Source organism: Arvicanthis niloticus, chromosome 10 (genome assembly GCF_011762505.2).
Source record: "Arvicanthis niloticus isolate mArvNil1 chromosome 10, mArvNil1.pat.X, whole genome shotgun sequence".
Lineage (NCBI taxonomy): Eukaryota > Metazoa > Chordata > Mammalia > Rodentia > Muridae > Arvicanthis > Arvicanthis niloticus.
In genome coordinates this window covers 53116280-53188368 of record NC_047667.1, presented here as the reverse complement: position 1 = coordinate 53188368, position 72089 = coordinate 53116280, and the positions used below count along the sequence as shown (strand labels likewise).

Here is a 72089-nt window from a genome sequence, read left to right as displayed (position 1 = left end):
ATATACTGACATGAAATGTTAGCCTTTATTAATGATATAGAAATCTGAGGGTGGAAGAAGGGAGCTCACATTTAGAACAAAACAACTCACTCTTTTTCATTTCATTTTAAAACCCTCCATGAAACCTTTAAGACGGAGCCTTATTTAATACCCCAGATCATAATTATTTCTTTGAAATCATGAAAGGTAAAAATACTAGAAAATACTATCAGTCTTCCTCTCCATCCTTTTCCTTCAGTTGCTACAGTCCTCTCTTCAGAGGATGGTGTTTGTAAGAACCCTACAAGACCACTGAGGGCACAGTATCTGGCAAAGCAGATACAACTTTCAATACACAAAACACTTGAGGTGGTATGTGCAGCATGTATCTGCAACCTTCACAAGGAGACTAACAACCTCATTAGGTCAAGATGGGCTCATAGAGATGTTTTCCATGTTGGGAAAACCATCACATTTGTGTCTTGCTGTGTCTTTTCTCTTCCCTTGGATTAATCTTTGAAAACTAGAATCAGAATATATACAGCCTGCCTATTTGTGGTGCATGTTCTTTTCTTTGAATGACTTGGAAGATTCCCCCATAGCTGGAAAAAACTTTCTCCACTTGGTCTGAAGAGAAATTATCTTCCAGGAGCCAAGCTACTCCCACCCTAGAACTTGTTCCTTCCATACCTCTGAATATCAAAACAAGTAGCCCACAGATATGACACATAAGATTGTCAGGACTAACAGTTCTGATATCTGTGCAGTAGACCAACAGCATCAGGTCCAGGGGAAAGCTGCTGTAGTTCAGAGGTTGAATGTAGAATTCTTTTCTTGAGTTCCTTGATAGCTTGATTTCCTCCCCATACCCGGTAAGGATTTCAGCTGATTGCATGAAGTTCTTTCACATAAAAATGTATTTTCTTCTTTATTCAAGGCCTACTGATTTAAATGCTATTTTGAAATTTTTTTTCACATCTGGGTTTCTGTTTGGCCATGAAAACTGTAGCCCAGCCACACTAATACCTAAAAAGATTACTTACAATTGTATGTTAGGCATTGAGGAGACAGTGGTCATCAAGACTGTTAGATTTGCGACCTTAAGTGATATAGACAGTACAGGTTAATAGAGCAAAACTGAATTAACACAAAATGAGTATAGAAAAATGTATGTGTATACCTTAAGTGCAGAGAACATGAGGATTGGACCAGTGAATCAAGTCGTTAGCCTAATGGTACCTGAAGAGCACAGATGCCCAAGGCCCAGATATTGTAGCCTCTCCTAAATACCATGCTTTGTGAGCCATCTTCATGAATATACTGCTCATTATGGCTATTTGCAAGCACACATACAGACTCAGAAGCACATATAGACTAACTGCTCAATGTGGCAGCTGTTTCTCTCTCCCTACTTCTATTGGCTGTGTCTTAACTGGTGTTTGTTTTCTACTGGCACCATTTATTTGAGACTCATTAAAAATAGAAAGAATCCAAAGCATATGTTCCTGAGAATTTATCATTCAAGGTTTTTCCATGGCTCAGCCAACATTGCCCTTGTGTCAGGACAGCACAGTTGAATCTTTCTTCCAAGATCTAGATTACCTGCTCATTTCCAGATGTAAGACCTTGTATTATTACTGGTCTACTCAAGTTGGCCTGGTATGACCTGGAAGTCATTAATCAGCACAGTGCCCAGACACCTTTCCAAGATTTATCATAATTCCTTTAGGATCCACAAGGAAATAGAAATGTTATGTTGGCCACGAGTTGGACAACAGTTCAAGAATTACTCAAGAATCAAAATAAACTTGCTCCTGGGAGTCTAGAGATGGAAGGTTTTGTTAGGATAATCCAGTCTTCTTAGAACTTCATGACTTCTACATTGTGAGGACTTCATCAGGCAGGATGAGCTCTTCCAAATACTGAACACTAATTGAGAGCTTATTCTCTATTGTTTCCTCTGTGGGCAATATATTTTTTATCCTGTCCTAATGCTAAACATCTTGGTCTTCAGCCATTCATCACCTTCTCTTTAATTGCTATGCTTCTCTTCTGGTTCCTAGCCTCTGTCCTCAATCCAATGACTTTGCTGTAAGTCCTAATCACATTCCTTATTCCATTTTTATTGGTATTAATCAGAGATTGCATCTTAAAAACAGTGTGTCACTTTCTAATTGTGTTAGTGTGTCTGTTATGAAGGTCTATCAACCAGCTTTTGTTTTATTGCCCTGAATATCACAGAACCTTGGTATTCTGAAAAACGCTTGCAAGTACTGGAAGAAGTGAGTCAGGCTTTAAGCAGAAGCAAGAGGGTAGTGGGCTTGATTATTGCTGATATAACAGCTTTAATTACATTAATTGCTAGCACCACTGCTTCTGCAATTGCTTTGACACAAGAAGTTAAGACGGCTACTTTTGTAAATAATTTAGCAAAAATGTTACTAATGTGTTGAATATACAAGAGGATTTAGGTAGGCATTTAGAAGAACGGATTGATGCTCTTTATCCTATTCAAATTGTTGGAAAGAGATTCAGAGTTTAAGAGTAATGAACCATCTCGAGTATCATGCCAAATTCCATTGGATTCATGTTAGTTCCAAAATTTACAGGGGCAGTCATTATAATTAGAAAAAAGTTTAAAGATACTTGTAGTATATTTGGCATAAGTATAACTAACACCTCTCTGAATATTTTAACTTTGCATAGTGAGCTTATGAGTTTAAAGAATGCTGCTCTGCTGAGTGTTGATGTGGCAGATACTGTTGACACAATTACCCATGTCCTGAGGTCAGTATTTCTGCTTTGGTTAAGCTTCAAGAATGGCATATATAGCTTGATCTTGCTAGCCCTTTTTGTCCTGGGAATACTTTTATTCCTGCCCAGCATGTTAAAGTTTGTCTTTAACAACATCAACATGTTGGCAGCCAAAGTACATGGCTTGAAACTGAAAATGAAACCCCAGATAGAGTTATTAAATTAACAAGCTGGCAAGCCAAGGATGGGTGAGATTCTGCTCAAAGACTTACCAACCTAAGACAGAAATGCATTGCCTTTGACAATGCATATTTAAGGACAGTAAGGAAGGCATTCTTGTCAGAACGACCTAAGCCAGGCTCAGTCTTATTATGAAACAAAAAAGGGGGAGAAGCAGAGAGCTTTTGGGGCTACTTGGCAAGAATCTGACATGGGCCAAGGACAAGGAAATGGGCTTCAGACAGAAATCTGACATTAGGCTAGAACAAAGAAATTTCAGTCAGGAATCTAAATCTTAGCCTAGAACAAAGAAATAATTTCAAACAGGAATCGAAATTTTAGGCTAAAACAAGGAAGTAGAATTCAGACATGAAAATGACTTTGGGCTAGGACAGAGTAGTAGGCTCAGATATTGTGGTCATCCTGTCAAGCCCTTAGAAACAGTGATCATGGGAGTATTCATGAAATTTTGTTTAGTGCCTTGCTTGTTCTTTGACTATCTGTGTTTATTGTCTTGCTTGTTCCTTGACTATTTGCATTTATTGTATTGCTACTTCCTCAACCTAGAACTGACCTTAATACTTGCATGTAATTAAAATGGCATAAAAGCAAAAAGGAAGAGAGGGGATGGGATGGGATGGGGATTTCTAGGGAGGGGAAATGAGAAAAGGGAATGACATCTGAAATGCAAATAAAGAAAATATCCAATAAAAAAACAGTGTGTCAACTCAAAGAACTCACACAACAGTTCTTGACAAATATTATTCAAAGTCCAATGCTGATTCTTGTTTATAGAAAGGAAGAAATAGATATAACTTACAAATTTTGTATCAAATCTATTTATGATTCTGTTACATGTAATGTACTATTATGCTAGATCAGCAGTTCACTCTCTGAGGGGCATGGCCATCTGAAAACACTTATTTCTGATGATCTTAGGAACTGAGACACCACTTGGTAAGAAACACTGCACTAGATAAAAATCCCTAATCATGAAATTGTTTTTGTGCTTAATTCTGAAACTATTTCCCTGTCATATTGTCAGTTATTTTAATAATTAGTAGAGTCATTGGCATCTTTTTAGATTTGTGAATCGCTTTTTTATTATTTAAGTAATAAAGAGGTCAAGGAAATGGTTTGAATAAAGAGAAACTACTCTGTAGTTTCTCAACAGAATCACATCACGTTACAGGTCAGGCTACATAATGATGTCTGACAACTAACATTAGCATTCAACTAATATACATACATGCTTTAATTAAAGGGGATATGAAAATTAATTCTCCTAAAAAATGGAATTTTAAGGAGCCAGCTCTGTTCTGGGACCGTATTTACAACAGACCTATATACTAAGATTTTATTCATTATTAGTTCTGCCTTATTTCTTGGCAAGACAAAGAACAGATATTGGGCTTGTCAATTAAGGGAGCCAAAATCAATATTGTTAGACTAGAAATGCTTGGAACACAGAATTTTTAGTATTTTTTTTTTCATAATGAAAATTCTTCAGATGTTGAGATTATACCTTGGGTCTCTTTTTCCACTTCTTTCATTGTATTTTGTTCATCTGTGCCCACGATACTTAGAAGCTAGCCACCCATATGAAAGCACTCATAGAACTTTGTATGGATTAGAGAAAAGAAGGCCGCTGCTAACAGATGTGCTCTTGCAGAGCAAATGCCAGGCTAGCCACTCTGTCACATGGGCACAGGGAGCCACAGTAAGCAATGCTGTCAGGGTTTTCAGTAATGCTGGCATTGGTTTTTCATGTGAACCAAACCTTTGAAATGATTGCAGAGGTGTTGCCCGTGTAATTAAAACAGAACAAACAGAATTGTTGGTAAAGGAAGTCATACCTGCAGCTCAGCTCTTTCATCCATGGCTATTACCACAGAGACACTGCGAAACACTGTTCATTTATAGTTAATCTCACTGGATCACTGCTGACTTGGGCTTATGATGCATTTCAGAGGATTTTCTGCTTCACCTATCAGGGAGTTTCCTCACACCTCCTACAGTTCGGCTTCTGTAAGATGTGCCAGGGTGGAGAACATTTTATCTGCATTGTTTATTCTCAGTGTTCCACATAACCCAGAAGAACACATAAGTCCTGTAGATCACTAGCTTATTTTGATTTTTAATAATGTATCTTGCTTCAGGAACACTTTAAACAGCTCACCATCCCTCTATGTGTAACACAACTTTAGAGAAAAATGTAAATAGGTTTCTACAGTTAAGAAAGCCATTTGATTTGCTTTGTTTTGGTGTTACTAGGGATTTGTACACAAAACAACACATTATATGTATACTGTGTGTGTGTGTAATATATATATTATAATTATATATTATAATTATATTATAATATATGTATATAATATAGTATATTATAATATATAGTATATATAATATATATGTAACATATATAATATATGTTACATATATATAATATATATATATTACACACACACACTTCTCTTCTGCCCACTGCCTGGTCTGACTCCTAATCCTCTCCCTCCTTCTCTTCTTGTCCTGCCTGGAAAATCCTGCCTCTATATCTTTGCCCAGCAATTAGCTTCTGCCGTCTTTATTAGCCAACCAACCACTAGGGAAACAATTAGGGAAATAATCAGGAAACTCCCCTCTACATTAAATATTTTAGAATTTCAAGATATGAGGTCTCTATACAAATATCCACCTATCCTCTTGTAGTTAATAAACAACTATACAATATAAGTTAAACAGAACTGTTGAAAAGCTCCAATAAAGCATTACCAATAACTGCTGAACACAATGCTAAGTGTCACAAAATATTCTTTTTCACCACAGCTATTTAGAAAGCAAAATCTATTCTTTGCTTTGAAGACTGGATTTGACGCATGGATCACAGTTTAACACTTTCTGTCAGAAGCCACACTTTTATAGAGCAGACATTTAAGCACAATGAAGAACTTACATTCAAGTAGCTTTAGGAAGGTTCCATTAAGGGCCAGGTATACTGCTATATGGCACCTCAGCACCTCTCTACAACGATCAAACAGGAATACTAGGGAATTTAATGTGTTCAACATTACCTTTTTGTCTCTTAATGGGGCAAATGACTTCCACTGGGTATGACAGAGTCCTGTGACTTTATTATTAATATTATTTTCAAGCAAGGATCTTTTGGTAATATTCTCTTTGAAGCTGCATATCCTTTTTGTGATAAAACATTTGATTGAGCTGTAATGATAAACTCTAAAAATCTATGTTTACCAGGTAAACAGCTACATAACACAACATGCTAAGAGCAAAGGACCCAGTAATAACCACGATCCAGGACATGATCCAGCACTGTGCATCTCCATGGATCACCACAAATTATCTGTGCCTCAAACCTTCTTTCACAGGCTTTGTGCCAGTGTTAGCCCATAGATTAAATGCAGGTGAGTGAATTTAGAACAAATATATGGTAGATATGTCAGATTTATTATTGTTTTTAATGGATGCTTTTACCTACCATCTCCTTTGTAGATTTTAAGTCTGGTATATTAGTAGTTAACAGACCATACACAAAACCATATCCTGTGACAAATCAGAAAAAAAAATGCTTTTCTTTCAGTCAGTACACAGTTAGAATTTAGAATCTGCTTAAGGTATTTATTCCTTCCCATTACACTAGTAGTAAAAGGCCCTCAGTCTGTTCTGATGCAAACTATATGCACTTAGCCACGGCCATCTTTGGGTAAGGTCTGGTGTGTGACTGGCTTTCAAAAACATAAAGAAGATTCATAACACTTGCAACAAAGAAAAAACTTAAATGCATAGAGGAAGAAAAACCTGGTTATCAGTAAGAAACAATTATTTTATTGTCGTATTTCTGATTAGTACAGAAGAAGAAAGAAGAAGAAGAAGAAGAAGAAGAAGAAGAAGAAGAAGAAGAAGAGGAGGAGGAGGAGGAGGAGGAGGAGGAGGAGGAGGAGGAGGAGGAGGAGGAGGAGGAGGAGGAGGAGGAGGAGGAGGAGGAGAAAAGAAGAAAAGAAGAAGAAGAAGAAGAAGAAGAAGAAGAAGAAGAAGAAGAAGAAGAAGAAGAAGAAGAAGAAGAGAACAAAAGACTGAAGAGAAAGAAAGAGGAATAAAACATACTTATTGACACAAATGCTATGATAGATAAGCCTGAAATAGAAAGTTCTTTAATATTACAGCTTCGAAATACATTGTTTAATATAATCAAATACTTACTGCAAGTGAGTGGTACATGAGGATTCTTGAAGATTAATGCAATTGGCCAAGGTGAGCCAGCAGCCACAGAACTCTCCCAAGCATCACAATGGGCTGAAGGGATTCATGAAACCCAGAATCCTATAACTCAGTTTCCTGTATATGTAAGTGAGGTGTTCTGCCCTTTATTATTTCCCAGGTTTTTCTATACATTTGAGATACTGAAAAGTTGATTTGAAAAGAAATACCCCTTAGCACCCTAAATAAATGTTCTCAACAAACACAGGTTGGACAGAGGTGGGGGCAGTGATGAGCTTCTTTCTGAGGGGGATGGAGGAAAAAGTGCCCTAGAGTTTGAGCTGAACCAAGAATGCAATAAGGTGTCCTGGCAGCTCTCTACATGGCATACAAGGAGTAGAAGGGAAGGCCACAGATGGGGAGCCAGAGTGAGACCTGTGGGTCTATCCCAGCATGTGGACTGCCCTGAAGTGCCCAGGCCCAACACGCTAAGACTCAGATATTGTTCTGCTATAATAAATCTTTCATTAGTTCCCTCATTAGAGATTGTCTCCCTCAAACAGTCGTGAAACTCCGAATAAAGCTCAAGATGTGGGGAAAATTCATGCTGGAAGTCTACTGAATGCTAAGCAGCAGCCATTCTGTTATATTTTTGTTTACAATGATTGCTCTCTCTTCTTACCTTTCCCCCTGCATCTTTACAGTAGCTGAATGACACTGAGTCTAAACATCCTCTGGGAAAAAAAAAGATCTAGAGAGATTCAGATAGAAAGACAGAAGATTTACAAAAGAAAGATAAGTAAAATATAATCCAGACCCAGAAATACCACAGAGGGTGAGCAGAGTGTGATCTCACAGACTTTCCCAACTGTGGAAGGACCCAAGCTGTAGAATGAACTGAGAGCAGAGAGAAGTCACAATAACATACAGTAGGTGTGGTGACAAGGGCTCAAAGAAATCTGCACTGCTAAGCTATTATTTCTTTCAGTACTTCTAGCAAAATTAAACTCTTGATTGACATATTCTCATTTTCAGTATAAACCTCTAGCTCACTACTTCTGCCCCGACAAGCCATACACTAAGCTGAGGGGAAAGCCGAACACAAGTTTATCTTTCTATCTTCATATGTGAACCATCACCAAAAATAAATAAATAAATAAATAAACCTAATCCAGGTTTAAAAAAAATCACAGGAGACAATGCAATCATCCATCATTTTGCAGGCACAGAGAAATTCATCTATCTGTCATACCAAAGAATTTATGGTGTAATATGACAGTCTTTGGGTTAAGATCAATTATTGTGCTTCATACGGTAGAAACAAGAGGTTTGTGAACATCTTAGGCAAATGTGTTTGTTTATTGTAATTGTGTGTTTATTTCTTGATTCCTCTTCATGTCAACAGCTGAAACAGGGAGCATCAAACGTGAGGGTGAGCAGTCTCTGTGAGGGTGATGTTTGCCTCCTGCTGAGGAAGAAGCTCACAAGGCTGGAGATGCTGTGCCTTCTGTGCTTGGATATGGTTCATCAGCAATCTAAAGAAGTTAAATGAATAGAGGCCGGGAAAAGAGGAAGGCAGATTATTTTAGAGGAACAAGAAGTTCATTTGAGGCTTTCATTGAACTGAATAAATCTATGATTTCTTCAACCTTCTGCAACTTCTGAAAACCTGACAGGAAATACTAAGGGCAGTCACTGGGTTAGATGGTGTTTATATAACGGAACGCCAACCGCTTCTTGGTAAAAAAAAATTAAAGTGGGTCCAAAAAACGTCTATACATTCAAATCCTTCTCTGTCTACTTTTGCATGTTACAGTCTATCAGTCGTGTGCTGAGAATCTTTTCCTCATCAATATGAAGGCCCGAGTATCATCCTCACTTACTGTAGTCAGTCAACATTCATGGGGACAAAGGCATTTCCTCAACACAGAACTTAGGACACTGTCTGAAGCTGGAAAACAAGAACAATTTCCCCATTACGACGGCTCCATTCTGCTGTCAGATACTACAAATGTGATGACCGACAAAAGGGCAGGCACCTTATTATGTGTAAAAGTTATTGATGCTGGTGTGCAGAACCCGTAAAGGTCAGAGAGAAGGGAGACAAGGCAAGTGGAGCAGGCAGGATTAGAGAAGACCTCCTCAGTAATCCTCATCCTACATAATCCTCCACCTTACAGAGGACTCAGAGGTATAATCATGAGTATCTTTTTAGCTCAGAAAACATTCAATTTTTGTCATAGGTATTTTGACACGTAAAAATTGAGATCAGTGGGCTTTTAATTTATTATTTAGCATATTGCTTGTAATTTACAAGCTGTTTAGGTTTTTCTTTTATAAAAGTTAGATTATAAGTATTAAGAAGTGAACATTAATTTGTGGACCATGTTTTCTTAGTACAAAGCTATTTAAAGTGAGAAAAAGACACACTTGGACTATGGATAGATAAATAACAACATTGCTTGTATTTCCCAATTTTTATTATGCTGTCCCTGGCTGACGAAAACTGTTTCGCTTAGATCATCTTTACAGTGTGTCAGCTAGCATTAAAATGCAGTTTGGACCAGTGTCAGTTGATAACTATAAATATCACCATTAGATATCATCCCTTCCGTAATATGTCCATGACATTTTCTAATCCAAATTAGAAGAGTCATGGGAAGGGATTATACATTAGTCAATTCCATCAGCTATAAAAGACTTCTAGTTGCTGTGAATTTGGCTTAGTCTTCAAGAGCATGGGAGGAACGACATCTCTATCTTCATTAAGAAGTCCAAACTAAACTTCAGTTTCCTCCTTTCCAAGGGTTGGTACCTTCACTTTTCCTAATAATATTCAGTTTCATGTAGTCAAACTTTGAGATAGTCATTAATATATTTTATCTGATTATAATAGATAGCATAATACTTTCTAACCATGGAAGCTTAAAAGGGAGGTTAAGAAATTAATTTACTCATTCTTTTCAGCCCATAGACATTTATTAGATTTCAGCCATGGCATCTAATAAATCTCAAATGTTGCAAAGAGTTTATTGCTCAGCCACAGTAAGACAAAACTGCAATAAAGGTGTGTTGTAACCATAATAAGAGATCTACACAAGTCGCCATGGTTACGGAGAAGGAAGGGCTTAATTAACTATGCTCAGAGGAGACTTAACACAGGAGGAAGATCAAGAGGATAGTGGGACCAGTATTTGCAGCAAAGGGCATTTTCACCTGAAAAGAACATGAAGCAGTCTTGAGGTGGTGGCTCAGTGGGACTGAAACAGTGTATGCTCTTGTCTTAACATTCACCATCATGTGCTATCTCCCTTTCTTTGCACCTCCCTCTTCCTTTAGGCTTGAGCCTCTGAGTTCAGAGACTACGTGTTATCATCTTCTGTGGCCTCTAGCAATCACAGTACATAGTCCACAGTTTGAGTCATTCCACAGTGTGTATAATATATAAAAAGGGTAAGTAAACGAATGGGCCTATGGCTCTGAAATACTACATGTTGATATGTCATCACTCTGGATGGCAGTTTCTATAATTTTCCCAATTATATCTCTTAGCTTTCATAATGCCATTTAAAAAGAGAATAATATATGACATGCAATTAATTTGCTTCTGTAATTATTTATGGAGTGTCATTATTGCTTACCATCTACTTTTACCAGTATTATTTTCTCCTCAAATACCTTCTACCACCAGAATGCTGTTGAAATTCCTCTGTTAAAGGTCACACAAGGCCATAGTTTTGGCACATAATGGACCTAATTCAGTCCCTGTCATATTGAACCAGACAGCTTCTAGCTCTGCACATCCATGCTGGTTTTTTCTTCATTTTTTTTTAACCATCATTTAGGTTGGTAGGGACAGTCCTTCATTTTGGAATGTCAACACATGCATACTCTATACAACAACAATTATACCACACAACACACACACACACACACACACACACACACACACACGTCCTAGTTTTACATCTAGCTAACTTTGCATCTCTTGCATTTCCTCTGCCTCTCCTGTGCTGCCTGCCTATACACATGGTGTAATGCTGTTATTGCATTTATGAAACAGCCTAAACTACACATCTGTGTTTCTCTGTCTGACTGTAAATAAAATTTTGCAGGCAGAAGAAACAGACGTGTGCATTTTTTGTGTACTATAGCTTTACTGTCATCTGAGGCATTTACCTGTATCAATAGTGTTCTCACTGCTAGTAAGACTAATAAAAAGCATTTAGAGTAGGCCTTTGTGACAAAGAAATCTTGTTTAAACGGATTTGATGGCAGTGAGAATTCTCAATGTTTACCGATCAGTGGTAGCACCATGGCCAAGAAGCGGATAGCTGTGATCGGAGCTGGGATCAGTGGCCTGGGAGCCATCAAGTGTTGCTTGGATGAAGACCTGGAGCCCACCTGCTTTGAGAGAAGTGATGACATCGGAGGCCTGTGGAAATTTCAAGTATATTTGCATTTTATTTGACTTTATGTACTCTTTTGTAAAGTAGCTATAACAATTTAAACAGTTTCGATGAAGAAAACATAAAGCACACCACACAAGCAGGGTCGTTTAGTGACCCCAAGCTTTGTGCTTAAGTCACTGAGTGAGGAAATCTGTAGCTACTTGTCAACTTTGGATGAGGAATGAAGCGTGGACGGTTGTATTCAGGCAGCTGAAGGCCCTTGTGGCCACCACAAATACTAGACATTAGTAAAAGGGTGGTGGCTAAGATTCTTTTCTTAATTGTTTAGATGTGCTGTTATTCAAAGTTAGAGATGCCATAGATTTTGGCTGTAGGATTGGATGGTGATCCATTGCTGACCCTCTACTATGTAATTTGATCTTCTGTCCTTAGGTAATATCTGCATGCTATCTTTTCTTAAATGTCCCAGGGCAAAGTAGAGGTACATAGGTCCCTCTCCTCTCCTCTCCTCTCCTCTCCTCTCCTCTCCTCTCCTCTCCTCTCCTCTCCTCTCCTCTCCTCTCCTCTCCTCTCTCTCTCTCTCTCTCTCTCTCTCTCTCTCTCTCTCTCTCTCTCGCTCTCTCTCTCGCTCTCTCTCTGCATGTGTGTTCGCACCTGAGCATTTGTGTGTGCATGCGTGTTTTACAGGCAATTGCTATTTTTTTTATTTCTGAGTAACAAGAGATGTAGTGCCTTGAAGGATGCAAACATGGTGCTAAATGCTGAATAGGCTCAAGTTTCCAGGTGGCCATCTTCTTTGGTGCTTTGATCATCAATTATTGGGCATGCCCATGAAATTCAGGACTTGTGGTCAATACTTTCCAGTTCTGCTGATCCCACAGAATCATTCTGATCACTAACCAAGGGCAGTCTTGTGACATTGTGGACATCTTTATCAATGCATTAAGTTTCTTCTATTGGTTTTGGATCTTAGCCCCATTCAATACATATCAACAGCTAAAATACAAGATCTCTCAATTCCTGTGGACAGCAGTTGTTCTGACAAAGTCACTGGTACAAATGTCTCACAGGGGTCTCCTCTTCGTGCCCCTGAAACAATCGAGTGTCCAAGAAGGATTCCCACTCACTCCCAACACCTTCCCACATGGTACTGACATGATTCAAATACCTCTTTACAACCTGTGGGACTTTCCCAAGAACTACTTTAACATTCTCATTTTAAATATCAATGTACATGCTGTTTCTTCTTTAATTCAAGAGTTCATTCAGTCAATGAATCCTTTTGAATACTTACTTTGTACAAAGGACTTTTATAGTTGACTAATATATTATCAGGTATGAAGGCAAAATCCTCAGTGTTAGAGAGCTTCAACACTAATATGAGAAAAAGAAAAAGAAATAAACAGTATAATTAGTATCAGTGAGCAGATTGCGAAAAGTACAGCAGGAGATGAGGGCTGAAAAGATAACTCAAGTGAAAGATCACAGACATCTTCAACATAAAGTGATTTGGGAACAAAGATTTCAAAACTGAAAAGCTATCCTCAGAGATTATCTGGGAATGGAGGTTTAGAAGAAATTTTGGGTACAAATCTATGAGGTGGGAACATGCCTAGCATGGTAGGGAGACTCAGAAAGCACGTCTGGTTGGCTTATAGTGCCTAAGGTAGGATGTGGGTCTGAGGGATGTGGGAGGCTGGGTTTTGTCAGTGGGTTTAGACTGTAGTGAGGACTTGACAGATACTGAGATTACAGAAAAGAGCAGAATTCTTAAGTTGCAGAAGGACCACCTGCTGTGTTGAGAATAGGAGGCTAAACACATGTGCCTAATCTCAAAAATTCTCAATAATAAGATAAATATATTATGTCAAACTGTATCAAGATTCATGAGGGTGTAGCAATTTCTCATTTAAAATATAATTTATCATACATGTTGATATCTATTACATTTCTTTTAGCTGTTTTATCATATATACAATTGTTTACTGATATGCTTATAAGATTGTGGTTATTATATATTTTAATTGGTAGTTCCTTTCATATATATATATATATATATATATATATATATATATATATAATCTTGTTCCTTTAGAAAAAGAAAATGTTTACCTTACATTACATAATATTGGTATTACTATTAAATTAGCTATCTGTTTCTTAGAGCTGTTGCACGAAGTGGCAAGAGCCCCATCTAGCCATGGAGTGTGGAGATTGTAGGAACAGGCCGTGTCTGGGAATGCATCAGCTCTGTACACTTTGTGCGGCCTTTATGGCTGGCAGTTCCCCAAAGTGCTCACCTCAAAGTGCTTGCCATGTGCACTTTTAAGGGGATTCTTTCTGGACTTCGAAATCTAGGCAATCATTTTGTTTTTGTCATTTTAAAGACATTATTCTCTTTCTGACATCCATCTTTCTGGCTGAGGGGCCAGACACAAGACTTGTTGTTGATTCAATGTGATGTGTAGGGATTTTTGTTTGTTTTGCCCTCTAGAAAATATACAGACTAGGGGGGTAAACATTGGTGGATGTTTGACAATCTATGAAAGGCAATGTCCTACTTTTTATACCTGGAGACACTTAAAAGTAGTTTATTACCTTGTAATTACAAATTTCGTTGTATTGAGGGGTTTTTCTTGCAGAAAAACCCTTCAGAGAAAATGCCTAGTATCTACAGATCTGTGTCCATCAACACTTCAAAGGAGATGATGTGTTTCAGTGATTTTCCCGTCCCTGATCACTTTCCCAACTACATGCACAACTGCAAACTCATGGACTACTTCAGGATGTATGCCGAGCGCTTCAGCCTTCTGGATTACATTCGATTTAAGGTGAAACGTTGCAGTGTGTGTGTGTGTGTGTGTGTGTGTGTGTGTGTGTGTATGTGTGTGTGTGTGTGTGTCTGCATGCAGGCATGTGGACAACTACACAACTACACTCATCTATGGACATGCAAGGGTTATATCCAGCACCTTCTGATTTTCCCAGAGAAAAATCTTCACATATTGAAATATTTTGACAGTTTCCCTTGAGGCTGGAAGACTTTGCTCATCAGAACCTATTCTGATATCGCATTGCAATGGCACAGCCCTCTTTGTAAGACATAAAGCCAAATGTTTGCAAACTTAGAACGATAGCAATAGTGATTGAGCCAAACCATGTTTCTTAGAGAACAAAAAGAAGGCTCGTATCATACAAAGAATATTTATTTATTTCCTACCTTCTTCCTATCTATGATCAGCATTACAACTCAAACATTGCAAACCCATTATTTAACTCCATGATGCAGTTTTAATTTTTTAAAAATTCAAACACAGGACTGAATCAAGTGGACAAGCCTGTGCTAAAGAAGGAAAACATGGAGAATATTATCTCCCTGCATATGGCAGTCTTCCTAGGAGGACGCTAACGTGTGGACTCAGTCACCCCAGCACTCCACAAAGCTTTAACTGTTTCTATTGAACTATCCCTAATATATTGAAAATGCCCTCAATAAGGATCCTCCTGTGGGGGGACCAGTAACTATTTTGGTGTAAATGTCTTAGATAAGCGTCCTGTCAGGACTTGTGGAACTCAAAGAGGAGGATTCATCAGGAACTGTGAAGTGAGTCACCTGTGCTTCCGCCCTTATTCTCAGACCACAGTGAGGAGTGTGAGAAAGCGTCCAGACTTCAGTGTCCATGGACAATGGGATGTTGTTGTGGAGGCAGATGGGAAACGGGAGAGCCTGGTCTTTGATGGGATTCTGGTCTGCAGTGGCCATCACACAGACCCCCACCTGCCACTCAAGTCCTTCCCAGGTATGTCATGAAGAATCTAGTAGAGACACATTTTCTAAATGACTTACAGGTAGAAAGGCATTAGCATAAGCATTATTAAGTTTCATTACGCTTCAGTGAATTATCCCTGGTATCCCTCCATCCAGAGCGAAGTGTTCGTCCTCTGTTAACAAGAAGTATAAACCATTGAACTACAAAAGCAGGCAGACACAACGACCCACTCTTTTTTGCTTATTATCATTGTATACAGATTCTAATGAATACTGAAAGTCAGCACATATTCAAATGGTTTCAGTTTTATCCATTTATTTGATCTCAGCCTATTCCAGAGAAAGTAAAATTAATAAAAACGAAGCACAAAGACAAATGACAAGCAAACAGCTGGCAAATCCATAAATTTAGAAATCTTAACATATGGGGAAGAAACTTCAGCACATTTATTTCTCATGAGTTTATTTTTAATTTTTAAGTAAAATATATTTATTTTCCCCTTTCGTCACTCCAACTACTTCTGTGGACCCTTCTTTGCTCCCTCTCAAAGTCGTGGCCTTTTTAATTATTACTGATATACGTAATATATAAATCATATCTATCCATCACACACATATAATCTATATTTTTCATATATTTATACACACGCATATAGTTTAAAGGCTGGCAACTTGGTCTGGATAACCAATTGAAGGAGCTTATTTCTGGAAATGAGTATTTCTCTAGCTCTTGGTGTGTCTTACTCACCTGCAGTCTGCATGTGGGGACCATAGGTATCTCCCTTCCATATCTTTGGTTTTCATTGGCTAATAACGCCAAAGGAGCAGCTTATTGATCCCTTGTAGTTCTGTGTGGTCTCCATCTCAAGGAGGATTACCTCAGCTCCATATCCCCCCTAACCAATCCCCTCCTCTTACTCTTGACCCTCTATTTCCATCAACTTACCACCAGGAATCAATTAGAAAATATTTTATATTTCAAGTTCTTCCTATTGTGTAAAAAATGGAGACAAAGTAAATAAGGTTACCTTAAATGGTCGCTCAAAATTCCGAGTGAATTGGGCAAATAAAAACAATCTTTTTGCATACCAACACAAATATCTGTAAAATGAAAGTCCCTAGTTTTTTGAGTGTTAAGAATGCAAAATATTCAGGAGTATTTCTAAGTATGAAATAATATAAAGATTCCACAATGAGCTATTGTCTCGACTTTCTGGTTGATGTTACCTGGAAAAGAGGCCCTCCCTATAGAGAAACATAAACAAGTTCACAGTTACCTGGCAATTTCAGACAGATTGGGAGTTTTATGAAGCATGCAGCTAAACCAAGAACAGCATCAGGTACCGGTATCAGGCACATAAGGCCAAGGAGAAACCAATGACGTGAAGATGCCTAAATCCTAGAGAACTGTAAAGCAGTACAACACCCAGCACCTTGCTTTGTTATTTTTCTTAGGACTGTGAAAGTAATACAGTAATGAATAGCATCAGATCCTGGTGTCTTGTAACATCTTTCATTTATACACAGTCAAGACAGATAGTTCTATTATTTTGTAAATGCTTTATAATAACCAGTCTATATTTGGAACCCATGGACTCTAATTCTGGGCTTAGTCCTCTGTTCCCTAAGCTCCCTTAAAGATAAAGGACATTTAAGGACTATGTGATCTTCAGCTGACTCAGATTTCATGTCAGGTCATTCAGAACATAGCATTCTTCTCTGTGTTGAGATGTGAAAGTTCTCCCATAATGACAAATTATTCTCTTCCACCACAGGCATTGAGAAGTTTGAAGGCAGTTATTTCCACAGCCGGGAGTACAAAAGTCCGGAGGATTACGTAGGAAAGAGAATCATAGTGGTTGGCATTGGGAATTCCGGTGTAGATATTGCCGTGGAGCTCAGTTGTGTCGCAAAACAGGTTTGTTGGCGATCACTAATTTTGACTCTATCAGTGGGATCCTGCACTTACAGGCATCACCATGAATGTGGAGAAAAAGAAATGTGGAGAAATCTAAGGGCCCACCCACAGGATGTTTAAATTCATTCTGAGTAAAAAAAAAAATGAGTGTAAAATAAATCCCTTATACTAACAATGGAGACAGGCAAGTGCCAAGGGATCTAAACGTAGGGCACTAGATAGGAAAAGCATGACGTTCCATAGCTAATCTGATTTTTCTTGGTAGGGTCTGCATATGAGGAAGAACATGTGGTATTTGTTTTCCTAAGTCTCGGTTACTTTTACCTAGTAAGACATTCTCCAGAGACTAATTTCAGAGAAAACAATATAGATCTCTCAAGAAATTACTTTGGCAATTAACTTACGAATTCAAATCCTTATCTACACATAAAGTACAGCTATGTCAATATCCAGAAGTATTTTTAATATGATACTTCAGTCACAGGTAGATAAGCGAATTACATTTTAGTTTTCGTTGATAAATGTGGTGTCATGTAAGCAGCTTTTTTTTCCCCTAGGGCTCAGTAAAAGTTCTGGCCAAGCACAGCATGGTGCTCAGTGCACAGTACTTTGCCCTTTATTCTTCAGGGGTAATGGCTAACACTTTAACAGTGCAGCAGGTAAACAGTCCTCTGTCTTCTGCTGTAATTCTGCCTCCTAGGTATTCCTCAGCACCAGACGGGGATCGTGGATTTTACACCGTGTTTGGAATAATGGCTATCCTATGGATAGTTCACTTTTCACTCGGTTCCATAGCTTCCTCCAGAAGACACTAACCACAGAAGCAGTGAATAAGTACCTGGAGAAGCTACTGAACTCAAGATTCAACCACGCACATTATGGCCTGCAGCCACAGCACAGGTGACAAAGGGCTTGGTGTGGGTCGTTGTGTGTAGATATGGTGGGCTTTCTTTGCTTTGAAGACAAGTCAACTTTTGGCTCCTGGTTGATCTCATGTCCTTAAGAGTGTAAAGCACTCAAGATTGTGTAATATATGTCACTGCGTGTGACTGTGCATGTGCTTCTTGGCACAATTTGTATACTCCCATCTAGTCATCAATCAGTTAATGCTTGATTGCCGTACATTGAAAATTCAGACAAAAAGCAATAGAACACTCTGCCCTTCAATAGATGTTAACGGTGCAGGTCAGAGAAGACACAGACCTAGAATTGTACAAAAGCAATGTGAGATGCCATGGTGGATGTCAGAGCAGGGTGCATTTAGGTCTAAATTAGAAATAGTCGGGTTGGAGAGAATGAATTTCATTTATTGAGGTTGGGGTAGATGTTTCAGTGAAGTTCTCATGGGAGGCTACCTAAGAGATCCTCCCTCTGTGAGAGTACCTCTATGACTCCAAGTCTTAACCCGTGAAGCTTTCTTGATTCAAAATTTGTTAGCAGCTTTTAGTTAACAAGCAAAAGATAGAATAGGATCAGGAATTAGGTGAGATAAGAAAAAAAAAGAAATATAATGAAGAAATATTCAAACAAGTTAGGTGTCCCAGAATTCGTTTATGAGATACTTATCATTAAATTCATATTTCAAAGATATGTTGATGGGGTGCTATCAAGGGTAACTGAAATTAGATGATACCATAAGGATGGGGACCATATGAGAACTCAGGGTTTTTGTAAGAAGAGAAAGAGACAACTGAGTTAGAGGTTTTGCTCTGTCCTCCCATGTGGTTTCTCATACCACTTCAGACTATGCATCATTCCCAGCAGCAAGAAGGTACTCACTGGATGTGACCCCTTGACACTGACTCACTATAATTCATCTAAATCAATAAATGTTATACATTTTTATAAATTACCCGGTCTTATATATTGTTCTAGCAAAGGTAAACCGATAAGACAACAAATATTACCTTTCTTATATGAATACTTATCATCTCTAAGGGTGTCTGTGTGTGTGTGTGTGTGTGTGTGTGTGTATGTGTGTGTGTGTGTGTGTGTGTATGTGTGTGTGTGTGTGTGTGTGTGTGTGTGTGTGTGTGTGTGTGTGTGCTGTACATACATATTTGTGTGTAAGTGTATGTGGAGGCCAGAACTTTATGTCAGACATCCTGTGAAATTGCTCTCTACCTAATTATTGGAGACAAGATCTCTCATTGAATGTGGTGCACACTGATTCAGTGGAACTAGCTAGACAGCATCTTCCAGGACCCTCTTGTCTTCTTCTCACAGCTGGGATGGCAGGAACTCACTGCAGTGTCCAGGTTGATGGAGGTACTGGAGCCAAAACTCAAATCTTCATCCTTACACATCTAGCACTTATGGATTTAACTATACAGCGTCCTCACTCCCTTCATATGTGTCATCAGAAGGGAGAAAAGAATATGATACTTATTGACTTGTTCACTAAAACATATTTAGTGACTTAATCTTATGCTGTGGATGAAAATGTTACATTCTATGATGAATGCCTTTTAAATCTATGGAATGTCATTAGAACTATGGAGAAAGTGGATCATGATGTGATATAGGTTATCTAGGGGTAGAACTAGGTGGATCCACTAGTAGGATGGTGGACGAAGCAATTCTAAGGAGTGATGTTTAAGTTAAGACTTAAAAGGCAAGGAGGAGACATCATGAAAAGTTTTCCAGGCAAAAAGACTATAGGAAGATTCCCAAGCAAATCATTCTTGAGCTAGGAAGGGGATAGTTACAAAGGGAGGAACAGAAGAGAATCAGGCACCATAACAGAGTCAGCGAGAGGATCACAGGCAGAAGCCAAGGCACATATGGATGGAACATGGGCCAAAATTTAGATTCTGTCCATTTATAAGACAATTGCATAATTATAAGGAGTCCAGCAAGCTCTGTCATACACACACAGTGAAGCTTTTACTATAGTGAAACCAATCAGAACATTCATGATCTCACCTAGACCTTTTAGCAAAAGCATGTAAATTCTTCATGCTATCCTACTGTTGGCTACAGTCCCTGTGCTGTGAACTGGAACCTTAGCTTATTTGTTTTGCACACTTGCAACTTTGTTTCCTTTGATCTACTTCTTTCTATGTTCTCCTCAACCCCTAAAACCTGCTAACAGCCACTGTGATCTCTACTCTTCTAACTTTTTCACATACATCATGTAAGTAATATAATATGATACTCTTTTTTTTTTAGTATCTGGCATATTTTACACAGCATACTATTTTTCAGGCTTATTATACTGTGACTACTGGCAGTATTTTTTTTTATTAATTTTATTAGTTTTTAAAAGTATTTCCTATAATGTATTTTGACAATATCCACTCCTCCCCAAATTTTTGCCAGATCCGCACACTCCAAATATACCCAATGTTGTGATTTTTTTTAAACCATCAGGTCCACTTGTGCTGCCCATGTATTGCTTGACATTGACTCTTTGAACACAGACTCTTACACCTATTAGACAGATGTTCTACCACCCAACTCTAAGGCTGAATAACATCGCATTGTACATATGTATCGTAGTTGAAGATTAGAGAAACAGACAGATAGATAGACAGGCAGACATATTTCACAGTTTCTTACTCATTAGTCATGGAGCAACACTTTGGTTCTTTATTTTTTGGTTATCATGAATGAGACAATGAACAAGGAGGGAAGATAGGTCTTGATGGCAGTGAGTTTATCCCTTTCAAGTATATACCGAGACAAAGGATTAGGGCTCATATAAGAAGACTACATTTTAAATGTCTAGGGCTGAGAGGCAAAAGGATCCATTAACACTTCAAATAGTATATGAGTCTTTCTTCTCCATAGGTCAGATAAGTACCTAGAGATTAATTTTAAGGATCCCAAAGGTAAAACAGCGGTGCATCCTGGGAAGAGCTTGGTGTATGATTGGCTAAAAGGCAGCATCAGTTCCTCCTGAAGCAGTGCCCTAGCACTGAGGGCAGTACCCTAGCAACACTGAGGAAGTGGAAAGAATGAAGAATAAACTGAATCCTGTCTGAGATAATTGTGCCCAAGAAGGAGACAAAGGCTTTCTCTGGATAGTTCAGCAAGAACAGGGATGTTTGCTAGGACTTTTCACCTTAGTTCACAGAGTTGGCCCATTTACTTTGTGTCACATGCAGAACAAGCCACCCAAGGTGCCTGCAGTCACCAATGGCAGCTTGTAGAAAGTGACAAAAGACAAACTTCTTTATGTCAATAACCAGAATCCAGACAGATGATATATTGGAAAACCAGGGCAGGAAAGTTGAGTGGAGAAGAAAAGTCATCTTGCATGAAAATAAAAAGCAATCATAAAGAGATTCAAGGCTACAAATTATTCTTTGGTAATTAAAAATGTCATTTCCAAATTAACAGCCAAAGCAGGTAGCAGGAAAAATGCTTGCTAGAATGATAAAAAATATTAGAATGTAGAAGACACTCAATACTTAAATAAGGAACAGAAGAAAAGGTTTTCCAGATTGAAAGGGAGCTGCTGACTCCAGGATACAATACTGACAACACACATGCACAGACACTATGTAAGGGTCTCAGTCCCCCACGTTTTTCTCTGCCTGGATGAACCAAGCAGAGCTGTATGTTTTGTCTCCTGCAGTTTAGCCTGAGATTAAATCTTGAAGAACCCCAGGCATTTATAAAGGCCTTTAGATCTTTTCCCAGAACACTAAAACCCCATCCTTAAGTTAATTATTTTAACTCAGCAACAAACTTCACAGCCCAGCCTGGGTCATCTCTTATCTTGTTCCACCAGGACACAGTGCAGCCTGCAGTGAACGCCTCTAGTATATTCTTTGAACATGTGAGCCTGTTTCAGTAAGTCTTACATCAGAATTCTACCCAATTACCTCTTGGGGTTGATTTGAGTGTCTCCAGTTGAACCCAGAGACAGACAAAACACTTAGGTAAATTGTACCAATATGGGTCCACTCATAAAGAACAAGTAGCAGAAAGAAAACACACTCTGGCTTTTGTTAGTTTACACATGTACAGCTCTGGAGGCTACACTGCAATGGAATCTACAGATTCTGCTAGAAAATATAACAACCTCGGGCTCCTAAATCTATGAGAAGATGAGTTTGGGTCCACAATAGAGAAGAGTCAGAGCTGGTAACTCAGTAGAATCAAGGAAGAAAAAGGAGAAAAGTGATGAGAGACATAAGTATCTATGTGTGGTTAAATATAGAGGTGGATAAAAAAAGAAGTAAAGACACAAAAAGAAATAAAAAAAAGAATAAAGGAAAGAAGGAAAGGTGAGTGGATGGAGAGTGGGTAGATGGTGGATGGATGGGTGGGGGTTGGATGGGGTAGGTAGGTGAACAGACAGACAGACAAACAAATAGAAGGAAGGAAAGAAGGAAGGATGTATGGTATGGGGGTAGGTAGGTGAGTAGGTAGATGGACAGACAGATGGTTAAATGAATGGATGGAAGGAAGGAAGGATAGATGGGTGGATAGAGAGGTGAGGGGTAGGGAGTGGGTGGACTGACAGATGAATGGATGGATGGAAGGAAGAATGAATGGAAGGATGGATTAAAGCAAGAAAGCTATAGCTCATTTCCTCTGGTGTTGGATGGACAGATGGATACATGGACAGATGGATACATGGATACATGGATAGATGGATGAATACATGGATGGATGGATGGATGGATGGATGGATGGATGGATGGATGGATGGATGGACAGATGGATACATGGATGGATGGATGGATGGATGGATGGATGGATGGATGGATGGACAGATGGATACATGGATGGATGGATGGATGGATGGATGGATGGATGGATGGATGGACAGATGGATACATGGATAAATGGATGGATGGATGGATGGATAGATGGATGGATGGATGGATGGATGGATGGATGGATGGATGGACAGATGGATACATGCATGCATGGATGGATGGATGGATGGATGGATGGATGGACAGATGGACAGATGAATACATGGATTGATGGATTGATTAAAGCAATCAAGCTACAACTCATTCCCTCTGGTGCTGTGTGGTCTAAGTGCTAGTGAATGGAAACATCCCTGAATGTAGTTCACCTTCATAAACTCTAGGAGCAATGAGGGAGTTTATATGAGCTAAACAGTGGCTACAGTGTCACTTCAGAAAATGCATAAAACTGCTGGAATTAAACACTGAATGATCAAAATCCACCTTAATTAAAACACAAGTGCTTTTTCATGGTACTCTTAAAATATTATGGAAGCCAACCTACTTTTAAATAATGCATATCACATTTCTTCTAATCGTATTTTCCCATTGATTTAGCTTGAGACTGCTTTATTATGCAAAGGTTTAAATTTTTAAAAAATCACACCTGACCATCTTTTCTCTTATAATTTATTTTTAAAAGCTAGATAAAGATAGGCTCACCTGTCTCAAGAATGTAAAATTGCTCTTCAAATTTTACTCATTACATTTGGAATTTTCAAATATTTTTGAGCTTAAGTATTTAATCACTTAAGAATTTCTTTGCCCATGATGATTGCAAAGGGGAATCTAGCAACACATACTAACCAGAAGCCCTAACCCCCCAGGCTGAGTGAAAACCAGGTAGCCCTACACTCTTGTTCTGCACTCCATCCTGTAGATGTCCTTACACCAAACATAAGACACACTCTCGCATACAAGGCTGCTGGTGTAATGCAGCATACTGAGGGCAGTCATGTTCTTATTCATAAGCAGAAGTAACACTAAGTATTCATGTAGTAAAGGAAATACACGGAAGCTAGTTACTATCATTTCTAGCTATTGCATACTGTGCATAGTTGTACATGTCGGCTTTCACCTGCTGGGCAGACACACAGTAGCCTGCTTTACACCAGCATCTCCACACACATGAGCAGTGGGCTACATTATGATGGCTGTGAGGTCACTAAACTACAATCTTGTGGTTCCAGTGCAATTGTAGAATATCACTCTCATATATTTGGTGGGTTAATTTATGCCAAAACCCTGAATGTAGCACATAACTATTTATTATTACTTTTCCTAATCCGAATATATATTTTATTTACAATCATAGTAAATCACTTCTCTATTTTATTTTCAGTCCAAATCTTACCTCTATAGAAGAACTTTTCTCAGTTGTTTACTAGATGTCTCTTCTGTCCTGAAACAGAAGATTGGCTGGACAGTGTGGTCAGGTGACATGGCTTCCTCCAATGGGACTTCATTGACTATAATTCTGAGGAGACTAGTACACACACTGTCAGCATGTGTAGTCTCCACTCTCTCCCTCTGTCACAATTCCTCTCTGGAGAATGGGTTCAGTGCCTGGGGCTCAGCTACTCAAGGCAAGACTTTAGCTATTTTACAACTACCTGAGCAGGCCTTAGCGTGTCCGACAGCCTTGTGGCTACCTGTGCTGCAGATGATTCCTACGTCCATTTTAGACTTTAATCTCCTTACAGGCAACAATTATCTGGTCCAAAGAGAGAAAGGAGAAAAACTAAAAAACAGCCTATGATTTGTTTTCAAAAGTCCAACATCATTTTTTTTCTTAAAATCTAAAAAGTACAAATATTTTATAAAAAAGTAAATGAGAAATATCTTAATGAACTATATGATATATGCATATTTTTCAAGATAAAATATGACACAAAATACTTGAAGAAAAGTAGAACTGAGAAGGCCACTTCTCAGTCGTCAGAATACAGAATACCCTCCAGTGGGAAGGGGCTGGTACAGTAGATAGGAGATCTTGATGTGCAAGCATGAAGAACCTGAGTTTGAATGTTCAAAGCCCATGTAAAAAATAAAGTTTAAAGTTTAAAATAAAGTTTAAAGTCAGGTATGACCACATTCTGAATCCCAAATTTGGGAGGAAGAGGCAGGTAGATCCAGGAGTTCAATAGCCAAGAAACCTAGCCAAAACTTTAAATTTTAGGTTCAGTAAAAACCTTATCTCAAGGGAATAAGAGCTCTTGATAGAGTGAGATGCCTTAAATCCTTCTCAGACCTCTGCCTGCTTGCGTATGCATGTACACCTGTGCATATATGTGCACGCACACACACACACACACACACACACACACACACACACACACACACACACACACACTAAACCCCTGTGTTTGCAGACACGACTGACAAGGGGAATTGCAAGCTTCAATCCCTTCTCCCATATCTTTTTTTTCTTTTTTTTTCTTTATTAGATCTTTCATTTACACTTCAGATGCCATCCCCTTTCCCCATTCCCCCCCCCCCTTAGAAAACCCCTATCCCATGCCCCCTTTTCCTTTTTGCATTTATACATTTTTTTTAAAAAATGTTAATCATAGGCTTTATAAGTTTGGTATTGTTCAATCAGAGGTGTAACCCACTACCCAACCTAGATATATCAACTATCTTTGACTGGTAGAGATACCTGAACATCTGCCTCCCTGTCTCCCCCGCTTTCTCTCATCACCTAGCTTCTCCTCTCCTTCTTCTTCTCCTCTTCTTACTCCTTTTCTTCCTCTCAGTACTCCTCCCACCTTAGCTCCTCCTACACATCACCCTTCCTGTTAAAAGGAAACTTTTCTCTCAAAATACAATTAGAGCATAATTATGCCAATTTGTACCAGTGAGGTACAAGATAGTCCTAATACCCAGTCCATCCTTTTGTTGACTAACCAGCACCTCTGTCATCTATCCTAACTAAAACACTTAGTTCTGAACCTGGCTTTTTCCTTGGCTTTAGGATGAATGTCAGCTGACGACCATCCACTCAAATCTTTTCTCTCAAGGTAAATAGTTATAAGTTTTCAACCCCGTCAGAAATCCAGAATGACTGAGTTAACTATAATTGTGGGAAGCACAAAGCATAACTTCTAAAACTTAGCCAATTTATAGAGACCTCTGAACACCTGGACACTCTCTCTACTTCAAAACGTTGGAGCATCTGTTCTTCTGCCTTCTGGCCCAGGATCATCTGACAGACCTTAGTGCTGCAGAATTATTAAGGGCTGATTACTCTGTCTAGGCAGATATAATCAGTCGACTATTCTGCAAGTGTGTCCTTTTCTGGACACTAATTTGTCTGTAGAAGGAAAGTGGCAATTCTTGCCTAGTGGCTGTCTCACCACAACTGGAGTAACTTCAAGGATGCTCAATTTCTTCTTAGAATTTAACATAGGAAGCTGTCCAGAGCAGACAGGTCTCTAATGAAAATGAACATTAATACTGAAATGTTTGTCATGTCAATTCTAAGGATTTCTGATGTTTTGAAAACTAGCTATCCATGTAAGGTAATCTGGACTGTTGCCTGTTAACTCCACTCAGCTATTTCTAAATAAAACATAGAGAACACCCTTATAATAAACTCCAAGTCGTGAATTTGCTATAGTCCCTTAACTCACAGGCTGACCATCTCAAATCAGTTAAAAAAGTTAAAGAAGGACTGGGTCTAAGCTTTGTATTCCTAAGTGTGTTATACTGGTACAATGCCTATGAGAGTAACAATATTCATCTCACTCTTATATCACTAAGAAGCTCATGCCAATGAAAACCTTAAAATTTGTAAACAAAGTAAATTGGTGCCATTTAAGAATTTATATCTTCATCTTGATATTAATTATACAGATTTCTACTAATAGGTTATGGCTATGCAATAAACCCTAGCTAATCCTCTCTATTCCGACAAAACCACTACTTTTCCCTAGAGAGACAGCCCAACATTTACCACCTTAGTCCCCAAGCCCAGGGAATGGGGCGCTGACTCATCATTAGCTTCTTCAAGCTGATTATGGGCGTTGAGATATTAGAAGAGGAGTGGGGGGGAGAGCAAATTGACAATCCTCTGATGCTGTGTCTTCGCTGCCTCCAGATGGAATTCCCGGACCTCAGAGGTTTGAGCAGGTCTGCCCAGCTTGCTTGTTGAGTAGATATACCAAGGCTGATCATTCTGCAATATACAATTCTCAAAACAAATTTTAGTATCAAGATAGTTTTTTTTAAAGAGGGCTGACATTTTATTAAGAATGTTGGTTCTAACCGCTTTTCTATTTTTCCCCTCTTTTATTGGATATAATATTTACATTTCAAATTTTATCCCCTTACCATATTTCCCCCACCACCCAGGAACCCCTTATCCCATCCCCTCTCCTCCTGCCTCTATGAAGGTGTTTACCCACCTACCCCCAGCCTCCCTCCCCACCCTCAGATCCCCCCCTCAGTGCTCAGCCTTCAGGGTACCAATGATCTTGTCTCCCACCTATGCCCAACAGGGCCATCCTCCCCTACATATACAGCTGGAGTCATGTGTCTCTCCCTATGTGCTCCTAGGCTGGTGGTTTAGACCCTGGGAAGCTCTGGCTGGTTGGTATTGTTGCTCTCCTCACGGGGCCACCAGCTCTTACGGTTCACGGTTCCTTCAATTTACTCTGTAACTCCTCCATTGGGAACTTTGATCAGATTAATGGATAGCTGTGGGTATCTGTCTCTGGGTATGTCCGACTCTGAGAGACCTCTAAGGAGACAGCCTTATCAGGCTGCTGTCAGCTTTCCCATCCTGACATCCCTATCAGAGTCTATTTTTGGTGACTGCCTATGGAATGAATACCCAGATGCAATGGTCTCCCTACAACCCCCCCTTCAGATTCTGACCCACACTTTGTCTCCATATTTGCTCCCTTGGTTATTTAGTTACTCCTTCTAAGAAAGACCTAGGCATCCTCACTTGTTCTTTCTTCTTCATGAGCTTCATGTCGTCTGGTAGTTGAATCTTTGTTGTTTCAAATTTTTTGGGCTAATCTCCGCTTATCAGTGAGTAAATACCATGTGTGTTCTTTTGTGATTGGGTTACCTCACTCAGGATGATATTTTCTAGTTGCATCCATTTACCTAAGAATTTCTCGAATTCATTATTTTTAATAGCTGAGTAATATTCCATTGTGTAAATGTACCACATTTTTTGTATCCATTCCTCTGTTGAAGGGCATCTGGGTTCTTTCCAGCTTCTGGCTATTATAAATAGGGCTGCTATGAACATAGTGGAGCATATGTCTTTGTTATTTGTTGGGGCATTTTCTGGGTATATACCCAGAAGTGGTATAGCTGGGTCCTCAGGTAGTGCTATGTCCAATTTTCTGAGGAACCGCCAGACTGACTTCCAAAGTCCCTTCTCCCATATCTTGCTTTCTCTTCCTTAGATTTGCTTAGATTTTTATTTTCATGCACAGACCGCTGAGTCAGCATCCCACCGTCAGTGATGACCTTCCAAATCGCATCATTTCTGGAAAAGTCCAAGTGAAGCCTAACGTGAAGGAGTTCACGGGAACACATGTTGTTTTTGATGATGGCACAATGGAGGAAAATATTGATGTTGTCATCTTTGCCACGGGATACAGCTTTTCTTTTCCATTCCTTGACGGTCTGATTGCAGTTACTGACAATGAAGTGTCCCTGTATAAGCTGATGTTCCCTCCAGACCTGGAGAAGCCAACACTGGCTGTCATTGGACTCATCCAGCCCGTGGGCATCATCCTACCAATTGCAGAACTTCAGTCTCGCTGGGCTGTGCGGGTGTTCAAAGGTCTGTACGCAAAGGCTCTGAGGGTCCTGGCCATTCACCTAAAGTGACCTTCTCTTTCTCTTCATACTAGTTTCCTCTTCTTGATTAAACATGTCTTTCTTTTTTCTTTTATGGAAAATAGTTTTTTTTCTTATATAATATATCCTAATTATGGTTGCCCGTCCCTCTGCTCTTCCCAGTTCCTCCTGACCTCCCCTGCAATCCAGATCCACCTTCTTCGTCTCTCTTATTAGAAAAAAAAAAAACAGGCTTCTAAGGGAATATGATGTAATACAATACAATATAATAATATAATATAATAATAAAACAGAAACTAACATATCAGAATTGGACAATAAAAATAAATAAAATAAATAAAAGGAAAAGAGCACAAAAGAAGGTACAAGAAACAGAGACCCATTAGTTCATGCACTAAGGAATCCCATAAAAACACTAAACTGGAACCCATATTATATATATATATATATATATATATATATATATATATATATATACACATATATGTATATATATACATATATACATATATATACATATATGTATATATATGTATATATGTATGTGTGTGTGTGTGTGTGTGTGTGTGTGTGTGTGTGTGTGTGTGTAAAAGACATATAGGGCAAAAAGAGAGAAAAAGGTTTATAAATAAAATAAAAAATAAAAGCCAGGCATGGTGGTGCATGCTTTTAATTTCAGCACTTGGAAGAGGCAGGTGGATCTCTGTGTGTTAAAGGGCCATCCTGGTCTACAAAGTGAGTTCCAGGACAGCCAGGGCTGTTACTCAGAGAAATATTGTCTTGAAAAAGCAAATTATTATTATTATTATCATCATCATCATCATCATCAATAAAAAAGTGCTGTCATGACATTAAGAGATAAGGAACCTGCAAAGAGGCTGTCAGGTTTGTTTTCTGTGGGCCATCTACAGCAAGGCATGCAGCCTGCTCTTAAGAGTAGTTTGTTTCCACAGTGAGACTCCCTTGGAGGGAAATAGAATTTCATTTTCAAGTGCTTATTTTTCAGAAATTGCTTCTGAGTTGGAGATGGAGTTTTTGTCTACTTCTTCTCTTGGCTCTAGGACCCCGTCTTGTACAGACCTGTGCAGGCCCTGTGCATGCTGCCTCAGTCTCTCTGAGTTTATACGAGTGTCAATCTTCTGGATTTAGAGGGTCTGTTTGCTTGATGCCTCTGTCCCCTAAGGCAATTACACTCTTTCTATCTCCTCTACAACAGGGTTCCCTGAGACCTGAGGGATGGAGGGAGATGCACTTGATGGACACATCCCTCTTGGGGCTGCTGTTCTAAGGCCTCACACTCTCTGCATAATGTCTGGCTGTGGGCCTCTATACTTGCTCCTGTCTGTTGCAGAAGGAAGCTTCTCTTGATGATGGCTGACCATGGTCATATCTATGATTATAGCAAAATGTCATTAAGAGTCATTTTTATTGCTATGGTTTTTGTTTGTTTGTTTTTAGAACAGTAGTATTTTGCTTTAACCTAGGTCCCTGAGCTATCTAGTCTCAGATTCTTGATCACCCAAGCAGTGTTGAGTATGGGTTTCCTTTTATGGTGTGGGCCTTAGGTCAAATCAGGTATTGGTTGGTTTCTCTCACAAGCTTTGTGTTACCATTGTCCTAGCGTATCGTGGAAGCAGGACACCATTGTAGATCAAACGGTTTGTAGCTGGACTGGTGTTTATGTTTCTCTTTGGGTTTGTGCAGAGTACCTTTCTGTATGAACGCTAGCACATAGTGGTAATAGCTCTATGTAGGCACCAGTTCAGTGTCTCCATGTTCAATGAGTTATATGGAGTTGTCTTCAGCAATGGAGCCTTGCCATCAGTGTATGAAGAACAACTAATAGTCTTGGCAAAAACCTGGGTTATTTAAGGATTGCCATGGGACCTTTTTGGCCAACAACTCAATGAGATGCAACTCAATTCTATTACTAGAAACTTCACATGGTGACAAGAGATGGCCAGTTGGAGATCTGTCTTCCACATTACACTTGGAAGCAATTTCATTTAGATTTCCTTCATATGTGTATATACTTTGAGAAGATCCTACTGTATTAGGCTTCCATAAGACCCCTCTAATTACAGTTACTTTTAGTTATCTCTTCCAAATTTCTTCCCTTGTCTCCCTCTCTCCTCTCCCTCCCGTCTCGATCCTCCCATTACAGCCATGCCTTCTATCCAGAGCAATTTTATTTCCCTTTCCTAGTACGATCTGTCTCTCTATTCCCTTTCTCAATACCTAACCTCTGAGGTTCTATGGATTGTCATTACCCTAACAGCTAGTACCCACATGTAAGTGAATACATACCATATTTGTCTTTCTGGGTCTGAGTTACCTCACTCAGCATATTTTTTTTTCTAGTTTCATCCATTTACCTGAAAATTCCATGATTTGATCTTTTAATCTTCTGGCTGTTATAAATAGGCAGCGGTAAACATGGTTGAGTAAGTGCCTGTGGTGAAGAACAACTATAGTCTTGGCAAAAATAAAAAACCTGGGTTATTTAGGGATTGCCATGGGACCCTTTTGGCCAACCTTCTTTGTGATGAAACCTCCTTTGGGGATATGCCAAGAGTGCTATAGCTTGGATCTTGAGATGGATTGGTCCCCATTTTTCTGAGGAACCACCACACTGATTTCTGTACTGGCTCTACAAGTTTGCATCCCCATCAGCAATAGATGGATGTTCTCCTGAGCTATAACATGTGTTATTTATCTTAACCATTTTGCCAGGTACAAGATGAAATCCCAAAGTAGTTCTTAGTTGCATTTCTTGGCTGTCTAAGGATGTTGAACTTGTCTTTAAGTTACACATCCCCTTATTCTTGCAAATCCTAATGGAATTTTCACTTCCAGGGCTGAGCAAATTACCCTCAGTGAAGGCCATGAAGGCAGACATCGACCAAAGGAAAAAGGCTATGGAGAAACGGTAAATAAAAATGCAGTGGCAAGCATTTGGAAACTTCAGAGAGATGGCAGGATTCTTAGTGTGGAATTCTAACTCTGTTCTTCCTGTCTGTCTTGCCCTTCTCCATTCCCTACACCAAGTACACTCTTTAGTTCTTTGGTCCAGTCCTGTGGTGAACGACCACATCAATGGGGGTATTTATCCCTTCCAACTCTTATTAAATCTGCAATTGCACCCACCGCTTCAGACTCCATCTTTAGTGGTGTTTTTTTTTTTTCATGATCTTACCATGGAAGCTTAACCAATTTCCCCAATGTGACAATAGTCTCTGAGTTTTGCCACAACCATGTTTTTTACTGACCTGCTAGTGGCCTAAGGCTAAGGTACATTTGAAGACCTGAGGCCAGAGCACTAGTGACTATCTGATCACTCATGTCTAGCTGACAATAAATACAGAGAGGATTAGAAACCAAGTTCGCCATCCCATCTATGGATGCTACGTGTTTCCCTACATCAAAATCTTTCATTAAAAAAAAAAATCTCTTTCCACTATATGTGTTCTTGAAATCAAACTCATATCATCAGGCTTGGTAGAAAGCTCCAGTTCCTACAAGGTTGTCTCTGACCTCCACTCATATGCACTGCAGCACTTATGCACACACACATGCAAACACACAGAGAGAATAAATGAATACAAAAGAATCACTTCTAAGAAAGGTGTCTTAAAGGAGAGAGATCACTGAGAATGTGGTCTGCAGTGCCAAAAAGCAACAAAGGTACATATGAGGGACAGGGGTAGGGGGGAAGCATGGATTCTGTGTCCTTGGTTCCATTCAACATCTGGGTGGTGCTGGGTTTCTCAGGGAAGTTTGCTCACTCTCAATTTCTTTACCTCTAAGGCAGAAATAGATAAAGCTTCTGCCCAGTACTGGAGGCTGAATCTTGCATATTCTGTCTCTGTGTGTTAAGGTATGTGAAGACAGCCAGGCACACAATCCAAGTGGACCACATTGAGTACATGGATGAGATTGCCTCTCTGGCAGGGGTGAAGCCCAACCTCCTGTTCCTGTTTCTCTCGGATCCAGTTCTGGCCACGGAAGTCTTCTTTGGGCCCTGTACCCCTTACCAATACCGTTTGCAAGGTCCAGGGAAATGGGACGGGGCCCGGAGAGCCATCCTGACTCAGAGAGAGCGGATCATCAAGCCCTTGAAGACTCGAATTACTAGTGAGAAGAGTGACTCTGCCTCCGGTCTCTTTTGGATAAAGATGGCACTATTCGGCCTGGCATTTTTGGTTACATATTTTAGTTATATTTGTCATGATAAACACAAATGAATGAATCGTTTAGTAGGAAAAACATGTACCTCTATTCATTGTAGGTTGTTGCAAAGCCTTTAGTCAGCAGCATACAGCAATCTCATGTAACACTGCTATAGCTACAGAAATGTTTAGATGGTCTTTATAAGTAGTAGAGTCCTTTAAGATGCGTATTCACTAACATTTATAAAACATTTTGAATGCACGATAAGAGCTTATGTTTAAACAGTCTTGAGACCTTATTTAAAGCTGGAGAGACTTTTGCCTCCAAATGGACCATAGCTGGTTCCACCAAGGTTGGTTATATTTGTGGGAATTTATAAACATTCACTTTGCACGGATTTTATTTTCCACTTATGTTTTTTTTTCCCTTCCAACTTATTCTGTTAACTTGTGTCACGAGATTTCCACGGCTACTCAAAGTGATAACATAATCATCTGATGAGGTTCCGATAAGGTTCCACTTGACCACAGGAACCATTGACCACTGCTGGAAATCTAATTCTCAGAAGCTAAAAATATAAGATAGAGAACTTTGGAGATGTGATAAATTTTAAAAAACAAACAACAACAACAACAAAAAAAACTTCATGTGGGAATGAACACTGGACGGACCCCTGGCATCTCTCTTGATGCACATCTGACATTTATGTCAAAAGTACATCAAAGGGACATCATTTCTCAATTGACAAAAGAAGACCTTGTTCTATTGACACAGAATATGTTTCCTTCCATGCTTCTCATCCTCATAATGTCTAAGAGAGAAATCTAGAAGTCCTGTTATGGTCTTCCATCTCTAGCTGTAGGTTGTATGTCTAATACCTCCTGGTTTTTCTCTTCTGGACATCCTGAAAACCAGTTTTATTCTTCCCAAGTGAACTACCATTGATTAAGCTGAGCTTTTTACAATCTCACTTCTCACCAAGTTAGGTATTCTCTTTGAAAATCTTATCTGAAAATCTTGTCATCTGTCTAGCTCCTTGCTGGTCCACCTCCTCCACACCATGGTCATGCTTACATCTGAAGAAGAAAAGCTCACCTTCCCTGTCCCTTAGAATCTCTTCAGCTACAAAAGAGAATAGCTGTCTAGAACTGCCCTTCACCCACTCCTTCTGTCTCATTTCTTTATGATGTTAACTCTTGCACTCCAGGCGTATTTATCCAAGTGCATTTTGCTCCACATTGTATAGACTAATCTATTTGGAAAAATTCCTTTTCTATTTTTGACATGAAACACTGTCCTTCATCTCTCAAAATATGATTGTAATTGCACTTCCTTTAAGAACCATTATATAACCCTTATTTCCCCTGTCCTAAATAGATGTAATTAGAGGAAATTAAGAAACAGCAAAATGAGAAGAAATTAACAACAAAATTTAGGCCCTCTGGGTAAGGTGGAGGCCTAAAGACAATCGCTGAGTGATGTAGAAAAAGAGATACAATAAAAAAAAAAAAAAAAAAAAAAAAAAAAAAAAAAAAAAAAAACCTCTTTTCTGGACATTAAAAAGAAAGGAAAGGCTTTGGAAATTCACAAAACATATCTGGGGAAGAAAAAAATGACAAGAAAAAAGAGTAAGTCAGGCATGCCTCGGTGCATGCTCTGCCCCGTGACAGAAGGGAAAACAGAACGTCTATTTATTTTTTTTACTTGTTTTATCGTTGCTGGGAGACACTGAGAACTGAGCCTTCAAGAGTAGGCTGACTGATAAGAATATACTCCCTACCACCAAACCAAAAGAGATATACACACTAACATACGTGCAGACTGCAATACAGACACACAATAAACATGAAAAATCATGCAAGATGACTCCCCCAAACAGTGGCAACCCCTCAACTGTAGAACTTAAAAGCACTGAGACAGACAAAATGTCAGATGAAATTTCAAAAGCTTTCTGAGTTTAAAAGACTATTCACCTAAAAGAGAATACAATCAAGCAGCTGCCGACTACACAGGACTGGAGGGGAAAGTCAGCCACACAGATGGAAAACTGAACAACGAGAACGACAAAATCCAGCACGGAAGCAGAATGCCAGCAGCGTGGAAGGACAGCAAAACAGCAGAGATCTGAGGGGCAATTAATACTGTTGGAAATGAAAATGTAATGAATCAACTTTTAAAAAAACAATGTAAACTGTCAATAGATTCTACCAAATTAAAGAAAGAATATTGGAGATGGGAGAAATAGTTGACACATTCAAACATAAAAGAAAATGAGTGCCTGATTTTAGTGGCATTGCCTTAAGTTTCTCTCCATTTAGTTTGATGTTGGCTATTGGCTTGCTGTATTGCCTTTATTATGTTTAATTATGTGCCTTGTATCTCTGATCTCTCTAAAACTTTTAACATAAAGGGGTGTTGGATTTTGTCAAAGGGTTTTTGAGAATCTAATGAGATGATAATGTGATTTTTTTTCCTCTCAATTTGTTTATATGGTGGATTACAGTGATGGATTTTCACATATTGAACCATCCCTGCATCCCTGGGATGAAGCCTACTTGAATCGTGGTGGATGATGTTTTTGATGTGTTCATGGATTGTGTTTGAGAGTATTTTATTGAGTATTTCTGCATCAATGTTTATAAGAGAAATTAGTCTGAAACTCTCTTTCTTGGTTGAGTTTTTGTGTGGTTTAGGTATCAGGGTGACTATGGCTTCATTGAATGAGTTTGGCAATTTTCCTTCTTTTCTACTTTGTGGAATAGTTTGAGGAGTGTTGGTATAAGTGAGTACACACCATGCATGTCCTTTTGGTTCTGGGCTATCTCACTCAGGATGATATTCTCAAGTTCCACCCATTTGCCTGAAAAATTCATGATGTCTTTTTTTAATAGCTGAGTAATACTCCATTGTGTAGATGTACCACATTTTCTTTATCCAGTCTTCAACTGGGAGACATCTAGGTTATTTCCAGTTTCTGACTATTACAAATAAAGCTAGTATGAACATAGTTGAGAAAGTGTCCCTGTGATATAGTGGGGCATCTTTCGGGTATATGCCCAGGAGTTGGGTCTTGAGGTTAAACTATTCCCAGTTTTCTGAGAAACTACCAAATTATTTCAAAGTGGTTGTACAGGTTTGCACTCCCACCAGCAATGGAGGAGTGTTCTCCTTGCTCCACATCCTCCCCAGCATGTGCTGTCACTTGAATTTTTTTTTACCTTAGCCATTCTGATTGGTGTAAGAGAAAATCTCAGAGTTGTTTTGATTTGCACTTCCCTGATGACTAGTGAGGTTGATTGAGGGCCCTGAAGGGAATAGGAACTCCACAAGAAGACCAACAGAGTTAACTGACCTAGACTCTTTGGGGTCTCAGAGACTGAACCACCAACCAAAGAGCATACATTGGCTAGACCTAGGCCCCTTGCACATATGTATCAGCTGTGCAGCTTGGTCTTTCTGTGAGTTCTGAACAACTGGAGCAGAAGCTATCCCAAAAGTTGTTGTTTGTCTATAGGATATGTTCTTCTAGCTGGGCTGTTGCCCATGTGGGGGATATGTTCTCCTAGGTGAGCTGCCATGTCTGGCTTCAGTGGAAGAGGATTCTTCTAGCCCCACAAAGACTTGATATACCAGGATGGGGGAGACACACAGGGACTCCATCCTCTCAGAGGAGAAAGGGAGGGGAAATGAGAAGAGGGATTGTGAGAGGGGTTGACTGGGTTAGTGATCAAGATGTAAAGTGAATAAGTAAATGAAAGAAAAAGAAAAAAACAAGTGGCTGGAGAGATAGCTCAGTGATTAAGAGAACTGACTACTCTTCCAAGGACGCAGGTTCAGTTCCCATCAGCCATATGGTGGCTCAGAGCCATCTATGAGTCCAGTTCCAGGGCATTTTGGTGTGCTCTTGTGGCATTTTCAGGCACAAGCATGCACACATGTAAGTAAAACACCCATGCACACAGAATGAAAATAATTTCAGAAAACAAAACAAACTGAACACGGTCATAAAGTCCAAGAACTCTAAAAAAAAAAATGACCTATGATTTAGAAACTGATCTAAGACTCTATGGGATAAAAAGGAGCTGAGATAAACATTAAAGAAAGTTTAAAAATATATTTAATAAAATCAGAGTTAAAAATCCCAAATCCAGAAAAAGAAGTAGATATGCAAATGTAAGAAGCATTTAGAACCCATATAGACAAGATCAGAGAAGAATCTTTCCATGATATATCATCAGTATGGCAAAAATACAGAATCAAGAAACAACGTTGAATCAGCAACACAACCAGAAAGGCAGAAACGCATAAACATCAGTCCTGTTATCAACCAAAAAAGCCAGGAATTAATGGAATAATGTTTCAAGCTCTGAAAATAAGGAACCTCTGATAAAAAAAAATGCCACATCCAGTAATCTGCCTTTTAAAAACAGATATAGAAATAAGCACATTTCAAGACAAGCACAAATGATAGCCTGTTATGACCACCCAGCCAGCATGATGGAAGTTACTCAATGGTCTAGACTACTATAAACATAGGAGCGCCACAGTCTCTTAGTGACAAGAGCACAGGGAAGGAAATATTTCATGATAGTAACCGATGGACAAAGAAGGGCTAGGAAGGAATCAAATATGTCTAATGTGGTACACAAAAAGAACCTAGCTACAAATAGAGGAGAAAGCAAAGGACAAATAAGAATCCAACTAACAAGGGAAAACAACCAGCAATATTGCAGAAATCAGAATACATCTCTTGGTGATAACTGTAAACATGAATGGACTCGATTCAGCAGTGGAATGGAAACCGGATGATTGGGTTGGACATCTAACCAACTATCTGTTCCGTTTCTAAGAAATGTGTATCAGATATAAGACACCCACAGACTAAGAGCCAAAGAATGGAAAACAATTTATCAAACAAGTAGAAACCTTGAGTAAGCTGAGATAGTTATACTAACATCAGATAAAGTAAACATCAAATTACAAAAGATAAAGAAGGCCACTATACATTAGTCAGAGCACAAACCATCAAGAAGACATAACCATTGTAAATGTATATGTATATATATTATATATTATTATACATAGAATAGATACATTTATTTTATATTAATATTATATGTTATACATACACTAAACACCAGGCTTCTCATTTCTTAAAGCAGGGTTTATTAAATATAGTAGGTCAAGTAGGTCCCCCATACAGTAATAGTAGGTGACTTCAATAAACCACTCTTATCTTTATCTAGATCATTCAATCTAGAAATCAACAAAGATAACCTATAGTTAAGCTATATCATAAAGCAAATGTACTTAGCCTATGTCTACATAATATCCCACCTAACATGTACAGAACACAAGTCCTTCTCAGCAGCCCATGGACTCTTGTCTAAAATACACTACATTATAGGCCACGAATGAAATCTTCAAAAAGAAAAAAAAAAGAGTCAAAGAACCAAAACAATCTGATTCAAAATGCAAAGGGAACAACATAATTTCATTTATCTTATCAGATCATAATACAATAAAATTAGAAATAGATAGCAAAAAAAATTATAGAAACTGCACAGAAACATAGAGTCTAAAAAATACATTATTTAATGTCCTGTATAGCAGAAAAGGAATTTTTTTAATTTTAGGAATTCTTTTCTTTTATTTAAATTATATTTACATATCAGATTTTACTCCTTACCCCATTCCCCCTCCACCCAGGAACCCCTTATCCCATTCCCCCTCCTCCTGCTTCTATGAGGGTGTGCCCCCATCTGGCCCCCACTCCCACCTCCCCACCCTCGAAATCCTCCCTGGTTGGTGTTCAGCCTTCATGAGACCAAGGATCTCCTCTACCATCTATGCCTGACAAGGCCATCCTCCCCTACATATACAGCTGGAGTCATGGGTCCATCCCTATGTGCTCCCAGGCTGGTGGTTTTAGATCCTGGGGAGCTCTGGTTGGTTGGTATTGTTGCTCTCTTCTTGGGGCCACAAACCCTTTCAGTTCCTTCAGTCTTCTAATTCTCCATTGGGAACCCTTGATCAGATCAACGGTTAGCTGTGATCATGTGCCTCTGGATATGTCAGACTCTGGTAGACCTCTGAGGAGACAGCTATATCAGGCTACTGTTAGCATGCACTTCCTGACATCCATATCAGTGTCTATCTTTGGTGACTGCACATGGGATGGATACCAAGGTAGAATGGTCTCCAGATGGCCCCTCCTTGAGTTTCTGTCCCACACCTTGTCTTCATATTTGCTCCCTTGAGTATTTTGTTACTCCTTTTAAGTAGGACTGAAGCATCTACACTTGGTTTCCCTTATTCATGAGCTTCATGTGGTCTGTTAGTTGAATCTTGGCTATTTCAAGCTTTTGGGCTAATATCCACTTATCAGTGAGTAAATACCATGTGTGTTCTTTTGTGATTGGGTTACCTCACTCAGGATGATATTTTCTAGTTCCATCCATTTACCTAAAAATTTCTCTAATTCATTATTTTTAATAGCTGAGTAATACTCCATTGTGTCCTTCAACAGAGGAATGGATACAAAAAAAAATGTGGTACATTTACAGAAAGGGAATTTTTAAATTACCAAAATTAAATGAAAATGAAAGCACAAATTACCAGGATCTTTGAGACAGTTAAAGCTATTTTAAGAACAATTCATATACCTATGATACTTATATTTAAAAATCTGAAAGGTTAAAAATAATGGTGCCCCTCATGTCCCTGGGAAAGCAAGAATGATTCAAACCTCATAGCTCTTTGAATTTTCTGTTCATTTTATCTTCCCCATCCTGCACTTCCTTGCCTTCTGACTTGCTTACTGAGTTAAGGCTATGGCCTTTTAGGAAATGAGTATTTGTCTGATATCTTTGTGTTTCTTATATTTTTGTTCCAGTTTGTACAATATTGGGTCTCCTGAGTGAGCTGCCATCTCTAATAGGCTCTGAGTCCCACTATAACTCAACACCGTGAGAACGCAAGACCACCAAACCAATAACCACAGAAAAGAAAATGACAAAAGTCAAGTCACACAAGGCATAAAGTTAAAATTCATTATAGTCAAAGTGAAAGTAACAAATAGGCATGCGAACAAGGGAGGCACGTGTATTCATTGATTTTCTGTTGTGGAGATGAATTAGTCAGACAAAAAAAAAAAAGCAAGTTATGGAAGAAAGGGTTGTTTATTTTTGCTTTCAGTTCTGGTGGGGATGCATCCCCATCACAGGGAAGGGATGGCAGCATAGTGTGAGGCTCCCTTGGCAGTCAGGAAGCAGAGTGATCACATTTCATCTGCACATAGGGAACAGAAAGAAAACAGAAGGCACCTGGCAGTGAGGTAACTCCTGTGGCAGGACTCCACCTCAGCAGGGTTCTAAACATTCCCACACAGCACCGCTAACTAGGTAGGGACCAAGTGCTCAAAGTTATGCATCTAAAGAGGACGTTTTTCATTCAAACCACAAAAGGAAAAAAATGAAAGAATAAATAGGAAGTTGAAATAAAAGAGAAGGAAAAGAACAAGTAAAGAGAAGAATGTTAGGAAGGGAGAGAGGAATCAGTAGGATAAGCATGTGGAAAAAGTTTGATAGAAATAGGAAGAGGAATGAAGGATAAGACTTTTGAAGAAAAAACTTTTGAAAAAAAAACCACTTAGTAACAGGACTGAAGAGAAGATGGCTCAGGGGTAAAAAGTTTGCTGCTCACAACCTGGAACTCCAAGCCAACAGATCCAAAGTCTTCTTCTAGCCTCAGTGACAACATGCACGCACATATGCACAGGCACAAGTGCACACAGAGACACACAGATGCACACACACACACAAATTGATAAAACAAATCTTTTTATTAAGAAAAAAGTCATAAAAATTATTACAAATACAACAAAAGGAATACACTAAGAAAGAAATAGTTGGACAAATCTTTATTTCAAAGTATTATTTCACCTTCTTTCTGTCCCCTCCTCCCCTACCTTCCAGTACTGGCATTTTCCAAGTCTGGAGTGGAAACTCATTATGCTTCTGATTTCAGGCAGGTGATGGTCCCAGATCAGCCTGGAGTTGGTTGCCTGGTAGACTTGTATTCACTTTAGACCCTTGCTTCTTTGAATACCAGCAGCCACCACTGACTTCATTTATTTTTGCAGCCTGTGGGCTGGGCATTTTTCCACTCACTCCAAAGTCAGTCTCTTTGTAGTAACTAATATATAAGCCAAGGGCTACTACCCAAGCATGCTGGAGCATCTGGGAAACAAACAGAAGTGAGATGTGTACCACAACGCTAGTCTCACTACATTTAAATCTCACCTAGCATTGAAGGTCGTGCGGGAAAGAGGAGGCTGTGGGAATCAGGTACTCTGTTGGACGTAAGCTCCAAGCGTTCCCATCAACAAGTAACCATGCAGCAGAGAAGTAGGCACTAAGGCTAATGATCCTGATGACCTCAGCCTGGCAGCTGGCCCTCTCCAAAGATGCCCTCAAATGATGGGGTTTGCTCCCTGCTACATCGGGCATCACTGCTTCCACCATGCCTTGCAAACCCTCAATGTCCTCCACCTGGACTCTTTCCCAGGTTCTAGTTCAGCCTTCTCTCTCTCCACCACTCCCTGGCACAGCCATCTCCCACACAGACATTGTAGTAGGCTGGCCCCAGGCTCTCTGACTTGTGATTACTCCTTCATTCAGGCCCTCACTGTGAGTAGTTTATTTTCAGACAGTATATTCTCTCAAGATCATGTCCAGCCATAGCTCTCCAAGATACAAGGAGTAACAAAACAGGTTTCTTCCCCAATGGTGGGTGAGCTGTCATGAAAGAGAAGCCAGTGTCAGGCCAAACACCCCTACTGGATTTAAGGGTTTTGACAGTTGTAGACTTATCCTCTGACAGACTTCCAGTTTCTTTCCACTGGCTACTTTGTGGGAAATATTTTCCTGCCCCTTAGTGGGAAGCTACCGGATGCTTCTTCCATGTCTCTGTGTAACTTGCTTCTCTCTGCTTTTCAGCTGGCCTAACGTCTCTTTTATGATATCTGATGTGCTGCCTTTCTGTAGGATAACCTGTTCTTTATTACTCTACTTCTTCTCCTCTGTTTTCCAATCAGCTTCTAATCTTCCATCTTACCCTGGGGCTCCATTGCATAGGATTTAAATCACAGCCTAATACAATAACTCATTCTCTCCGTTGCTGAAATTCACAAGTACAAGAATCAGAGGGTAGAAATGAGAAGTGGCCCCAGTCACTATTACTAATAATGACCCATTAGCAAATATTTACTTCCTGTTCTATGGTTTTATCCTTTGCTGACCTACATATCTTTGTTCTTTAGAAAGGAAAACTTTCTCTTTGCAATTTGGTGTTTCCATTAAACTTGGAGTCAAGACTGATTTCCAGACACTTTGGAAATTACAACACAATCTAGATTAAGACTGAAAAAATTACTCAGATTTCTCAAAAAGAATGTGTAGATAGATCATCTTCCCAGGTACAAAATAAACCTTCAAGTGGAAGTTGAATGGAAAAACCCATTGAGTAATAAAAGGCTCTGTTCATTCAACCAGGGGATAAAAGGCTGCTATTGTTACTAAAGCTAAGAGCATCCCTGATAGTTCTGCCCCCAAGACCTCTGCTTCTAGCCAGCTGGTGATCCAGGCCTGTTATAAGAAGTCAAAAATGGGTTGGTAGTGAGATTTTTTCAGATGATCTTGTTAGTGGTCAAGAAGCTAGTGTTGAATAATTTTGAGTCTCAGGGTCCCCCAGTTGTCTAGAAAGTCCATCAGATTTGGTGGTTTTTTTTTTTTTTTTTTTTTTTTTTTTTTAAGATTCCATGCCAGTAGAAGCATTCGAACACTTTCGCCTCACCAGACACTGGGCTTAAAACAAAATGTCCTGCCCTCCCAGTGAATGTAGCACGGTCCAGAAGATTAATCATGCCCTAAGCAGCCTGGTTTGAGGATGGAACTGGATGAAAGCAGTGGAGCTCAGAGGTGTGCTGGCAACTCCAAGCTCTCACCCCTAGTTGCTGGTCTCACCAAAAAGGTGAGCAAACTACAGCCTGCCCTCTGCCATCTGCAGTGTTCCACGGGACAAGTTGAGCTACGTATACAAGGCATACTGTCCTATTTGGAGTACCTGAACAGCCACAAGCCTATGGATAACATTATTCTGGATAGCTGCACATGGAGCATTTGGAGTTCCAAGGAATGGAGTTAAACTTCACTCTGCACTTCTCTTGAGCCTTCTCCATCAAGAACCAGGTTACTATAGTAGGCCAAATGGAGATCCTGTTATAAGGGAGGTCCAAACACCCATTATGATGTAAAACTTGGAGCAGTAATAGGCTTCCATATGGGTAGAGAGAGTCTTCATTCTTGACACTGCAAGAATGCCTTTCTAACAAAAGAAGTCATGTATGCCTTTTAGAGCACTAAATATCTTAATTGCCCCCAGGATGCCTCCACTGGCAGCTCCTGGACTAGACCAAAGCTTATACCATTGTCACTCAGGCAGAAAGTCTTGATTCCCAAAAGGCCTCTCAATGTAGCAGTAGTTCAGGGTTCTGACATTGGTGGCTCCATAGTCAGGCTCACTGCTGAAGAGTTGGATATGCACCTGGGTCCAGAGATCACCCGGGGTACTAACAATAAGTAAATGATGGTCCCATATCCCACTCATACATGTGTAGCCCCAGCAAGACCAGGGTCCTGGTCCTGAGGAAAACTGAAAACAAGACCAACCCTTTGAGTCCTGACTCTAGAGGCCAAATTCTAGAGTATTCAAGTACCAAAAATAGAGATAACAGATTTGAGATGAGTGTTAGGCGTACGTAGCTGAGAAGACCAAGACTTCAGGGTACCATCAAATCAGACTCCCAAGATGATCCAGAGTCTGAATAGAACTCAAGAAGCCTAAAAGACTTTTTTTCTAGACTGTTACCCAAGGCCTGGCTCTGAGGGAAACTTTGTACTTTGGGCCCAGAAAAGGGCCTTTTCCCTGGCAGTAGGCCTCTGTGAGCCCACAGATCATACACTGGCTAACACTGACAAGAATCCACACCCTGACAAGAAAATATTAAGTCAGCCATTGACAAGAATCCATGGCTTGACAAGGGAGTACTAAGTCAGCCTGCTCCTAAAAGTTCTAGAACACTAAGTACTTGGCATGGATTTGGTGACATCATCCCACACCTGGGATAACCTTTTGTTTCAAGGCCAACCATAGGAGCAGCACAAGTTGCAATGTATAGCAAGAACACAGTGTTTCTTGGTGCCCAAGCTTGGCGCCTGTGACTAAACATGATTTCATACAGATTCACTTAGTCAAGAATGGACATACACTGACTCAGTGATTGAGAAATTCTAGGTGCTGACCAATTACGACTATGGTTGAAAGAATGGTGCTACCATTGCTGGGAATATTCCATCTTTATTTTGTTATGATATGTTTTGTGTGATTGTGTTTGTGAGTATATGGCATAAATTTATTTTACTTATGCTTATCACTCTATCATGTACATACTATTTACATAAATACTTAAGTGTTAATTTTATATTGTGCCTGTCTGTCATAGCATTTAAGATTGGGGACATCTGAACATAAACAACCTTACCCAAGTATCCTTCTCTCTTCTTTTGGAAAGAGTTCAGTGTTTTTTCCCCTCACCTGAAGAATAGTTATAGCGCATTGACATGTTGGGTGAAGCGATTACTTTTTCATTGCTCTCACTTGCGTTTTAAAATAAACTTTATTATACAAAAACATACAAATAAATCACACAAACACACACAAATTAAGCAGACGGGAAGTCGATACATGTTAATGAACCTCTGTACAGTTAGAATAGCCTGATTGAAAATTAAGTACAGTTAAAGGCCAAGCATATAGGTAGTAAATTAACAAAAGGTGGTGAGTTTTACACATCTTTGACAAGATTAAAGGATACCAAGCTGGTGAAACATTATTCTCGAGGTTCACTAGGCAGTAAGCCAATTCCTCCTTTGCTGGATGGGAAATGGATATTTGGGCATTTTGTTAGAATGATTGAACTAACTCAGGTGTGTCCACGAAGGTGTTTCCAAAGACTGGTGTGAGACTCAAGTGTCCACTGAATTGGAATGATCCAACTTCAGGGTGGCAGACACCATCTAACTGGCCAGGGGCATAAATAGAGTAAACATGCAAAAGAAAGACAGAGTTCTTGGTTTTCCTTGCTTTGGGATACTCTTCTGCCTTTGGACATCAGAACTCCAAGCTCCTGTGCTTTGGGATTCCAGCATTTACAACAGCAATTTTTGTGGATGCATCTCCCATTTCATGCCTAGAAGGAACTATCCTGCAGTAAATATCCTGGTCTTCTTGCTCTTACAGTCTCTCCACGCCTCTTCTTTGATCTTCCCCAAGCCTTCAGTGTACAGGTCATACTGCAGACATATCAAGTGGAGCTGGGCATCCCCTGGTCACTCATTATCTACATTATGTGCACCTGAGTTTATCTGCAGTGGGGCTCCATCTGCTGCAAACAAAAGCATCCTTGGTGAAGAGAAGTACACTTATCTGTGGATATAAGGTTAACTACTTAGAATACAGTTAATTGGAGGTTATATTGATTTAGGAAAATGGGAGCAGTAGGCTCTCCTCTAGGGTCTATGACCTCCCCAGCCATGAGTAGTGGGCTAGGTTAACAGCCACAGGAATGGAGTTCTTCCTGTTAAGTGCCCCTTCAGTCCCATTAGAGAGCTGTGGGTTACTCTCATGATAACAGTACCACCATTGCACCACTGTGATGTCTTACTGAGCAGGACACTTGTGAGGCTCACAGGTTCTAACACTCGGTAGAACTATGGATCACTCGTCTTCCATGGCTGCTTGCATGGCTCCTTCACGTGACACGAGAACTAGTAGTCTTCAGGAGGAGGCTTACAGTTTGCTTCCAGCTCAGTTCCTCCAAGATCTGTGTCCAAAGTGCAGTGTCTTCAGCATTAGGTCCTTGCCTCTAAGTCCTGTAAAGAAAGCAGAGGCAATGGTAACCACCTATATTGATTGAGGAGCCTTTTGGACTCCCTTGGGCAAAAATTCCAAAGGGTATTTTCCAGGAGTAGCACTGGGGGTTTGCCAGTTTATGACTCTTGGGGAGAGCATTATCACCTCCATGTGACCTAACTCCATTTAAAAAAAAAATTCAAAATTGTCTGCAGGTCAAAGTTAATTAAGGAGAAGAAATCATCAATTTGACAGGAATGGGGGGGGAACACAGAAGGAATTGAAGTGGGAGAAGAAGAGGTGTAAATGATTAAATATACTTCTCATGTATGAAATTCTCAAAATAACTAATTAAAAATGCTAAAAGAATAAAAAAGAGATGTAAGGGTAATATAATGAATGGTATTTCATATGTACATGAAAATGTCTCAGTGAAACATTGTGCAATTGTATAAACGTTATACTTTGTGCAACTAGTATAAAGTAACAAAATAAATATTAAAAACAAACAAGCAAGCAAACTTCAGTTCTCTGGATCCCAGACTTCCAGCTGTGGATGCAGAGTTGCCACCATCAAATGCTAGCACTACATGGTCTGAGGCTTGCTGTGGGACTCATCAACTGACATGGCCATGGAAGCAAACTGTTACTTTGTTACAGTGAGTCCCTTTCAAGGCCTCTGCTTCTGCATCTGTGCCCTGGTGTCTGCTGATTCGGGCTGGTGACCTCTAACACAGGAGGTAAGTAATGAGCATAGCATGTTGGAAATGACTGTGTGGCGCTTTGTTCCGGGCAAGGTCTTCATCCTGAACAAACTTGTAAAGGAGAATTAATTGACTTGTGCTTGAAAGTGCCAAAAGGGGAAGTTGGAGACAAATCTTTCTTGGAAGTGATTTTTGGCAGTTGTCTGGAAACATTTGCCTCTATCTGCAATGATCACGATTTTTTTTTCTAAGAATCAAAAAGGGTGGGTCTTTCTAGGAGCATGTATAAAGATACTGCCTTCTCATGGAAAAAAAAAAAAAAAAAGGACAAGGTTAATATAAAAGCAGATTGGGAAGAAGAGGGAACTAACAGCATCCCAGCTCCTCCAAAGGGAGAAGACACTCAGGAAGAGGACCACAGGGACTGGCCAAGGACAGCTGACTGCTCTGCTCACAGTCCCTGGGCACACCTGGGTACATAAGCACCCAACCTGAGAGACTAAGGACAGAAAAATCAACACTGCTGGATCTAGTAAAAGGACATCCTTTCTGTAAGTTGGACAACTATACTTTGGGGTCACCAAGGAGTTGTGCTTAGTGAGCCACTTCCATAGATTTTTCTACCTTCCTCTGTCTACTCTTCCCTAAATTTATACTTCATTGATTTCAGCCACTCTTCTCCGACTGCAAAATTATAGTTTAGTATTGCCAGAATTTCTTGATCTAAAATAGTTTTTCTTCCTAGATTGAAATATAAATTAAATGAATGCCAACTATATATATACTCTGGTGATGTAGCAGTTCTCAGACTGACACATAGGTTTCACTATGTATCATCTTGACTGCTGCCCTGGTTTCAGCCAAATGTTCCTCACAATATATAAACTATCTCTGTTTACCTTATGCTTGCTTAATACAAGTCTGTTTTATCAAAATTTCATATGGATATGAAATTAAGGAAAAGATGGGGGAAATCAGAAACGACCGATAATGGAATGAAAAGAACACATACAAGCAAGTAGGGAACCCAGCAGACTCATTCCCTGACAAATAGATACAATGCCCCAGGCACCATTCCAAGAGAGATGCCTGTGCTCTCAGAGCCTGAGATTGATGGAGACAACTAATCTAGATGAAGCAGAAGTACCTTTATAGTAGGAAAAGATGCAGCAATAAGAAAGCTTTTGTTTATTGATAATAGTGAAAGAAAATCTAAAATATCCATTTAAAAATTATATAGAGAAGATCCTACAATAATTATGGCTCATAAATTGTTTTATGAAGCAATGTGTTATATATAATATGTTATATATGTATATGTTAGTTTTAAAATCTCTATGTATTACTTTATATAAATATATATCTTACTTTTTAAGCATATATATATATTATCACTTATTAGTTCTAATAAGTGAGAAAAAGAAAGTGAGCCATTAAGACACCACAATGGCTTTATTTCCCAAAGTCCATGCCTCCCTGTTCATGATGAGCTGCAAAATGCGACTAATACTTCAATCTAAACCAAGTTACTGTTTCTTCTTCCACAGTACTTTGAAACTTATAGAGCTGAGAGACTGAATTCTTCAGATAGCTTATCATTTGTTATCACTGTATGTTTCATCCCCTTCAAGAACAAAAGCAAGAGCCTCAGAAAAAGAGACAGGAGAGCCCTGCTCTTGCTTCAGATCCTAAAATAGACAGCAGAGTTTTAGCCCACCTGAATGGGACAATTCCTAGAATGCATGGAGGCTAAAAGGGTGCTCAGAGGTTAAGAGCACTGGCTGCTCTTGCAAAGGACCCCATTAAATGTCTAGCACCTATGTGACCCCTGTAACTCCAGTTCCTTGGAAGCCAGAACCTTCTGACTTTGGCTGGCACCAGGCATGCAAGTGGTGCCCAGACATACATGAGGGTAAAACACACCATACACATAAGTATTTTTTAATAGTCATAATGTAGAGTGAGAGGAAGAAACAAGAAATAATGGCCCTTATAACTGAAGCACACCAGGAATCCCTCTATCAAGACTAGACTAGGCGAGAGCACTTGGCCTTCAAGAAACTGGACCTACTTATCGTTGAGTCCCTGTACTGCCCTCTGGTACCACAATGGTGACTCTCAGAGAATCTGATGTCCCTGTACTCACATGTTACCACCTAAATGAGGAAAGGCATGGTATACGCTAAACCATCTTAAACAAAAGAACAGTAGAATCTAGACTGAAGTGCTGAGCTGTATTTTGTCAGCTATGAGAATAGAAGATATCTTTGAAAATTACAGACAGCTGTAGGGGAAAAAGATGATAATCTCTGTACAAAAGGAGAAATAAGCAAAAAGATACCTGTTCTGTGTGATTGCATGCTGACAATTAAGAAGGAGGGCTGTATCAGACAAGACGGAAGAGTAAGGTGAAGCCTGACTCACCAAGAGCCTTGGAAGCCAGATAGAGATGCTGGGATCCTATGTACTGCACGTTACAATTCTCATTGCTTTAAAAAAAATAGATTGAAAATAGACTTTTCAATTTATTGAAAATAGATGATTTTCTCACATAAATAGATCCTAATTATGGTTCCCCCTCCCTCTGCTCCTCTTAGTTCTTCCCCTGCCCCCCTCCCATCCAGATCTACTCCTTTTCTGTCTCTCATTAGAAAGGAACAGGCTTCTAAGAGCTAACAGCAAAATGTAACAACAACAAAAAAATATAGAGTAGAATAAGATAAAATGAAACTATCACATCTAAGATGGACAAGACAACTCAACAGAAGGGAAACAGCCCAAGTTAAAAAACATAAGAGACCCACTCGCTCACACACCCAGAAGTCCCACAAAAACCACTAAACAGGAAGCCAGAGTGTATCTGCAGAGGCCCTGGTGTAGACCTGTGCAGGCCCTGTGTTTGCTGCTTCAGTCTCTGTGAGTTCGTGTGAGCTTTGCTCATGTTGATGTTAAGGGTCCGTTTGATTGATGTCCTGCACCTACTTTGGCTCTTGTACTCTTCCCACCTCCTCTTCCCCAGGATTCCCTGAGCCCTGAGGGGAGAGATTTGGTGGAGACATTTTGTTTAGGGCTGAATGTTCCAAGATCTCTCACTCTCTGTACACTGTCTGGCTGTGGGGCCTCTGTATTATTCCCATCTGCTGCAGGGGGGAAGCTTCTCTGATGATGGCTGAGCAAGGCACTGGTCTATGAATATAGCAGAATGTCATTTGGAGTCATTTTATCAGTACATCTGGGAGGGGGTTGTTTTGTTTTTGTTTTAGACCAGTAGTGTTTACTTTTATCCTTGGTGCCTGGACTTTCTTAACTCATAAACATCACCCAAGAGCACTAAAACCAGATGGACAGACAGACACTACTATTCAAGCTTGCCTTTACCTTTACATTTCTGGGCAGGTTTTGAAATAGAATACATTGGACCTAACTGGGAAGAAATTGAGTGAATAATAGAGCTAAAATAGAGAAGAAACAACATAACACTAAGACTCGGGCTGATATTCCAACAGGAAACTGTGGCAACCTTGCACACCTCGTTAGCTATCACTAAACAGATTGTTTCAGAGCAATCCTCATTGTACAACTGACTATTTTAACAATCGAATTTTAATAATGAAGGGTTTCTTTAATAAAGGGTTGCTAATCATCGTGAAATTCAGTGCAAATCTTATTTTGACCAAATTTTTTTTAATGACCATCACATCATCCCTTGCTGCTGCAGCTGATTGGATCTAAGATCCTCTACCAACATTGCAATCTGCGGATGTTCACTTCTTGTGAGTGTAGCATCATTTATGCCTATACCCTATCCAGAAACTCCCATAAACTTTAAATCTTGTCTGCATTCCTGGCCACATCTACCAACTTTTCTAAATAGATTTTAGACACTGTTGTTTAGGGAATAATTACAAGGGAAAAAAGTCTCTGTTCAGTAGAAATGTACATTTTAAGAACATTTTCCATCTGTTGTTGTTTGAATATGTGGGTGCACAGCATTCTGAAATGGAGAAAAAGAGTTATCTAATATATAATTAAAATAGAATGCATATGCTAAGATAATATAAGGTATAATAAAAGCAATTAAAATTGTGGCCCTGAAATATGTCAATGCTGAAATGAAGGGGGTCAGACACAAACACAGTGATGAACCTTGGTGTTGTTGCTTAAAAATACACTGAAATAATTCTTCTTAATTCAAGAAACCATGGGGGTAAAAAGAGTTGCAGTGATTGGTGCTGGAGTCAGCGGACTAGGTGCCATTAAGTGCTGTTTGGACGAGGGACTAGAACCTACGTGTTTTGAAAAGAAAAGTGACATCGGAGGACTGTGGAAATATGAGGTAATTTTATAAATATTCTCAGAATATGACATTATCTGTGTGTATGGGAGTTTCTATTCAACTTGGAAATAAAACCCTGATAATATAAATTGTCCCTTAAGTATACTTTCCAAATTAGTGATACATCTTTCAATAAATTTGAAATTTCTTGTGGGATCTGCACAGTCCTATTCAGTTTTGTGTCTCTCACAATCCCACATATGACGTTTAGGATATTTATATCCAAATTTTGCCTAAGAGTTCTGAAACTCAAAGAGAATGCAAATACTTTTCTGCTTCTAACAAACTTGTTATTAGTTGTGCCATTTACTTCTGTATTGTAAATCACTCTATATGTTGTTTTGTGTTGTTTATTAGTTGCTGGAAAAACATGTCTCTACCAAGAAAGATGTGTTTGCTTACAGAGTCATGTATAATAACTTAAAGGAGTGGGCCTCTCTTACAGTGTCTCCAGGAGTTAGACGGGTGAAGGAGAGTTTTAACTTGGGTGTGTCTTACTGAAGCATGATATAAGATTATTAAGAGCGGTTCTCATTAATTCATCACTTTTATCTTGTTGTCATCATTATTATTCCTTTATATTTTAATATATTTCAGGTCCAAATTATATAAGCATTTTATTCTCTATTACATTCTCTTAAACAAAATCCTTTCAGTTGTGAGACAAATTTTACCCATTGGTAGTTTCTCGTCAGATCCTCTTTGTGTTATTTTTCGACTTGGTTTTTTTGTTTGTTTGTTTGTTTGTTTGTTTTGTTTTGTTTTCTCAATTTGTGTTATGTGCATTCCTGGAACCTGCTATCTCTTTCCTGGTATAAAATAATCATTGCTACTACAGACTCAGGTACTATAAATAGAATTATAAAAAAGAAATCCCCATTAGTAAATGAGTCTAATGGCCTCACTCTGCTGAATACTATCACAAAACCTGAAAATGAAATCATGACTTTTCAAAGAAAAGTATACGAAGTATCTCAGTTCTGGTTCTCTATCACATTCCTGAAGCCAAGAGTTGATTTATTTCCTTTTAGGAGACACCAGAAAGCGGAAGGGCCAGCATATACAAATCTTTAACCTGCAATACATCCAAGGAGATGACAGCCTTCAGCGACTACCCCATCCCTGACCATTACCCCAACTTCATGCACAACTCCAAAATAATGGAGTATCTCAGGATGTACGCCAGCCACTTCGGACTCATGAAACACATCCAGTTCCAGGTAAGGACTGAAACACCGCCCACCGCCTGCACATTGCTCTAGGCAAAGTCCACACACAAGCCAGCTGGGCACAGTTTCAACCTGCATTCCCCACCTGTCCCCCATGCTCACGGTTCATCAGGATATGTTTGTCTTATCTACCCACCATATGGGCACTGTCCCAGCTGAAAACCCAAATTCTAATTTTTGGTTCATTTTGTAAAGTAAAAATACAAAGGTCCTGGAAAATAAAACCGATGCATTTTGTGCTCTAATGAGCTGTGACATTTGGGAAGTGAACATTTTAGAAACTTTATGTGCACATAACTCCTAACCACCTAGTAGCCATGTGTCGAGCTACTTAAACATAGAATTCTACAGGGAAAAAAAGGATAAAAATGTCCTAGTGCACAGGCTTTGTTCTCTGTTTCCTAGACAGAGGTGTGCAGTATAAAGAAACGCCCAGATTTTTCGTCCTCTGGTCAATGGGATGTGGTGGTAGAGGCCGAGAAGACGCAGAAAACCTACATTTTTGATGGGATAATGGTTTGCAGTGGTCACTACTCGCAGAAGCACTTTCCTTTACAAGACTTTGAAGGTATCTCTCTAATTTGTATGTGAAAAGAATCTTAGGATTCTAAATCTCTTAATGCCTCTCCTATCCTAGGCACTGAACAACAGTGTTTATACAGAGGAGATACAAGAGGGGGTGTTGTAAGTTCATAAAACAGTCAGAGAAGATCTAGCAACAGAGGTAAAGACAGAACTGAAAACTGGAGTTCCTCAGACAAACAAAGTCCAAGGGAGACTTTCATGGATGAGGAAGCAATGGGGAAAAGCCAGTAGATGGGCAATCCTGAAGAGAGCTTCGGGACTGGCCCACACTTGGAGTGCCTAGGTTGGGAAAAGCATGTAAGAGTTAACGGAAAAGATTTCAGTGTGTGTGTGTGTGTGTGTGTGTGTGTGTGTGTGTGTGTGTGTGTGCATATATGTGCAGGAGAAGCACATATATAATCAGTCCTGCAGAAGTGTGGAACATTGACGGATAGGGGAAGATGGTTGAATCAGAAGTATCAGGAAATAACACTTTGAACAGTCCATTTCGGAGATAACGATGACGAAGTCTGAATCAAATATGGAAGTAGGATTTGTGAAGATATGTTAGAAGTCTTTGGAACACTCAAATGAATGACAGATTATGCATCATGGAATTTTATAATTTATGGCAATTATAATTTTCGAAATATAACTTTTCCGGAATGCCTTGAAACTTCTACTATCCCATGCTCATATTTTAGAGAGTAGTGAGTGGCCACTAGCCAGATGCCGCTGGTGAGCAGCTGATATGTGAAGGACACAAAATTAAGATGTTTCCTTTGTAAAATATTCACCACACTTAGAAAACAGAGTAGGAGCACATAAAGAAATTTTGCCAATAACTTTACTATACGTTAGCATCTCAGGTTATCCTGGGTTAAGTAGAATACAAACTTAAAATCACTACCATTCTCAGCACTTTGGGGTTTCTGAGACCTTAAAGCTTCATGTGTGGCTTCTGTTGCTTCTGAATAACACCAATATGTTGCTAAGGATCTTTACAAACTTATGGATTTTCAGAGAGTTATAAAAAGTGAAGAAACAATCTCATATCTCTGAGTAGAAAACTAGAAAAATCCAGTGACACTCTAACGTGACAAAGCGTTAGCACACTGAGTAAATCTTAAAAAGGCATATTTTTATCAACTACTTTAAAAAAAAAAAAAAAACCTCTGCTCAGACTTTGCCTGCTGATGAATGCTTTGTTCCCTTGGAGGACGATATTCTGCAATAGTGGTATGAAGTCCAGGTGCAAAAAAAGAGAATAAAATAACATGAACATCAAGCTTAGGAATGAAATTTATCAAGCGGTGTTTTCCACTTCTGCTTCGATTTGAGGTGTTGATTCTTCCTTCACAGGAATCAGCAAGTTCCAAGGCAGCTGTCTCCACAGCTGGGAGTACAAGCACCCCAACAATTTTGTGGGGAAGAGAGTGGCCGTGATTGGCCTTGGGAATTCTGGAGCAGATGTGGCAGGCGAGATCAGCAGGGTTGCTGCACAGGTTTGGTGTCCTATTCTGATTTTGCTCTTGGTTTGTAACCTTGATCCCTGCAGAAACTGTGAGTCTAGACTTCCCCTGACTTTAGCAGGCATGTTCCCATTTGGGTTGAGAGGGCATGTTTTTCTGCTGACTAAATATGAATAAGAGAGCACAGAATTCCAAAGTAACAATGTTCCCAGCCCATAATGCACTGGAGTAGGGAAAGTAGCAATCCAACAAGAGTCAGAAAACTTAAAATTAATTACAGGAAGCTAAGTGAGAAATCTCAAAATAAAGTGAGTTTTACAGAAGACACTGTTTTCATATTAGAAATAATGTTTAAAGAGCAATCAATGTACACAAACCTGAATATTTAAAATATATCACTGGTCTATGTGAAGGAAAGATTCAATAATTTCCCAAAGACCGTGAACAAATAAAAAAGCAGGGAAGGAGGAGCAATCCTTCCTCTGCAGAGGCTGGTACTACTCCTAAAGAGCATGGAAGGGCATTCGTACAAGTCAAAATTAGCTTTTGATTCCTATTTCATAAAAAAGACACAAGATTTCCAATATTGAGCACTTTCTGGAAATCGTTAACCATGCTATGATTCTGAGACTCTTGAGTCACTGATCTATGACAACGACATCACACTAGTGGTTGTAACATCAGTAAAAAGCTTTCTTTTCCAGGTCTCTGTTAAATAACACAAAATAGACCAAAATATTTATTAAAATTTCCATATGTGTGTGTGTATATATATATACATATATACATATATATACATATATATATATATATATATTTTGCACTGCAAACATTTTGTTAGGGTTTTTCAATTGTAAAAGTGAATAAATTTTACTGTGGATCTCTGTACCCAATTTTTGTTTTGATTCCCAAACATTTTATTCATGTGCTTCTCCGTCTCTTGGAAATTTCAACTGAAAGAGCTCACATGGAATCCAAATACAAGCTTCTAACACTCAGTGTAACAACCTATGGTGTCATTGTGGAGTTTCCCTGTATTTTGGGAGCTCAGACACTCCAGACATCTCGTATAGCTGGAGCAAATGTCACAAGGCAAGTAGGTCCATGACAAACATTAAGTTAATTGAAATGATTTTCAGTAAGCAGATCTTTTACGTTGTTGGTGGTGGTCTTTATATATTTTATTCTTTTTAAAAATTGTTTTATTTATTTACATTCCAAATGTTGCCCACCTTCCCAGTCCTCCCTCTAAGAGGTCTTCACCCCATCCCCCTCCCTTTCTCCTCTGAGGGGGTGCCCCCATCCCCACCCACTCCCATCTCCTCCCATCACCACCCCTACTCCCCAGCTGTACCACACACATCCCCACCTATCCGCAACACACACATCACACACACCCCACATCACATGCACGCGCGCGCGCACACACACACACACACACACACACACACACACACACACGAATCTCCCTTCCCTGGGGCATCAAGTCTCTACAGGATAAGTGCATCCTTTTCCACTGAAGCTCAATCAGAGGCAGGGAAAAGAAGGCTAGGGGGACAAAGCAATGAGAGAAGTTAATTCCATTTCCTTGAGAATTTAAAAACAAAAACAAAAACAAACAAACAAAAAACAACAACCAAACAGCAACAACAAAACCCTCTGAGGATCTGATTAGCAGCTAAACACTTACGAGGCAACCACTCCTCTCTTGAAGGTTTTCCTCAGCACAAGACAAGGAGCGTGGATATGGAATCGGGTTTGGGACCATGGGGATCCTATGGACACCACAGTCTTCACTCGCTATAATAGAGCTGTCCAAAAGGTCTACCCCAGATACCTGATCAATAGACACATGGAGAAGAAGCTAAACGCGAGGTTTAACCACGCCAATTACGGGCTGCTACCTCAGCACAGGTAAAGTTGGGAATTTTAAGCAGACAACTCTTTTGAGTGACTGGACTAGTTAAACCAATTAAATATGTAAGCTACAAGAACATAAGTGGGAGGGGCAATACCATTAATTCCTCATGGCATTTGTTTTTATGGGGAATATCCAGATTTTTCCCTTCCTACTGAAGGTTTTCTGTGATCCCACTAATGTGATTCTCAACCTCCCTAATGCTGTGACAGTTCCTCATGTTAGGGTGGGTGACTCCCAACCATACAATTATCTTCACAGCTACTTCACAACTGTAATGTTGCTACTGTTATGAATCTTAATGGAAATATCTAGTGTGCAGGATATCTGATATGTCACCCCTGGGAAGGGAGGTCGTAACCCACAGGTTGAAAACCACTGCACTGAGGTGTAAGAGTTGTGCAGGTGGGGAAGTGAAGACTTTAAAACTTTGACTTATTTGAAATTCGTACAAGGTCACTATGTCACCCTCTTCTGCTTCCCTATCATGTTCTGTGAACTACCGTGTGTCCACTCTCTAAATTAAGAACTCTGATTGCATGCCTACCTTCAAACCCACCAGCAACCAAGACGACGCACGGTCCATACACAGCAACCTCATGCCTTTTAACCTGTGCACTTGCACTGACCTTTTGTCCTATCCCATTTGCGTGACCCCTAGTCTCAGCCGAGATAGCCCTTATCACTGAAAATTGCAATGTTTATGGACTCCTTAGCGTTCTTTCACCTCACTCAACACCAGCCATTTCTCAGACCCTGTCTAATCCTCTCTTCCCATGTCTGCCTTCTTGGCTCTGTGGGCACTTTTCCGCTGCTGCTGCTGCTGCTGCTGCTGCTGCTGCTGCTGCTGCTGCTGCTGCTGCCTCTGCATCTGCATCTTTTCTTTCTTCTCCTCTTCCTCCTCTTCCTCCTTATCCTTCTTCCTTCTTTCCTCTCCCCTTCCCCTCTCTCCTTTTCCTTGTTCTCCCTTCATTTCCTCTTCCTCCTCCTCCTCTCCCTCCTTTTCTTCTTCCCGCCATAAGACATGTAAGACTTGGTATCACCCATATATCTGCCCTTGATCCCACTTCCTTTTAATCCTAAGTAGCTCACTGGATTAAATTGTCAAATCCTATGACTGGAGAGATGGCTCAGTGGGTAAGGGTACCTGCTCCCAACCCTGATAAACAGAATTTTATCCCTAGAATCTACATGATGGGAAGAGAAAACTGACTCCCACAAGTTACTCTCATACCTCCACACATGCACTGTGGCATGCTTAATGAGCACACATACACATAAATAGATAAATAAATAGACGATAGATAGATAGATAGATAGATAGATAGATAGATAGATAGATAGATAAAATTGTTTAATTCCAGGAAAAATATAATAAAGGTTTGAATTAATGAAAACAGAAAATCAATATTAATAGATATCTGGAAGTATGCATACGCAGTTTTGTATTGAACCATAGTTTTGTAATTTTGGTTCCTTTTTAGGGAGAAACTATTCAGAATCTATGAGATATGTTTAATAATATTTTTTTACTAATATACTGACAGAAAAATGTGACTCTCTGCTACTAATTCATAATTCAAACCTTCAACTGAAATTGTCCGAAGTTCTCAGTGTCAGGGGTCACAAACATTCTCACTCAAGATTCATTCTTAAATGTTGCACATGTACTTTTTAGGCCTTTAAAAATATTAGTGACTGGTGCTAGCAGGATAGTTCAGCAAGTAAAGGCACTTGGCACCAAGTTTGAAACTGGAACCCACATGGAAGAAGGAGAGAATCATTTCCACAAGTTGTCTTCTGACCTCCACATCTTCACACCCACAAACACATGCACACACCCACATACACACACACATCACTAAATAAATAAATAAATAAATAAATAAATGTAATAAATCAGTAACTGGATAAAAATTAATGATGAATTAATGTCAACTGATTTTACATAGTATAAAGAGTAAATAAATGCAGCAAAAATTAACATACATTTAATCCAATCACTTGGAAGGGAAAGACAGACAGACCTCTGTCAGTTAAAGAGTAGCCAGAGCTACAGAGTGAGTTCCAGGCCAGCCAGGGCTATATAGTGAGTTCCTGACTCAATAAATGACTAACACACTTTATTCCTTGAATAAATATTATTATCTAAAGATATTTAGTATGTGTTAACAAATCTGATCTAGTGTTATAACATTATTACAGTTCTACAATTAGAAAGTGAGATCAAAATGTTTCATGGCTTGTCCAAGGTCTTCCAGTGGGTAAGAGACTGAGCAAGTATCCCAGTTCAGTTCTGAATCAGACAGCCAGTTTTTTACTAATGATCTATATTGCCTTCTGAGGATGCTGAAAAGCAGAATAAAAATGTTGACGCTATGCAAACATTTTCCATAACTTTTGCCTATGCTACTACATTTTTATTAAGAAGTTGTTTACTCATCTCTTGGTGCACAGAATTCTTGACCAGCGAACAGTTCTCAGTGATGACCTGCCAAATCGCATCATTACTGGAAAAGTGAAGATAAAACCAAATGTTAAAGCGTTCACCCCAACTTCAGCCATCTTTGAGGATGGAACGGAGGAGAACATAGACGTTGTCATCTTTGCCACAGGCTATACATTGTCATTCCCTTTCTTGAGTGATGACTCAGGAATCCTAGACAGCCAGTACTCCATGTTTAAATATGTCTTCCCTCCTGAGCTAGAGAAGCCAACGCTAGCTTTTATTGGGATCCTCCAGCCAGCAGGAGCCATCATCCCCACATCTGAGCTTCAAAGCCGATGGGTTGTGCGTGTGTTCACAGGTATGTACTTGTCTTGCCACGGATATAGTATGTTCCAAATTCTTTGTGATTTAAAAGTAACACAGAAGGTCTACTATTCTGTTGATCTCTTTCGTTCTAATTAAATTGTCTGAAATTTCACTGTTAAAAATAAACTACCTTGGTTTCCTCTGAAGGTTGATACTTCATTTTTAAGAGAATTCTCTTAAAATGAAAACACAAATTATAAAAATTTTAAAACCAAGAAGATCATAATGAGGGTATATTTTAATGTAACTGTCTACTTATCTGTTTCTTTTCAGCAGAAAACTAACTTAGGGCGAGGTTTTATGGGTGCAGAAATGGTCCAAAGTAGGAAAACAAACAAGAGATGAACCACCTGGGACACATTTCAGAAATGTAGTATCCAACTCCAAGTTTGTAGTTCATAGTCTCAATTCATTTCCCAAATAATTACCCAGAGTGATGCTTCTGAGCAAAACAAATTCACCAGTAGAATGAAATCAAGGTCAGTTTTGGAGGGAATTGCCTGGCAGTGTCTGAGATTGAATCACATACAGCCTTCACCTTGAGGCCCCAATCTTGACCAAGTTTTCTATACTTTAATTAATAAGTAGTCAGGATTCTTCCTCATGAGAACAACTCCTCCTCAGAGCTTGAACACTGTGATGGATGGCCTTGCTAAGGCCTCAGCATTCTGAGACACAAAACCATTGATGTATTTTACCTAAGTGAGATTTGAATATGTATCCATGGTAAAGTGGAAATAATGGCCCCTGCAGTTCCTTTATGCCATTTATTTTCTGAAATTTCAGGTGAACCCATTTGATTTCCGTTCAAAACTCTACAGCATAGCTCTATGTTTCTGTTTTCTGTGTTTCTTATTTCTGTTTTTTTCCTGATAAATATATGTTTTCTTTGTTGATTTCCATCAAATGGATAATATGATAATAACCACATAAGAAAGTAATTACACAATTTCTTACAATGTTTACTGTACTTTGGGTCTTCTCTTAATATCAAATTGCCTTTTGGTAAAGCAAATTTATCCAGAGAACTATTTTAGTATAATTTACACATACAGAAGCACATACATCACACATTGACAATGTTCACAAATCAAATACACATACAACTATTCAACTACAAGGTAGATTAAAAACAAATGGAATAACTAAAACTCAGAAACTCCCTCTTCATTCATTTCCAGCCTCGCCTTTCTCCAGTATCACCAAAGAAAGGATTGCTCATTTCTGATATTTTCGGGCAGTTTTAATTTTTTTTCCTTTGTGCAAAATCGAATCCTAGATTATATGAATACTGGGGGCAGGACAGTTCAAGCAGGTAGTGCAGAGATGATGGGGGAGGAAACAAGTGGGTAGAGAAAGACTTAGCCAAAATGAAGTGTGCACAGGAAGATACATGCACAGTAGTAATTTAAAGAGCTACGTGAATTTTTAATTCTTCAGTTCTTCTCCTTTCATGCTTTGCACACTCATGTTTGAAACTGTATTTTGAAACATCTAAAGATACTTGTGTGTAGGTCATATTTGTGCAGATACTCATACCATGTGACACCTGGTGAATTAACAAGGCAAACAGTCTATAAGTATCATGTCTGCTACTCTTTGTCTTGTCTCTCTAGCACAATATAACATTCTGTTTGTTGTATCTTCTTTGTCCATGACACATTCATGTGTACAACATTTCTGTCTGCAGTTACTTGCTCTCCTTTAAAAATGTAGTTATCACAGTTCATGGGTCTTTTCCATCAGTGTGTACTTTTGAAAAGCACAATGAAAACTAAGAGATGTTCTCAGCTTAAAAGACACAAAAAAAATGTATTTGGGATGTAAGCTCAATGCTAGGCAATATTCAGATACATAAAACTTTGAGTAAGGTCCCAGTTTGGGTTGACAATCTTTGGAAGACTATAAAAACACCTTAAAGGCATTCATAGTAGTCAGGGATGTTGAATGTACATTTAAACTAAAAAACAGTTTAAATACTTTTTATCTTAAAGGAAAGCTGGATTACCCTAAGAGGCATCCTAGGCATGATGGTGTAAAAGAAATTCTCTTCCTTTAGAATTTTTTAAACATGAGGCTTTGATTATTAATTTTATAGAGGTCTGACGATTCCATTCTATTTTGAAACCGTGTGTGTGTGTGTGTGTGTGTGTGTGTGTGTGTGTGTGTGTACCTTGGTCCTCATGTCAACCCTCCAATGTTTATACATTGTTTTCTCAGGACTAAACAAGTTGCCTTCAAGGAGAGCCATGATGGCGGACATCAACAGAAAAAATCAAACAGTAGCCAAAGGGTAAGGAGCCTAATTTTCAGTTAAAGTAAATGAGACATGTTCAGAGGGAAATACTTGATTTTGCTTTTTATATAGTTTGCACCTACATGAGCCCTAATATGATCATTTTAGTTCAGTGATTTCATGTTGACATTTTTCCCATGGGTCTGATTGTGGAAACTAAATTGGACACACTGTGTTAAATAACCATAGAACACCAAGTCTGCATGATGAGCAGAGTATAAATTCACTGTGGAAATAAGAATAGATGTTTAAAAACCCTAAGCCTGTGCCCACCAGATATACCACTTTGAAGTATTTACCCAAAAGACTCCAGGCCAACACATCACAAGAGTCAAACTGCAAATCAGTAGATATTGCAATCCCTTGTCGCAGTAGCTAGTTTAGAGACACAATGCAGGTGTCCAGGGGAATAGAGCGAAAATGTGTATTGTGTTCCCAATGGAGTTTTTAGCCCTAAATAAGAATAAGGTATACCACTCACAAGAATATAGACATAAATAGAAAGGGTATTGTATTGTATTTTTCTCTCATTTGTTGTTTCCAGACAGTACAGATACATACAATCATATGTGCTGTTGACATGGAAATAGGAACAAAACAATCTGGGTAACTAAAGGGACATATGGGGTGAGAGAAGGGTAGGGAGGTCAAGGGTCGTATGCCCAAAATACATCATATACTTGCATGAAAGTTCTCTTAGGTAACCCTGTGTAATTCTTCAAAATTTTAATTAAAAAAAAAAAAAAAAAAAAAAAAAAAAAAAAAAAACAGAACAAAGAAGGGTGCATCATAATGAGAAAATAGCATCCTGCAGCCCTTCTCTTCCTCTTCTGGTTGATCTGGTTTACCTTCTGGTCCTCCTTGGTATTCCCTAAGCCTTGGAGGGGGTGATACAAATACCCTGCTCAGGGCTAGCTTAGCTGTTGCTTGTTCTCAGACCCGAGTCATGAATTCACCACTGCTCGTTACAAAGAGAAACTGTTCAGTCAAGGCTGAGAGTAGCAATATTTGTCTGAGAGTATAAACACAGATATCTAGAAGGCAGTTTGGAGTCACACAGGTTTAACTACAAAGAGGTCAATTCTCTCCTATTGCCTCAAAACTCTTCATTCTTGGAGTTATGACTGGGTTTATGGGATGAGGCATGCACTTCCTCCGGTGGAGCAGGCCTCAGATCCAATCGGAGGGTGGTTGGTTGCTCCCTTACCAGTCTCACTGCTGTTGTACCAGTGGACAGGGCTTGCCCGGTTGGTTGGTATTGACGTTCACTAAGGGTCACAGTTGGGTAAGATCAATGATGACCATTCTTCCCTGTAGCCATAAATTTGGTGATAAATGCTTTAGTACTGCTTTATTTGGCCTTATTACATTTATTTCTAACTTACTTGGTTACTTTTATTCACTTTTTACTATGTTTATCTTAAATGATACAAATTTATCTCCTCTCAACACTGTGAAAAGTTTTAATATTTTTTTTAAAAAAATTGGGGCATTTTCTATTTGTGTTTCTTTACTCAGGGATAATTTAACAGAGTGGTTTCTTGTTTGGTATTCTTTTGTTTTGAAATAGGGCCTCATTTTATAGCCTAAGCTAGTTTGAACTCACAGCATAGCCCAGGCTGACCTTAAACTTATTGTGATTCTCTTTCCTTGGCCCCCTGAGTATTGGGACTACAAGTATGTGTCACTATGACAGCTTGTAGGGGGCTTTTAGTTCTTAAGTATTTGAAAATTACAAAAAAAATAGATAGTAACTTATAATTATTTAGGAATATCAAAAGGAAGAATTGTATACAGAATTAGTACATGGAGAAGATATTTTATATAGTTTGGAATCATGAAGTAAGCAATAGAGTTTCATACACTGTGACTTATATACTCACATTGGTAATTTAATTCATATGATGGAACTGGATTCTGTATTTACAAGGGAAATTCAGATATAAGATGTCATTCCTTTTTATATATGCCAGTCACTCTACTAGGTACGTGAGAACTTTAAAAACCCTCAGAGATTTAATTTACATCGTGTGTTAAGAGACCATAGTGTGCCTAAGGGAGCTGAGGAAATATATTAAATTAAGATTTGACAAATGTAAAACAGCGAAGAAGCAAATAAAAGCAAATTGTCCTGGAAATTCAGGGATAGTGGTGACTGAAATCTGACGCTTGTGTTTCCGTCCCCAATCCAGCTCTAAGAAAAATCTCCGAGACTCTCGCCGAGTGCAGTTCATCGACTACATGGATGAAATCGCTTCTGAGATAGGTGTCAAACCCAACCTGCTCTCTCTCCTCCTCTGGGATACAAAGCTGGCCAAGGAGATTTTCTGTGGTCCTTGTACCTCCTACCAGTACCGGCTACAGGGGCCAGGGAAATGGGCGGGGGCTCGAGAAGCCATCCTCACTCAGAGAGAAAGGATGCTCAAACCCCTGAGAACCCGTGTGGTCAAACACTCTCAGGCCTCCCTCTCTCATCTGTTCTGGGTCAAAAGTGTTTGTGTTGTGTTTTTTTTCTTTATTTCCGTTTTCGCTATCATGTATATCACAAGTCACTAACCTCATATTGACATAGATATTTATGCAACTAGAGAGTAAACTACTTTTAATTAAACTGTATATCTTAGGATCAGTTAAGTATAAGGGGAAATATGTTTATTAAGTAAATTTTACAACTGAATTTTCAAATGCACACACAATTACTCCAACAATGACTTTATAAGGAGAGGTTGAAAGGGGATGTTTATTACCATTTTACTCCAAACATAATTTGAAATAACATGACAATGAAGAATAATTAAAAGTGTAATAAATTTTGTTTATTAAAATCTCAGAGAGACTGTTTAACCAGAAAAAAACCAAAAACCTTAAAAGTACATTTGGTAATCTCAAAATATCTTCTCTATTCTGAACCCCTAGAAAATCATAGCTGTTTCAAATGGCTGGTTGGGTGGCTGGTTGGGTGGTTGGTTGGTTGGTTGGTTGGTTCTTAGTTTTAAGACTTGGTCTTAATGTGCAAGCAGTCTAGGATGACCTCAAGTTTATGATTTTTACTACCACATGGGATTGTAAGACAGTGCCAGCCACTGGGCGCTGCCTGAGAAAGATGTATCGGTAGAAAGATATGACATTCATCAACTTACCACTTAATCAAACAGCACCATGTGTAAAAGGGCTACCAGTTGACATGACACATTGCATGCAGCTCCTGAGATGATGCACTAGGAGCTGATTTCTCAAGCTGCTGCCAAAACATTTAGCGTGAATGAAATTAAGGAACAACCTGAGAAAATGAGGGAAAAAAGCAACATTCCTAGTAAATCTTAGTTCCATTCCAAATAAAGGAAACTGCCATCCTATAATGACCAATGAAAATATCTGAACACTAAATGACTATTCTAACATAAACGAGGGTATTTTAATATATACATGGTTTTATTGAATTAATAATGATACTGTGTGGTATAATAGCATTATGTTTGTGAAGCAGACTGTTCTTATTTCTAAGAGGTAGGCAAAAATAGGAGTTTAGTGCCATGATGTGGACATTTTATGTACAGTATATGTTTAAGTTTATCTGCATGTGAGAGACTGACAGGGACAGAGCAAGAGCCACAAAAGGAAAACACTAGGGACAGAATTTCCACAGATGGTGATTCTGGTTAAAAGTTATGCAACTGTTCATAGCATTAATCTTTCAGCCCCCTTGTAAACTTGAGAATTTCAAAATTAAAAAAAATAATTTAAAAAACATATTTTCCACAATGATTTATGTACTATAATGAGGAAGAGGTTTCTATGGGAGACTCTTCTAAGCAATGACCATATACTGTAGTAAACGTATCTCCTGTGACAGTCTTGGTTTTGATGCTCCAGAACATTAAGACTGCAGGAGACTATTCACTGGGAAACAGTTCTCCATCAGTCATTAGCCCTTCTGATGTGTAGCTATTTCCTGGAAACTGAAATTTCCTTCCTGAAGAGAGGTGGGAAGGGAGTGCTTCGAAGCAAAGCTCATAACACTGAAGACAATGAAACTTGCAAGGCTTAGGAAGTTCCTGAAAAGAATGGCACTCACTAGGCACTCCCCTCCCCAAGGTTATAAAGGCTGCAAACAATAGCTGAGGAGAGGGGACTCTAGTAGAGTCTCCTTGCAAACTGGAAAGAAAGTTCCAGGGATTCAGGCTTTGTGCCTCATCATCAGTGTTTTTGTTTGATGAACCCTCAAACCCATCTCAAATGGCTTGTAGAATTTCAGGTACCTGGCATACAGCGGTGTGGAGAAAGGATTACACAAGAGATCTTCAAGTTCTGTTTAAATAACATTCTGTCCTTGATTTCACACTGAGCACCAGAGAAGCATCAGCTCACACTTTCTTCTTACATGTTTTGCATTATTACTGTCATCAGGTAAGGGTTTCAAAGATATAATCTTTAAGCCATGTATACCTTTTACAAAGAATCATTTTACTGAGCTACAGTACCTATAAATCTACCCCCATCTATGTAAACTGCCACTAGCTACAATGTGCTAAGGAAAAAAATAAATTACGAGTGCTCGGTCCAGGCTCTCCTCATTACTTGAAGTCACAACAAATGGCTTCTGCCTTGGACCTTTGACACAGGACCTGGGTCAACATCAAACCAAGTATTGAGTGAAACAGAATACATTACTTGCTCTTAGATGTAGAACAAAGCTTTGATGCAAATCAATACTTTTCTTCTCAACCCAACAACCCATCATAAACAGTACCACTCATTGGCCCCTTCTTTGAAGATCGTAAGCCTGGAATACATATAGACCATACTTAAAACCAGACCCAACAACAAATCACAGATAATCTTCCATCTCAAGCCGCACTAATTAGAACTTGCCAAAAGCTTTCTTGTCTCTCCTCTGTCCTGCCTTTTCTGGTCAGCATCAGTCACTAAATAGCACCATCTGCAGGTGCAGTTATTTCTAGGTCATCACCTCAAGGGAATAACAAGTATAAATCCCCACTGCTATCTTTGGGATGTATCAGAATGTGACGCTTCTGCCTGGGACCTGGTCTAAATGTTGGTCTTCTTGTAACATATTACTACAAGACATGTATATCTGCTTGAGGAGTAACATAATTAAAATACCTTGTCAACGTTTCTTTTAAACGCTCACTCTATGATTCCTACCTTTACATGTCTAAATTCAGTCATTCCACAATAAGAGTTCACACCCCATCTTCTTTCCTCAACAACCAAAAGCACTACCTTTCATGATCCCTGCTCTGTGTAGAGCATTGTTCTGAGACATGATTATTACACTGTCTGCATTGTTGCTGAGAGAATTCCTCAAAGACACACATTTAACCTATTCCTGTTTTTACTCCAATTTGTCAGCAGGAAAAGAGAATTCAGAATTGGCTTTTCAAACATTTGGGAATTGTCACTTAAAGAAATGTACTAATCCTGCATGGTCTAAGAAGACAAAGCTAGGGTTTATAAGAAAATATTCTCGAGAATTAGAGTTCTGCTCTGAGTCTGGAAGATTATTCTAATGACTGGAGCTTCTGTGATCAGATGGGCTGATTCGGGAAGCTGTGTGGCCCCAGTTTCTGGAGTTGCTTACCGAGAGGATGAGTAGCCGCACAGCTGAGAGGAGCTCTAATGTTGAGGCCTGAGCCAGCAATGGAATGAAGTGACTGGGAATTTTATGGGTATTATTTTGAATCTGACTCTGCAGATGCATATATACTTTTGAACAATTTTTTTAAAGATATAATGACAATTCACAATGCCAAGGACAAAGACAAAAATCTTAAGTACACACCAAGAAAAAATGATAAGCAAAGAAGCAGCAATTGCATTAACAGCTCTTATTAGAAAAAAAAATAAGAGTGAAATACCTTTATGGAGAAAATATATTTAGAGTTCTAAAAAACTAGAGTGGTTTAGTCTCTGGGAGCTCTGAGGGGTCCAGTTAGTTGATACTGTGGGTCTTCCTATGGGATTGCCATCCCCTTCAGCTCCTTAAATCCTTCTTCTAACTCTTCCATAGGGGTTCCTGACCTCAGTACAAGGGTTGGCTGTAAGTATCTGCATCTGTCTTAGTCAGGTGCTGGCAGAGCCTCTCAGAGGACAGCCATGCCAGGCTCCTGTCTGCAAGAACAACATGGTATTAGTAATAGTGTCAGGGTTTGGTGCCTGACCATGAGATGGATCCCAAGTTGGGCTGGTCACTGGATGGCCTTTCCTTCAGTCTTTTCTCCATTTTTGTCTTGTCTCTGCATTTCTTTTAGACAGGAACAATTTTAGGTCCAAACTCCCGAAGGTGGTTGGTGGCCCTATCCTTCCACTGGGGGCCCTGTCTATCTACTAATGGTGGTTTCTTCAGGTTCCATTACCCCACCATGGGGCATTTTGGCTAAGGGCACCCTCATTGAGTCCTGGGAGCCTCTCACATCTCAGGTCTCTGGGAATTTCTAAAATTTTACCCCGACACAGCTGCATATTTCCATTCATTCTCCTGGCCCTCTGGGCTTCTCTCCTGTCTCCCCCGATACCTGATTCTGGCCCCCTATCCCCTCACCCTCCCCTCTCCCATCCAGGTCTCTCCCTCCCTCTGCCTCCCATGATGATTTTGTTCCCCCTTCTAAGTGGGACTGAAGCATCCTCATTTGGGTCTTCCTTCTTGTTAAACTTTATATGGTCTGTGAGTTGTATTATGAGTATTCTGTACTTTTTGGTTAATATCCACTTATCAGTGAGTACATACCATACATGTCCTTTTGTGTCTGTCTGGGTTACCTCACTCACAATGATGTTTTCTAGTTTCATTCATTTGCCTGCAAAACTCATGATGTCCTCATTTTTAATAGCTGAATAGTATTCCATTGTGTAAACAAGCCCCATTTTCTCTATCTATTCTTCAGCAAAGAGCACACATGGGCTGGTCCATGGCCCCTTGGCTCATATGTAGCAGAGGAGTGCCTTGTCTGGTCTCAGTGGGAGAGGGTGCACCTAATCCTGTAGAGACTTGATGCCCCAGGGAAGGGGAATGCTGAGGGGGGTGAGGTGGGGAGGAGTACCCTCTCAGATGCAAATGGGGAGGAGAGAGAAGGGGAAGAACTCATGGAGGGGGGACTAGGAAAAGGGGGAAACATTTATAATGTAAATAGATAAAATAACTTAATAAAAATTTAAAAACTAGAGTAACTAGAAAAAGCAAAGTAATTTTTGTTGTGTGTTGTGGTTGTTGGTTTCTACAGAGATGAAATTTATGGTTTCCTGGTCTGCAGAGAAAGAAGGCCAAGGCATGGGCTTCAAAGGAGAAGAGTTTGGCAAGAACAGAAACAACAGGGTGTGAGATGCAACTAAAACTCAGTAAGTCTAAAGAATAATAGAAAATAAATAACTGAATTTTAGTGGATACATATAAAATAACAAGAAAACATAAAATTCAATAAATGAAAATTTAAAAGGTACCCCTCTCTACCCTTTAATGGGGAGGAACTGATTAAACTAAGGGCCATTTAAAGGGTCATATAAAGCTAATATTGTAAAAGATTCATAAAATATATACTTGTATGAAGGTGATCTAAATGAAATTGGCAAGTAAGGGAGGGGAGATGGTTCTGCAACTGGACATCTTTCATCACCAAATGAAGCTTCCAGTGCTTGAAATGGGTTTTATCTAATCCAACTAATGACCAAAGGGGACCGTGGGATCCTCTAAATAACCCAGGATATTGCCAAAGCTATTGATTTCTCTCCACAAACTAACAGTAATGCCCTATTGTAGAACACAACACCTACACAACTCACTGGCCATGAAGGAATTGAGCTGGTGTTTAACTAGAGCCTTCACTCCCATGGAGTAGTGTTCATGGTACAGGTGGGTACTCTACATGCTAGCAAGGAGCACACATGGGCTGGTCCATGGCCCCTTGGCACATATGTAGCAGAGGACTGTCCTGTCTGGTCTCAGTGGGAGAGGATACACCTAATCCTGTGGAGACCTGATGCCCTAGGGAAGGAGAATGCTGAAGGGCGTGAGGGGGGGTCACCCATCCAGTGACAAACTCTTCTAGTGACAGTGATGACCTGACTGCAAGATGTGTTGGTTCAATAATGACACAAAGGTTGTGCGAGTAAACAGCCAATATCTAATTTGATTTAAGACCCACTTCATGAAATAAAATCTATATCCCTGATACTGCTTCGATGGCCAAAAATCTGAGCCCAGATAGGCCAGTAACCTAGAGGAAATTTAAATACTACTTTTTTGCTAATAAAATTAAATAAAACACCAAAACAATGTATTCATAACATGACTCCTAATGATATTCTGCTATACTCGGGATCAGTGCCTTGCTCAGCCATCATCAGAGAAGCTCCCTCCTGCAGCAGATAGGAACAATACAGAGACCCAGAGCCCAACAATGTGCAGAGAGTGAGAGCTTTGGAACACTCCGTCCTAACCTAAAATCAATATCCAACACACACACACACACACACACACACAGAGGAAACCTTGTGGAAGAGGAACCAAGAAGAGATGCAAAGATTGTAAGAGCCAGAGAGGATGGAGACCACCAAAGAAAAGAGGCCTTACAAACATAGCACAACCTAGGCACATACTAACTCAAAGAGACTGTGGCAGAATGCATAGGGTCTTCACAGGTCTGTGATAGGTAGGCACCCAGTGCTGAAAGGAGAAGTAGACACATGCTCCAGCCCCTAATCCAGAAGCTATCAACAACTGATATCCACTGGTAAGTGAAAACTTAGTTTCTCTCCAATGGAGTCTCACAGGAGTTATAAAAAACCTTTAAGGGCAGGCCCCATGGCCAGCAGTAGACAGTCAATACAAAATTAACTCAATGAAATCTTTGAAGGTCCTTTGTCTATGAATGCTTTGTCAGGACATTTTTATTTCTTTTTTATTTTACAGATATTTTATGTATATCATCTATATTGTGGCTTACAGTTTTATGTTTCTATGGGATTCCTGTGTGTACGTATTTGTCTCTGTGTCTATGTATTTCTTGTACTTTTTCTTTGGGTCTTTTTCTTCTGTTTATTTGTTTGTTTGTTTGTTTGTTTCTATTCTGGCTTGTTTGGGCTTTCTCTATTTTACTATTATTTTTATATATCTGTTTATTTTCTAAGGAGAGACAGAAAGAATATGGATTCAGAAGGGTTGGGAGGTGGGGAGAATCCTTGAGAAATTGTTGGAGGGAAGACTATAATCAGAATATATTGTATGAAACAATCGACTTTCAATTGTAGAAAAAATTTTTAAATAAAATATAAATAGCCACTTGTAATAAGGTTTTCAGTTGTTACTTTAATTTCTCTCAGTTGCCATGGTTAGTTAAGTATTCATAGTAAATTTTGAGAGTCTCGGAATGCAGAAAGCCCTGCTTCCTATCCCCAGTGATTGGAGGGGGAGACTAAATGGAGGAATAAAATAGAAAGTATAAGTTTCCAGTAGTGAAAGGAAAGATAGAAAAAGTGAAATGAAGAGCCAGGAGAGGAAAATGTTGAGAAAAGAAGATAGAGTTAATATGAAACAGAACAAATAAAGCAAAAGTAAATCAGAAGATGTTAGCAATTCTCCCCACTTTAATTGAAAATGGATTCTTTTCTCACATAATATATTCTGATTATAGTTTCCCTTCCCTCTATTCATTCTGGTTTTTCCCCACTTGCCCTCCCATCCTGATATATTCCCTTTCTGTTCCTCATGAGAAAATAACAGGCTTCTAAGAGATAACAACAAAACATGTCAAAGTAAAACAGAACAAGATAAAACAAAAACCGTAACATCAAAATAGTATAGAACAACAAATTTAAACTTATCCCCAACTAGTTTACAAATATATGAGACTCAGACTATGGTTATTTTATTTGACTTTAACAATCACTGGGGGTAAACCTTATCTAATTTTGTAGCTGCTGGCCTGGCTACCACTCCAGCAGTGTTCCATAAATACTTGCTGTTTCTCCTGGCTTATCATCCATCTCTTCTCGTGGCACCTTTTCCTCTGTCCTCCTTGCTCTCCTTTTCTCTGCCTTCTGCCCTGCTCAACCAGGTAACTTAAAAAAAATAAATAAAAGCCTGCCTACCTCTAATCCCTCTAGTATTTGGCTGTAACCATTTTTATTTAACCAATAGTTTTAAAGTAAGGAACAAGGTTTGCACAACAAAAGCAGGCAAACTTGAGAATTAACTCTTAGGCACCTAGATCTTCCTTTGGGTACAGAATTTAGCATTACAATACATAGCACCAGCCCAACTTCAACAATTTCCCCTTTTTGTCTGAATAAAAATCCTCTCTTATAATAAAAAAAACATACAGTTGAAACAATTATGAAAAAATGTGAAAATTATTATGTAAAAGTTACATTCAAAAAGTCCAGTCTCTTTGTATTTGGCATCTTGGGAGAAAGTATTCTATTATCTATCCTATCCTGGTGAGTTTAGAGTTTTGTATCTATTTCAATTTCTATCCTTAACTTGTATCATCATCCTAATGATATTCTTTTAGATCTAGAACATCTTAAATCCTAAACAAATTAAGCTTGTGGTAGGACTGTGACTATCTGGTCTTCAAACCCATCACAGGCCTGAGAAGGAATAAATATTACCTGAGTATGCAGGAAGTGCAGGGATGCAGCTTCCAAAAATTATAAAAATGACAGAGACAGCTGACCACCTGTACAGTTTCCAATATTCCCTATAATGTGGGAGCATCGATGTTCAGTCTTCTGGCCCAGAATATCTGACAGAACTTTTGTGAAGCAGGAATTATGAAGGACATGCTTACCCTGTCCT

General features: G+C 39.2%; 2 protein-coding genes across 3 annotated transcripts; both read left to right on the top strand.

Moving 5' to 3' along the window:
- Positions 1–11482: 11482 nt before the first annotated feature.
- LOC117716328 (flavin-containing monooxygenase 5-like) lies at positions 11483–34455 on the top strand. Of its 2 annotated transcripts, none has more exons than XM_034513366.2 (8): positions 11483–11617; positions 14222–14410; positions 15217–15379; positions 17124–17266; positions 17967–18166; positions 28431–28783; positions 31657–31729; positions 32678–34455. In XM_034513366.2, exons 1-8 carry the CDS (start codon positions 11483–11485, stop codon positions 33042–33044), a joined length of 1623 nt encoding a protein of 540 aa, XP_034369257.1. In that variant the 3' UTR covers positions 33045–34455. The 2 variants fall into 2 exon arrangements, with proteins under 2 accessions (XP_034369257.1, XP_076797657.1); XM_076941542.1 differs by having other exon boundaries at positions 14222–14433; positions 15231–15379.
- Positions 34456–50847: 16392 nt separating this feature from the next.
- Positions 50848–63832, top strand: LOC117716489 (flavin-containing monooxygenase 5-like). Its single transcript, XM_034513532.1, has 8 exons — positions 50848–50982; positions 52014–52202; positions 52617–52779; positions 54138–54280; positions 55962–56161; positions 58623–58972; positions 61201–61273; positions 63469–63832. Exons 1-8 carry the CDS (start codon positions 50848–50850, stop codon positions 63830–63832), a joined length of 1617 nt encoding a protein of 538 aa, XP_034369423.1.
- The last annotated feature ends 8257 nt before the right edge of the window (positions 63833–72089 follow it).

Coding starts and splice junctions, on each gene's coding strand:
- LOC117716328 (XM_076941542.1), top strand. CDS start 11,483: ATGGCCAAGAAGCGGATAGCTGTGATCGGAGCTGGGATCAGTGGCCTG. Junction 11,618..14,221: donor GAGGCCTGTGGAAATTTCAA/GTATATTTGCAT, acceptor TTTTTCTTGCAG/AAAAACCCTTCAGAGAAAAT. Junction 31,730..32,677: donor AAAAAGGCTATGGAGAAACG/GTAAATAAAAAT, acceptor CTGTGTGTTAAG/GTATGTGAAGACAGCCAGGC.
- LOC117716489 (XM_034513532.1), top strand. CDS start 50,848: ATGGGGGTAAAAAGAGTTGCAGTGATTGGTGCTGGAGTCAGCGGACTA. Junction 52,203..52,616: donor TGAAACACATCCAGTTCCAG/GTAAGGACTGAA, acceptor TCTGTTTCCTAG/ACAGAGGTGTGCAGTATAAA. Junction 58,973..61,200: donor GGTTGTGCGTGTGTTCACAG/GTATGTACTTGT, acceptor TTGTTTTCTCAG/GACTAAACAAGTTGCCTTCA.